We start from the raw sequence: 54,239 nt of genomic DNA, 5'->3' as shown, positions 1-54,239 counted from the left end.
AGACTTCCGAATGACAGGGGGGCTAGCTGCGGGCCTCGGATGCCCTGAGTATTTAAACACAACTATTAGTCATGCTTCCCCTAAAGATGAGCAGTGTGCTATGCATTATATATTTATCTTTGCCAATGCTTTCTTTTTCTTTGTCTCTTACTACTTCTCTGGGTATCCTTGTGAAGGTTTACCCTGGACTCTGAGCTGTGAATGATTGCTGCTGTAGGGTAGGGGTTGAGCTTTTTTTCACGCCTGACCTCAGCATTTAAAAGAGAATATTGATATAATTGATATAATAATTTGGTTTATTTTGAGTAACGGACCGATTGGAGACTAACGCTGACGGTCCGGCCTGAAAATAATCTTCCTTCAGTACCCCCCCTCTTATTTCAATTCTTTATTGTGAGAATGACCTATTTATTTGAAGTTGTACAGTCTGACTTGGTTCATGGCGATTTTTGAAATAGAATCTATCTTTAGTTGAGTATTTAAAAGATGTACATGTTATTTACTTTGTGTTTGAGATACTTTGGATTTTTCCATGTTAAGTACATGAATAAATAAGTTGAAGGGCAATGCACTTCTTGTGAATCGGTCCCGTTCTTCAAATGAATGCTTTTTTTACTCAGTACTACTTTCAAGCACCGGGTCTAGAGAATTCTAAAAGCCTGGTAATCTACGCTCCAATATGTCTGTTTGCGTTTAAAGATCTTTCATTCAGTCCCAACGGTTCCTTGAAAAAAAGCCTTTCCATCCTTCATAGAAAAGTAGTCTGACTGTGCGTTATTGTGGTCGCTCCATTTCTACTATTTCCAGTTGCTGCGTTCACGGTCTCTCAGACGTTACAGGAGTGGCGATTATATTGGTGCGCTGAAATGTTTTCCCTGAACTCGCTGGATTTTGTTTCCTGTACTGCTGCATAGTGTCCCAAAACATTCTGGAGAAAGCAGTAAAACACGCAGAATCTGTTGATTCCATTGACATGCTTCCGTTAAGGATTGTGTTTTTTTTGTTGCATCGATTTTCCTTTCCTTATCTTTCATTTTGACAGCCTCTGAAGTCAAAATGGCCTCTGTAACTAGATGAGTACTCCAACCCCTCTCTCTCTCCCTTCCCCTCTACACCCATCCTGCAGCCCTCGTAGCTTTGTCCTCCTGAAGGACACTGGAAGGTCGGGCATCGGCCAATGATTGAATCGCATCAATATGTTCCTTGTCTAAAAGTTCTTTCAAGCCTTGTTTTTCGCTTGAAGCACTCTATCTTGACACTTTGGAGCAGTTCCTGAAGCGCCCGGCTCACTTTAGAAGAGGTGTTAACACAGACATGCTCTCATCCCCCGCGGAGAGTTCCTGCATGCTCAGTGGAGAAAAGTTAGTTTTGTGGTTGGACGGTACAATGTGCTATCTTGTATACTGTATAACGTCGTTAGGGACACCAATGTTGTCGATGCAGAGTGGTTTAGAATGTCAATACTGAAGGAACGTCGCAAATCTTAACACCGTGCAGAGACGGAGATTAACAATATATTGAGTGTTAAGTGTTTTAAAAACTGCCATATTGCTGCAGGTGTTTGCAGCAAAACAAACCTCACATCTCGCTGCTTGTTTATACCTTTCAACTTCACATGTCACTCATCTTGTCAGACTGTGGGAAAACAATCGCAGCACACACACAAGTCTGAGTGGTGTCTTGCGAGATGGATGTGCAAGAAATGAACAGCAAGCGAATGAGTTTTTATATTGAATAAGAGAGTGGCGCTTCGCTGGTGGTGGTGGTGACCTTGCCTTCTGCAAAGTCCACATTTGAAATCGCATTTATATCAAAAGTGACGGGTCACGAAGAGGAGCCCTGGACTGTCATTAAAAGTCTTATTTCTCCGAGTTGCAAAGGTCGCGTCGTCCAATCTGAATTTCAATCTCATAAAGTACATTTCTTTTGGGCGCATAAGTGGCATTCAGAGTAGATCCAAATAACTATTTCATACACTTTTGAAGTGAAGTGGTCTCGTTGCTCTCCTGTTACCCCGGGGACCAGTTTGCATCTCACCATCTGCACCTCCACTGATTTCTTCACATTACGGCTTTTGGGGGTCATCCCATTCTGGGCTTACTGCTCTGCCTGTGTCGTGAACGCTCCAAGCCAGATAACACTAACCGTTGTAACCTCTCCCCTGCCCCCTCTCTCCTAAACATCCACCCAACGTGTTAGCGAGGAGAGGAAGACACTTGCGTGTCGCACATATTCGAGGCCGGCAGCAGACGTCTGAGAAGACGGGGTGTCATCGGCCACGTGTCGCGGACATGGCCCTGAAAACACGAGGATGCAGGGCGCACAGCGACACTGGGCACTCGTGTTTCAGAGGACACTTTGGGTGTTCATGAGCTATACATGAGTTTTCTAGTTGGGTAGCATTTATACAAATATCATTTTTAGGCATTTGAAAAATGTTTTTACATCTCGCAGTAAAAGATGTTACCCTGTATGCCAACCACGGTTTTAAAATATAACGTGAATCTAAATAGTTGGGGGAGTTGTGCTTAATTCCCTGAGCAATGCAAGGGGTTTAACGCAGAGCTCGGATTTATTTCTAGCAAAGTAGCGAAATACAGTTCACATCATTTTACAAAAATAGAAGGTCCACACAGAAGAACATTCACAGATAATTCCAGCTCTTGTTCTAATTCGAACATGACAGTTTTTTTGGGCAATTATGTTGTATTTAATGGCAGAGCCGTAGTGCGTGATTTGATCAAGGGTCGGAGGCCCTTGGAGGATGAGGATATAATGAAGGTGATCTGGTTACCATTGTCCTCTGTGGAGCCATCCTTCAATGCACCGCCACTGAAATGCTCTTCAACGCTTCAAATGAAAAGGGCTCTAAGGCTATTAGGCTGGAGTGCCTGTTTGACTGCCTATTCTGTTTTTTTTTTTCAATGGTACTCTACAAGTGTCGCCGATACTTTTGCAGGTGAACCTTGGAGCGTTGTCCAGCTCTCTCTCTCTCCTGTCGTTGCTTGTCAAGCGGATGTGGGGGAATATGTGGCGGTGACGTGACCGATGTTGATTGGTCACGGAGGCAGCAGGCGACTGCATATAACTCCAGCAAAACAACGCCCTTCCTTCTGTCAATGTTGCCGATTTAGTAAAACGCTGCCACGGCTGTGCGTTGTGCGTCCGCCTAACGTCGACGCCACAACGTGCATCACTCTGGACAACCAGACGTGGTTGGCTTAACGCGCGCCCTATCCATTGCTTCTTCACGGTTTGTGTTTTGTTTTGATTTCCCCTGATGGGATTTCGACGCTTAACATCAACATTTATCATCTTCTTATGCGGTGGGAAAGATTTGGCGGGCGACCCAAGCATCCTGTCACCGCGGTTTCTGGCTCCCGTCGGAGGAGTCGTAGGATGGCATCGTTTAACCACGTCTGGGACCCGCCACCATCTTGCCTTCTCCTTGGCAACCTCTGTTTCGTAATGAGGCTGCGAAGAAAAGGGAAGAAGCAGGGGGGCTGGGTTGTGGGGGGGGGGGGTTTGCTCGCAGATTAGAGTAACAGCCTTAACTAATCCATAGCCGGGCTGAAGAGCCATCACGTTCAGGGGAAAGCGTGTCATTTCTCGTTTTGCAGTGCAGGCGGTGAGAAATCTGTATGCACGCACGCACACAGATACACAAACCGAAACACAGTAATGCACACACATGTTCACGTAAACAAGCATACATATGGTCACACAAACACACAGATATTAACTAAAAGACGCACACAAACGAACAGATATGGACACACACACAGATATTCACTCGCAGATACACAAACACAGACACAAAATCAGAGAACACGCTTTGAAAGTAGTGGCTTTGGTCGGCCCCTGGCACAAGGACTGGCAATCAACACAACCGCTTCCTTCTCTTCCTCTCTCTCTCTGCATCTCTATCTATCTACCTCTCTCTCTCCCCCCCTCATCATTCTTTGTCTCCTCTCTTCATCTTTACAAGGGAAGCTACAGAGCCGAGGAATGCATGCCTGCGTCTGTTGCCTCTGGAAATTGGAGAAGATGAGGATGAGTTTCTCAGTGGGGGAAACCTTCTCATCTCAAGGACAAATGGCCTCTCTCTCGCTCTCGCTCTCTCTTTTTCTCTCCTATGATTGCTATTGACAAGCATGGCTCTTGGCCTTTGTTGGGGAAAAAGAACGGGCGAAGTCAAGTGGATTGTATCGCCGGCTCCGGCTGTCATCCTACCTCTGCATTAAAACGCAGGATAAAAGGCTTTTTAATGGCATTTGCATGCAGGGAAGTGAGTAAGGTTTCTACAGCTGCGGAAACCTAACCTTACAGAGGCTGCAGGGAACCGTTTCTACTCCTGTACATTTCTGTGAATCCGAAGCGGAGTCGATCGCCGCCGTGGCGTTGCGTGACACTACATGCACCCCCCCTTCCTGTCGGTTTCCGCCGAGTGCAGGAAATGAAAGCGATCCATCCTCCGACCAGCACATAGCCCAAACAACATCAGGTGTAGGTTTCAGCCAGCGGACCCGGCCGAGTGTTCTCAAGAGGACACAAAATGCTGGAGGCCATTATCGCGTCCCTCTGTCACCCCCCCCCCCCCCCCCCCCCCCCCTTCGCGCTTTCTCCACATGGGGCCACCCCTAGCCCCCAGACACACACACATGTTAAAGTGTGATTGAGGTCGCACCCAAGCAGAGGATCTGAGCACATACACGTGCCTGGATTCATCGGGTTGAGGATGGATGGTGTTACACACACACACACACACACACACACACAGCCGTTTTCCCACCAGGGGGCGGGCAGAACGGACGCTCTCTATGGATTGTTTCCTACTCCCCGGTCCCCGTCTGTGTGTGTGTTTATCCCCACCCCTTCCCTTGCATGAGTTAGGGGTGGGGGTCCATGCCATTGTGCCTGTCTGAACGTGGGTGAAAGATGAACACCCCCCCGACCCCCAGCACGTGCACAAATTGTGCTTGTGCATGTTTTGTACGTGTGCAGTTGCATCTGTGTGTATGCTTGTTTGTGTGTGACTGTGTCTGCCAACGTTTGTGTGTGTGTGTGTGCATGTTACCGTGTGCTCCATTTCAGCTTAAGGTGTGTTTCGAACAAAGGTCTGCTGTTGGCTTCACCAAGCATCTCTCTCTCTCTCTCTCTCTCTCTCTCTCTCTCTCTCTCTCTCTCTCTCTCTCCCCGCTGTCTTTCATCTCTAATGGGCCCTGGATCAGCGATGACCCCTATCTCACCACTACACCAGGACCCCCCCGCGCCTCTCTCTCTCTCTCTCTCTCTCTATCTCTCTCACTTCCTCCGCCTCTCCCCCCCGCCCCCCCCCCCCCCCGGTGTGGGAGACACACGAGTCTCTTCAAAATATTTAGTCAGGGAGGGAGCGTTTGATCTGAACTCGCCACTGGCGTCCTCATCGGTAAGAGCTTTTATCTCTGCTGTTCCTCAACCCTGTTACAGAGACACCGAGAGGCCGCGGAAAACACACTCTGGTCTGGTTGTGCTTCGATTTGTGTCGATTTTTAGGGCTTAGTGGCTATTTTGTTTTCTGTTTCTATGACAGTTGAGCACGATGATGAAGACGGCGAATGCAAGTGCGAGAACGTTGTTTAACGCGCGGCATGTGAAGGTAGTCGCGCTAATATGAAGGGAACTGGAAATGGAAAACATTGTGTTTTCGCTCCGGGGGAAAAAAAAAACGGTTGTTGTTTGTCAAACACAGGACACTCAATTAGATAGTTTATTTAAAGAAAAGCCATTATCACTTCCGCTCCCTTTTCAAAGTTAATAAATTAAAATCTTTTCTCTTTTTGGCTGAACATATTGGACGTGGCGGGTTTCCCTACGGGGGTGATGTCTTAGGAATGAGACACAGGCTGCGGTGGACAGCATCTGTCCCGGCTTTATTGACCAATCACAAGTAATTATCTTCATCCAGACGCACCGCTCTCTAGGGGGGGCGGGGTTACAGAGAGCCCCCCTCCCCCACCCCCAACTCAAATTGGGCGAATGAGCGTTGACAAATGAAGTAATTTTGTATCGCTGTGTATTCATTAATTTAGCGTTTGCTGACAAGACGCTTTATTTAAACATCCAATCAGGTTGTAATTTAATGTGGAGCCAATCCGAAGAAAGATTTGATGTTGGGAATCCTGCCTCTGGGAAAAGTGTGTGTGTGTGTGTGTGTGTGTGCGTGCGTGTGTGTGTGTGTGTGTGTGTGTGTGTGTGTGTGTGTGTGTTCTCTTTACTCAGACGTGTCAGTCACAGCTCGCGGAGCACACATAGCGGTATTTACTTCATTGCCGTCTCTACGGAGGGAAAGACGTTGGCGTCGGTGCTCGCCGGCCGCGTTATTAGCGACAAACAAACGCTGCGTCTCCCGCAACAACAGGGATCATTACTTTGCATGTGGGCCGCTAACGTCATTCAAAAGGACCCAAATCGAAAATGCGTGAGGAATATGTGCATATGAAACCCGCAGGAGCGGCGAATCGGCGGCTGATCTCATGCGCCGCATGGTGTCGCATTCCCCCGGCGCGTCGGAGCAGGGACACTCCGCCCCCACCGGGGCTGCAGAACCGTCAATTTCAAGTTGTTTACAAACGCTGGCATCTTGGCACCAGCAAGAGGGAGGTGGGGGGGGGGGGGGGGGACTGTTGGAGGGAGACTGTGAAGCTTTTACCGGCAGCGTGATGGGAGTGAAGTGAGGCAAATTAATTAATACAACATCCCTGCGGCCCTGCGAGCTAGCCTGGAAACCTAGCCTAGCAGGGAGGGAGAGAGATGGGTTAGACAAAGAGCTAATGGAGCGACTTTGATTTCTTCCTTTAAGAAAAGCGAATGTGTTCTCACCCCATGGCCTCGGCAGCAGTTGCTTACCCGTAACTCTGCCTCACTGGGAAAACCCTTTTGACAGTTGAGCTCCATCAAACGAGAGCAAAAGCTGCCTGAAGATACTACTGTCCATTGGGAGGTTCTCGCCTCCCCTACCCATCCCTCTCTTCCTCCCTCCCTCTCTTCCTCCCCCTCTTCCGCGTGTATCCATTTGTTTTAACGGCTGAAAATACCTGGAGACCGAGAAGGTTGTCAAATAACTTTTTTGTAGTTACAAAAAAATATTTTTTATTTTCAATTTCTAATCTAAAACGAAACTTAAGTCTGTGGAGGGCAAAACCAACAACAGCAGACCACTTTCTGAAGATTTGACAATATGGCATCAAAACAACAGAAGTGCACAGAGATCATTGCGTCTAAAATGGGTCACTGAATCCCCGAACGAGCTCGAAATGTCCGATATGTCTCCTCTGTGTTGTATTTCTATTGATTCCGATCCTTGCTTTGTTGAACACCTCATTGTGCCTTTTTCTCATTTATTTTCTCGGTGCCTGATACGTGCGCACGTGTATTCAGAACAACTCGGAGTGATAACGGACACAAAAGAAACAGGACAGAGGTAGAACCACCGAAGGAACGTGCGGGAACAATGCGGGAAGTAATATCGCAAAGCCTGACACATTGTATCCCATTGAATCGTACTCTTCCCTCGCCCAATTGTGTTTACAAATCAGCTGATAAGAACCATAATAAAATTCCCGTTTCCTAGCGTCACCGGAAAGACGAGGAATTGACGGGGGAGGGTTTGGGAGTCTGGCTTGGAATTGCGTCCTAATTACCAAGATGCAGCCATATCGCTCTCTCTCCCCCCCTTCTAAAAATAACCCAATGAGCTTCAACAACACAACGCCCGCTCACACCCACCCACCCACCAGACAGCCAGTGCCCCCCCATGGTGGTGGTGGTGGTGATGGGAGGCAGTTCCTGGGGGGAGGGGGGGGGGGGGTTCCATGCTGAATTCACAGGCTTAACCTTTTGCATGTATCTCCTCGCTGTGGCTCCATGTTAAGCACATCCTAACCTAGATTCTGCACTGCGGGAACGCCTCTTCCTTCTCCCCCCTCCAAGGCTCTCTCTCACTCTCTAGTTCTTACTCTCTCTCTCGCTCTCTCTCTTTCTTTCTCTCTCTCTATCTCGTTCTCTCTCTTTCGTTTTCTCTCTCAGCATGGGGAGAGGCGCGGCAATACAGCATTTTAAAAAATGTTGCATAAAAATAAGAATCTTGACACATTGGGGTTGCAGTCTTGAATATACGGCAGACTGTGCTTTGGAAGTTCTCCGCTCCTGTTTGGGGTTTTGTCTGGAAAGATATTCCTTTTCGGATTCATTTGCATATTCCCCTTATCCTTAACTATCCTGAACATATCGGAGCGGTTCGTTCTGGCTTTAATCACACCTGGTGACCTCTGAAGGCGATGAACGAGAAAGGTCTCCCGGTTGCATAAATGCCTCTGGAGGTCGTTGTCCCGCAAAATCGTTCGTAAAAAGTTGTACTGCGTTATTATTAAACATTTCCTCACGTACATTTCCTCTCTCACGGTCATGCACTGATGACCAAAAAACAATTCCAAGATGCATTCTGGGTACTCCAGATGTCAAATTGCCAGTGTAAACATCGCGTGTTTGTTATCGTGGCGAGAGAGGAGAGGAATGGAGCAAAGGACAGAAGGGACGCTATAACAAGAGGAGTAAGGGGGTAGTGGAGATTAGATTAGAGGAGATAAGGTCGAAACAAGGAGGTCGAAGGAGGTAAGGTGAAAGATGAGTGGTGAGGAGGGAAGGTCACCTAGAGGAGATATGGGTGAGCCGACAAAGGCAACGAGGTAAGGGAGGAGGGACGGAGGAGAGGGGGGGCAGATTCTCTTGCTCTCTGTGATGAAATATTGATGGGAGGCGGCTTTGATTCCGCAATAAGCACTTTTGATCTGGCTCTGTCACGACACATGAGAGACCACCACCTCGCCCACCACCTCCTCCACCCCCCCACCTCCTCCGCTTGCCCTCAGACGGAGGGACGTTCCTCGGATTTTCGAAAAATGCCATCCGCTGTCCGCTGGCTTTGATCTGAAGGGTGAACTTTGAGGAGGGGGAGGGGGATAAAGGGGGGGGGGGAGGGTCCGTGTAGATCAATGGGGGACAAGCTCGTCTATATGCTTAACTCGATACGGCTCTAGGAATAGAGTGTATGGATCTGGTCACTCAATACGTGTCGCAGTGTTTCTTCGGCCCCTCGCTCCCCCCCGATTCAATTCTAACAGCCTTATCGGCGTGGGGACGTTAAACATTTACGTTGCCGAAGCGGTTCCAGGATAAAGCAAAGGAGGAGTGATGAACAGGCACAAAAAAGTGAAGGGAGAAGTAAACAAGGGAACAGGAGGTATTGTACAAAGAAATGAGGGGAGGGAGTGAATCAAATGTCTCTCTCACTCTCTCTCTTTCTGTCTCTCTCTCTTTCTCTCTCTGTCTCTGTGTCTCTCTCTCTTTCTCTCTCTGTCTCTGTCTCTCTCTCTCTCTTTCGCTCTCTATTGCTATCTCTCTCTCACTATATATCTATTGATATCTCTCTCTCTCTCTTTCTCTCTCTCTCTCTTTCTCTCTCTCTCTCTCTCTCTCTCTCTCTCACCCTACCACTGTTCATCTCTACCTTTCTCGCCCACTGTCCATCTTCTTTACTTTTCCTCCATTTAATCCTTCCTTCATCTCCTGCTCCCTGCAGTGTTCTCCCACACACGCACACACGTGTACACACACACACAGACACACACACACACACACACACACACACACACACACACAGACACACGTACCATCAGTGTGTTTATTCATTTTCTATATTTGGAGCGTGGTGCTGGCATAATGTGATCCATCAATGAGACTGGGCAACCTTGGTATGCAGTCTGATCCAACCAAAACAAACACTGTATGTTATTGTTTTTATTTTTAGAGATTCAATTGTGCATGTGCCCGTTGCTTTCTGTAATTTTTTCTTTCGGGAGAAAAAAAGTATCACGTTTCTTTGTTTGGGGGAAAAGTTTGACTCGGGGTGAAAAGTGCGTCGCATACCTACAATTTCGAGCGCAGAAGTCATGGCCGCCCTCTGCAATGCAAAGAAAGGAAAGCTCTAAGCAGAAGCCCCCCAGAGCAAGGCCTCGCCAATAATTGTTTAAGTATGTGGAAAGAGCCAGGCCGACCGCAGAAATGACTATGATCAGGCTGAGAACCAATAATTACCCCTCAACTCCATGCTCATTAAGCCCCGAGCTCAAGACAAAGTATCTCCACACTGACACGGCCCGGAGAAGCTGCTACTCCTCTTCCTCTCCCTCCTCTACTTCCTCCACAGGGGTCCACGACCGCTCTTTCTTTTGCTGACGCCTTATTGCTATGTCTCTCTCTCTCTCTCTCTCTCTTCTGCTATCCCTCTCTCACTATCTCTATTGCTATCTATCTCGCTCTATTTGCTATCTCTCTATCGCTATCTATCTATTTCTCTATTGTAATCTCTCTATATCGTTATCTCTCTATCACTTTCTTGCTGCCCCTGTCTATGGCTGTTTCCCTATGGCCATGTCTCTCTCTCATCCTGTTCTCTATTTATCTAGTGCTCTGTTGCTCTGCTCTTCTTCTTTCTTCATGTCCTCTCTGTCTGTCTCTTCTTCTCATTCCGTCCGTTTTCTGTTTACCATCCTGTTTCCATCACTCACTATTGACTTTCTCTCTCTCTCTCTCTCTCTCTCTCTCTCTCTCTCTCTCTCTCTCTCTCTCTCTTCCCTAGGCGGTGCCCCCTTAACCTATCGTCCAAATGGAGGCCTTATAAGGGGATGGGTTGGTGCGACAGTAGCTCAGCTATAAGAGCGGGTTGGCTGGTAAGCGGAAGGTTGCTAGTTCGATCCCCGGCTCCTCCTAGCTGAGGGTCGCGGTGTCCCTGAGCATGACGCCTCACCCTGACTTCTCCCGACGAGCTGGCTGTCGCCATGCGGCAGACTCCGCCGTCGGTGTTTGAATGGTTGTAAGTCACTTTGGATAAAAGCCTTCGCAACATCCCCTAAAAATGTAAATGAGAAAGGGGGAGAGAGATACCGCAACAATTCACACCGGCCTCCGTGTCTCCTGGGGGGCAGCGGTGGGGGGTGGAGGGTTAGGTTGTCTCAGCCCAGCCCGTGTGGTTAATCTGCACCCTGTTTTGCAAAAAAGTGGCAGGTGTGCGAGGTTACGCATAGTGTTAGTCTGCACGCTAGACACACACACACAAACGCTGACGCACACATGCACATACACACACACACACACACATATACGCAGACACACACACACCACATAAGCCAATGCACACACATATATATATATATATATATACACACACACACGCATACACTCACACACACACACAACACACACACACACACACACACACACACACACACACACACACACACACACACAGATACACACACAGACAGGTGTGAGAGCATGCATGCAAACAGGTCCGCGAGGCAAATTACTCATTACAACCATTTCATGAGATTTGTATGCGAAGACCGACCGGGCGTGCCTGCTGGTCCAATTTGGACCCAAACAAAACAAACCCGAAATAAACCAAAGAATCTTGTTAAGGTGGATGCAGGTTCTGCCAGCAGTTAACTGTCCTGCATCATCATCATCATCATCATCATCATCATCATCATCATCATCATATTTCCAAGATAAAGAATATTCAATACTTTTGTTTAACGCATATTTTGTAAAGCCTGGTCGCACAGACTCAAACATCACTACAGTACGAACACCAACCCAGTGACTGTACACTCAGATGTGGATGGATGAATACTTAACTTATGAGTGCATGCATGCAGAAATGAAGAGGAGGATGAATACTAAACTTATGAGTGCATGCATGCAGAAATGAAGAGGAGGATGAATACTAAACTTATGAGTGCGTGCATGCAGAAATGAAGAGGAGGATGAATACTAAACTTATGAGTGCGTGCATGCAGAAATGAAGAGGAGGATGAATACTAAACTTATGAGTGCGTGCATGCAGAAATGAAGAGGAGGATGAATACTAAACTTATGAGTGCGTGCATGCAGAAATGAAGAGGAGGATGAATACTAAACTCATGAGTGTGTGCATGCGGAAATGAAGAGGAGGATAGATGCCCTTAAGCCAAATGGGAACCCCTGCACGTTTGTACCAAACGAATGGAACCCGCTGAACAATAGCGACAGTGTGTCATTAATACTGCATCTCAACCACTAGCAGACAGAGCACAGTATAGCACTCACACACACACACACACACACACACACACACACACTGTGCCGTCTTCGATGGGTGAGGACACAGCCACCGAGGGTTGCCCCCGGTAACCACATGCTAAAACAGCTTGGTCCCCTAGCAGGCCATCTCCACACACGCTCACACTCCTCAGAGTGTGTGTGTGTGTGTGTGTGTGTGTGTGTGATAGAGATATGTTGGGGGTGTAGGCATTCATTAATGTGTAAGCTGAGTGTAGGCAAAGAGTGACAAGGAAAACCTTATGTTGTCCTGGTGACCGACTTGAATTCGCTCACTATGGTTCCATGCGAGGAGCCCCCCCAGAGTGTCATGTTCCACCACTTCCCTTGTGGAGAGAGCGAGAGAGAGTAGAGAGTCACTCCCCCCTCCCACCATGTAAAGATGTTGTTTGTTGTTTGTGATGTGGCACGCATGAACTTAACTCGTGACCTCACCAAAAAAATGAGATTGACCCAAATATGTAAATATATGCAAAGTTCCCTCCATCCGTTCTCCATCAAAGGTGCATCGTTGCTGCCAGACGATTTTAATTGGGTTTGAGTGTGCGTCGCAGCATCCTACCCCACACACTCTATTCTTAGACTTCTTTCTTACACTTCAACTTGGTTTTTGCCATACAGTGAAATCTCTTCCTAGCGCCGCTCAGTAAGCAAATGCCTGCTGCAATGTGTATAGATGTTAGTTAGCAGAAAGGCTCTGAATTCAATTACTCTTTTCCAGTTTGGTCGGCGTTTCCTGTCTAGACTTCAGAGGCGTTCAGCAACACTACTGGCTCCTGCCTTGGTGCGCTAATGCTATGATGAAATATAAAATCCCAAAAAAGAAAATATCATTATACCAGCTGTATTTTGTACTTTCTTTATCCACGTAAGCACAGGCAATCTACAGAAATCCATCGGAAAAAGTGAACGTATTGCACCTTCTGTACTCAATGTTAGGGAAACCATCTTAATTAATTAGTATTCAGCATTTAGGGAGCGCCAAAGCCATATGTTTATAGCGTGCTGCCGCTGTGTGCAGGCACCGTGCCTCCTTTTTATTCTGACGGTTTAGCTCCAACTTTAGATTTTCCTATCCCACCAAAAACCACGAAAGCGTGGTTGAAAAAGAGAGTGCCCTTTGAAATATATATGTAAGGCTGGGGGCTGTGTTTGAAGCCTTCTGTCAGGTCTGCTGACTGAATACACAGGAGGGAAGTGTAGGCAGAGATGTCACCGTCGCCACCCGAGCGCTACTGCCACCACCGCCTCCTCTGCTATTTTTCTCCCTTTTCTCCTCATTTTATTTTGCTCTCGTTCTCCCTCCTAAACCCTGGGGGTACGAGTGGCCTTCCTTCAAAGAAAAACTCGAAAAAAAGCGACCAAAAACAATTCCTGGAAAGAGCCTCAGAGTTGTGTTTCAATGGAGGTGGGCGTTTGACAGCCAGACAGACAGACCGACAGTCAGTCAAATGCTCTGCCAGTCATTCAGCAAGACAGTCGGTTAACCGACCGGTCAATCAGGCGGTTGGTCGGACAGTTCCTCAATCAAACAGTCAGTCAGTCAGTCACATCGTCACCCCGCTTGCCAGTCAGCCAGTCATTCAGTCATTCAGTGAGTCAGCTAGTCAGTCAGTCAGCCAGTCACTCAATCCAACAGTCAGTCACATAGTCTCCCACCTAGTCAGTCAGTCAGTGAGTCAGCCAACCTATCAGTCAGTCAGTCCATCAGTCACATAGTCACCCAGCCAGTCAGTAAGTCAGTTAGGCACTCAGTCTGTCAGTCAGTCAGCCAGCCAGCCAGCAAGCCAGCCAGTCATTCAGTCCCCTGTGGTCTCCCACTCCAGAGAACAGGTACTGTAGTGTTCTCAAAGGAGCTGAGTCTAGGGCTTAGCGCAGTGGAAGGCCTCAGGGCCCGTTCAGACAATTTGGAGTCAACACACACAAACACGCCCCCGCTCCACCAACCAACGCATGCTCGTCTCAGGGCCGCCTTCATGTGCAAATGCGCCGACTGTCGGTGTGTAAACGTGTCTGTGAGTGTGTGTGTCTGAATGAGTGTGTGTGTGTGTGTGTGTGTGTGTGTGTGTGTGTGTGTGTGTGTGATTGTGTGTGTTTTGAGTGTGTGTGCGTCTGGTTTGGATCCTTCCCTCCACTCCCACGGTGACGGCTCTAATCCCCGGCAACACATCAATGGCCAGATGAAAAACAACGGGACTACTGAGCAAAACTCTCCAAAGTTTCCTGCTTCTAGCCTGCCTTTTTCAACTGGAGTCTGAAAGCCCCGACTTTTGCTCGATAATATTCCTGGGGTATCTCTCGTGCCCCACGCTGGGTCCGGGTAAACCGCGAGCTGCGGTGCATCGGAGCCCCCCCGTTGCAGCCAGAGAGGCATTGATCTGACGGCACGTTGACTCCGCCGACTCCTCGGATTGTAGATTTATTTATTTATTAAGCGTGGCTTTGTACTCGCTGCTCGGTACTGCTTTAAAAAACAAACCGGGTGCGTGAAGCGTTTGGCAGGTTGAAACGAGACGGCCTTAGTAACGGCTCCTTCCATATGCCGTAGGAAAGGCAGCGGCGCCCATCTGTGATGTAAGAGGAAGTGGAGCTGTTGACATCGTGTGATTGGAGTTTTTTTTTCGCCCCAGCTGGTGGTTGAGACGGCAGGCAACAGAGTTTTTTCCCTTCTCCACTTCAAACATTGGCGTCTGTTGCGTTTTTTTGTCTCCATGTTTCATCCGATATGATAGAGATGATACTCCTACACACGACGTGACCCTCAGCTATATAAGGTCCGGTGTTGTTTAGACGGCGGGAACACTTTGGAGAGAGTAGTGATCGCGATAATGTACTTGTTTTGCAAGCCGAGAAAGGGAAGAATCTTGTGACTGTGTCCCCCGAATGCTTGCATCATTCTGTCGTACCTTCGATCAAGTTGTGCAATAATTAAACCCTTCGATCAAGTCGAATACGTGCAATCTGCCACTTCCCCCTAAACCCTTAACGGTGGTAACATAATCTACTAGTAAACACACGTAAAATACCCCTTCCCTCTATGAGATGTTTCTACTTTAAGGGATGTTATTCCTAAAACGTATAATACTACCAAGAAATCCTCTCTGCCACTACGCAGAGTGCAAACTTCAGGCTGGACGAGTTAACACACGACCTGAGATGAAACTGGGTTTAATTTGAAGAAAGCAGCACATTCTGGACTGCAGAGAGAGCCCTGGGGCCAACAGCCTGACCAGGAACCAGCCAGTAGCCACCCAGAAATTAGCCTGTCTGCTCGGTACCAGGGCAGCTTTTCGCCCTAATGCTCACACAGGCTGCATGTCTGGCAGGTATTGGACAAATCCATCTAACATATAGGATCCCACGATAATACTTCTCACTACACACTGCTTCCAAGGACAACTCGATTCTGGACTAACCTTGGCTGTGTATGATATGACCGTGTTTGTGTTAAAAGTCGACAATGGAAGTATGTGTGCGAGGGAATACAACGGATGATGTTCTGAAATGCATTGTGAGGGCTGAGAGTGCAGCCACACGTTTTGTTTAATGTTTATTTTTACTCACCTTTATTCATTTAAAACCTACATAATACACAAACCAGTTTGGCTAAGAAATAGCCAAGGAAAGGGAGGGTTGTTATAATGGGTATCAGTGCGGCTGTGATTTCGGTCGTAGATATCACGCCACAGGCAGAGTGCGGAAAATATAGTCCCCCGTGTCTCTTCTAAGTTCATTTCCTGTGTGTCCGTTTACCGGGGTGTTAAACGCTGAGCCTCATCCAGCCACCCATTATTTTGATCTCATTTGCGTTGGACCCCGTGTCCTTTTCGTCCCTGTCAGTTATTGGTAATCCACTACCTTTATCGTTTTTTTGTATTTATTTGGGTGAAATAATAGGTCCTGTGTTTGTTAGTGTGTATCTCATCATGCCTCTGTCTGCCTGTCTCTCTCTGTCTGTCTGTCTGTGACAGGAAGTGGCATCAACGCCACGGGGGATTCAAACCCATATATTTAATGTGGTTGCTACGGTAAGCACATTTACTGTTCTTCATAAGTTTTCTTTATTCCGTTTGCCTGTTTTTTGTGCAGTCAACTGCTCCTACATACTTTCAGCTACAGAAATCATTCAACTATCAAAACGTCCAGCTCTTTAACGACATGATGGCTATATCTCAGCGTTTTTCAACTCTGACAACTTTTTAAACTAGTACGAATTTTCAACGTTAACCATCGTGCAAACCATTTAACAGATCAACACACTTGTATCTTCAATAATCTGAAAACCGAATTCAATTACCTTTATACTTTTTCAGAATCACAGTTTAGGTTCCATATCGGCTTCGTTTTCAGTTGCTCTCATTGATTTACGCTGAGTTTAGAGCGCGGAGGACGTGCAGGCAGTGTTGCCAGATTGGGAGTTTTTTCCCGCCGAAATGGACTACCTTTTACGACGTTCAGGCAGCGGTGACACTAGCGTTGACGTTAGCGCTGACCTTAGCCCTGACGCTAGTGCTGACGTTAGCGCTGACCTTAGCCCTGACGTTAGCTGTGACGTTAGCGGTGAGGTAAGTGGTGACGTTAGCATTTTAGCAACCACACACTCGCAGTTCGTTAGGACTAATCTAGTTCGTTTTTGGTGTTGTGAGTTTAAGTCCAGATTTGGACCAGGATCAATTGATAGCACTACAATCTAATCCAGTACATCACCTGTTATCTAATAATAGTGGTTTTAAAGGTTTGGTTTTCATTAAGGAAGCTATCAAAGATAAAAAATGACACACAAATCCAATAGTGGTATGTCATTTCTACATTTATTTTCTAACAACACGGCGGAGATGAACAACAACATGATTTCTACACTATGTTGATGCACAGTGAGAGCGGTGGGAAATATTTGCTCAGGAATATATATATAATTGATACTACCTTTTAATGATACCCTTGTAGTAAATACTGCTAGATCTTCAGTGTAACACTGATTAAAAACATACTATACAAATACTTTGCAACAAACAATCTAAGATGAACACACTCAGTCGTAAAGACATTTAATGTCAAGACAATTAATGTCAAACAAAAGATCCGTTCATGTAACCTGTTCTCTAAGACAAAGCAGCAGTGACGATTCTTCTTTAAAAAAAAATCAAACTTCAAAACCACATTCATATGAAGACCTCGTGTCCAGTACTAGCGTGACCTGAGCAGCTATTGCTTGTGTGATCGACTCTAAACACCATGGAAGACGGCCCCTCGGATTGGCTCCCCCCACGTCCCGGAGGCCTGCTGGTGGTTGGCTGTCCAGGCTGATCCGTGGGCCAATGAGTGAGGAGGGAGGGCGGGCAGATGTGGTCGGGGGAGAGAGAGGAGAGAAAGAGTGACAGAGAGAAGGAGATAGACGGGAGAGGGACAGAGAAAGGGAGAGAGGGGGGGGAGAGTGACAGAGAGGAGAAAGAGGAGAAAGAGAGAGAGAAGAGAGAGGAGAGAGAGAGTGACAAGAGAGGAGGAAGAGGAGAGAGAGAGAGAGAGGAGAGGGAGAGTGACAAGAGAGAGAGAGGAGAGAGATAGCGACAAGAGAGGAGGAAGAGGAGAGAGAGAGAGGAGAGGGAGAGTGACGAGAGAGAGAGAGAGAGAGAGAGAGAAAGAGAGAGGAGGAAGTGGGGGCGGGGCTTGAAGGACGGGTGGACGTGGGCGGGGTCACAGCTCGCTGTGCACGCCCTTCTGTGTGCGTGCGGGCCGGCAGGCGGCGGGCGTGTGGAGGTCCATGATGTACTGGCATCTGCCTGGCTCCCGAACGGAGCGCAGCGCCGTCTCCAAGGCACACGTCAGCGTGACCTAGAAACACACGCCACCACGGGGGGGGGGGGGGGGGAGGAAAAAGAGGAGAGTGACAGAGGAGAGAGGAGAGAGAGAGTGACAGACAGAGAGAGAGAGAGGGAGAGATGGGGGGAGAGAGAGTGGGGCAGGAGGACAAACGGACAGGAAGAGGAGAGAGATGAGTCACAGGGAGAGACAGTCTTGGTTAGAGTTGTGCGTGTTGTCAGCGGGTGTCAGAGAGAGTGAGAGAGAGAGAGAGAGAGAGAAAGGGAGTTTGAGAGAGAGAGAGAGTGAGAGAGAGAGAGAGAGAGAGAAAGAGAGTTTGAGAGAGAGAGAGAGTGAGAGAGAGAGAGAGAGAGAAAGAGAGTTTGAGAGAGAGAGAGAGAGAGAGAGTGAGAGAGAGAAAGATAGAGAGAGAGAGGGAGAGAGAGAGAGAGAGAGAATGAATGTCAGAATGTAACTTGCTCCTCAGGTGACTACCTCTGCTGTCTAGGCGGAGGGTGGGGGGGTTAGCATAGCCGCGAGCGCTAGGCGTGGGGCCCTGGGTTAAGGGGCCCTTTGGGGGCCCGGGTTCTGCCCGGGACAGAGTAGACGACCGCTAGCCTACTGACTCTAATAGGTCGGCTTTTTGACGTCCTTTTGTACACGTCGAGAAGATCGGTCTGGGAGGGGGGGGGGGGGGGGGGTAACCTATTTTACTTCATGGGAGTTTCCATAGCAACCGCATCACACCGCTACCCTGTGCAGACAATCCCACTCGTGAACAAAGGCACCTGGAAAAAAAAGTGATAGAGAGAACAAGAGAGAGAGAGAGAGAGAGAGAGAGAGAGATGGGGAGAGAGAGAGACACAGAGAGAGAGAGAGAGAGAGAGAGAGAGAGAGAGCGAGCTAGAGAGAGAGAGAAGGTGTGAGAAAGACGAAGGCAAAAAAACTGAAATGCCTCTATACAGCGAGGAAGAGACATTTCACAGGTAGAATTGGGCTTTCGGCCGTGTATGTTTGTGTGTGCGCGGCTCCAGACAAATGGATCTTATTATGTTTCTGGGTTAATGCGACAGGGCAGTGCGTCGGTGGACCGTGGTGGGGTCTGCGGTTCATACCCTGTCTGTACAACCCCCCCCCCCCCGGTGTTAAGACACCCTCGGGTGCTTCGTTTCATTGGTGAGGCGATCTGGAAGAGTTAAAAATAGGCCCTGGACCCAGGAGCTGACCGTCTCTCTCCACTCGCCCCCGGCCTGCCCCCTCACCTCAGGACTACCTCTGGAACATTACAGTCTGGGGCCTGGGAGAGAAGTTATAAAGAAGAGAAGGGAGAGAGAGAGAGAGAGAGAGAGAGAGACTTAGGTAGAGGGGAGAGGGGAAGAGAGAGAGAGGGAGAGAGAGAGAGAGAGACTTAGGTAGAGGGGAGAGAGGGTGGGGGAGAGTAAGTTAGAGGAAATAGGGAGAGGGGAGAGAGAGAGAGAGAGATTTAGGTAGAGGGGAGAGGGGAAGAGAGAGAGAGAGAGAGAGAGAGAGATAGACTTCGATAAAGGAGAGAGAGGGTGGGGGAGAGTAAGTTAGAGGAAATAGGGAGAGGGGAGAGAGAGAGAGAGAGAGAGAGAGACTTAGGTAGAGGGGAGAGGGGAAGAGAGAGAGAGGGAGAGAGACTTAGGTAGAGGGGAAGAGAGAGAGAGGGAGAGAGATTTCGATAAAGGAGAGAGAGGGTGGGGGAGAGTAAGTTAGAGGAAATAGGGAGAGGGGAGAGAGAGAGAGAGAGAGAGAGAGAGAGAGGGGAGGGGGGAGGGAGAGGGAGGGGGGGCAGTGAGCAAAGCGAGGCGGGGCCTCAGAGTTCTCGGTCCCTAACGAGGAGGCGCGGCTCCGGGACGAGTCTTCCTCGGCGTCGCCGCGGCGCCCTGCGCGGCGAGGGGACGAGGACGTATCAAAAGGAATCCCATTTAGCCTCCAAAAAGGGGGGGGGGAGTACATAGGCTGGCGTTCCGGATCTGTCCTCCCGTCTGAGGGGCCTCTACGCCGGAGATGTGGGCGGATGGGGAGTGTGTGTGTGTGTGTGTGTGTGGGGGGGGGGGGCGAGATCATATTATTCATTTTTAACTTGTAATTGAGCAAATTTCCAGCACAAGCCTCCAAAATGGCTCCTCTGAGCCGGGTGGGAGCAGGAGTAGGGCCGCACGCTGTGTGTGTGTGTGTGTGTGCGTCCTCATGAGTGTGTGTGTGTGTGTGTGTGCGTCTTCATGAGTGTGTGTGTGTGTGTGTGTGCGTCCTCATGAGTGTGTGTGTGTGTGTGTGTGCATCTTCATGAGTGTGTGTGTGTGTGCGTCCTCATGAGTGTGTGTGTGTGCGTCTTCATGAGTGTGTGTGTGTGTGCGTACTTGTGAGTATTCGTGCGTGTGCGTGTGTGCATGTGTGTGTGTGTGTGTGCATACTCATGCGTATTTGTGTGTGCATGTGTGTACTCGTGCGTGCGTGTGTGTGTGTGTGTGTGTGTGGGTTATGGAGATCAAGAGCTAGAGAGAGAGAGAGAGAGAGAGAGAGAGAGAGAGAGAGACAGAGAGAGACAGAGAGACAGAGAGAGAGACAGAGGGCTGCAGCCATGTTGCAGCGCTATGCGAGCGGTTGACTGATGTTTCACAGAGCGCCGGCTGAAGGAGGAGACAGCCACGGAGACGGGCTCGGAGACGCAGAGAGGGAAAGCGTTTATTTAGCGTTTGCTTTGCCACCCTTTGACTGACTCGTGTAATGTTATTCCCCTGGTGTGCTGCGTCGGTCTGAACAGGCCCCGGCCTGGGCTGTGTTTGAACAGGAGCAAACTGGAACCAACGCGGCAGAGCTGTAGTGGGGCGGGGCTTTCCCCTCTGAACGCTAAACAGTTGGACGCCTAATGGAACAGGACTGGCTGGCTGCTCGTGGTCAGGAAGTGGTGGCGATAAAATGGTATACGCTGTCAGACAAACAAATGCTACTTAGAACCATGCCAAGAAAGTACTTAAAGCAGGCGGACAAACAATTACTGGAATGGGTCTAGGTTTGTGTGTGTGTGTTCAAGAGTGTGTGTGTGTGTGTGTCAGTCTGTGTTTTGAAGGGTGCGTCTGTATGTGTCTAGCTTTGTGTATGGGTTAATTTAAACGCTTGTGTTGAGGTTTCAGTGTGTGTGTGTGTGTGCGTTCAGGTATCTGTCTCTGTATGTGTGTGTCTGGCCATGTGTGTGTGTTTGTTTGTGTGTGTGTGTCTGTCTCTGTGTGTGTGTCTGTCCGTGTGTGTGTGTGTTCAGGTGTCTCTCTGTGTGTGTCTCTGTGTGTGTGTGCACATTCAGGTGTGTGTTTGTGTGTGTGTGTTCAGCTGTCCGTCCGTCTGTCTTTCAGTGTGTGTGTGTGTGTGTGTTCAGGTGTGCGCCACTGACCAGCGTGTTGCGCGTGGGCCCGTGCAGGCAGGGCTCGCCGCTCTCGTAGCGCATCCGACTGTACTCGCTCCCCAGAGACTCGGTCCACTCACCCCACTTCCTGAAATACACACAGAGAACACAACAACAACAACGTCAACAGAGGAGAAGAGGATGGTGTCAGTCCGAAAGAGAAGACAATACACAGAGAGAGAGTAAAGAGACCGACACAGTGAAACAATTCCTCCCACCCAGGGAAGGGAAAACACAGGCCCCAGGGCCGGGCTGGCACAGGGCCCCATCGATGCCCACTGGTTGGCGAGAGATGTCTCCCTCCCTCCCCCTCCCTCCCCGCTCTCCCTCCGTCTGCCGTGGAAGGAATATATCAATTAGCCATCGCCAGATGTGCCTCCAGGAGACAAGGCACAAGGGGAGAGAGGAGGAGGAGAGGAGGGGAGGAGAGAGGAGAGGACGAGAGAAGAGCAGGGGAGGAGGTATAGGAGAGGGGGGAGAGGAGAGGATAGGAGAGGAGGAGAAGAGAGGAGGAGAAAAGAGGAGGAGAGGAGACACAAGAGACGGGACAAGGTGAGAAAGACGAGGGAAATGAAAAATCTGCCACCTCTCCCATCACCGTACCATGGCAACGGCAAATTGAGAGTTGTCAATGTTTTATTATTACAAATAAGGGGGAGCCCGTGATACAGAGTGACTCTCATCGGAGACGAACACAGTTAGTTAAGAGGAACAGGGAGGCCAGACATCTAGTTTGAGGATGCTTCCAGGCACGCTCACAGGCACGCCGTTCGCCCTGTCATCAACGCTGTTATGGTATTTGAAGTTTGACGTTTGGGTTCTAACGTCGTCAGTATTTCACACGCAGACGACACAGCGTCGCTTTGAGGAGCCGTGGAATTACGGTCGCAATCAGTCCTGCTTTTATTCATTAGCTCTCTGACGGAATGCTATCTCCCTGAGAGACTCTACTTTCCCGCCTTTAAGGCAGTCGAGAAAAAGTACATTTTGCCCCAGTGTTATTTTTGTTCGACGCAAAGGGCGAAGAGAGATATTTCCTGCGTCATCTGGAAGGAGATGAACAGGCTCTTTGAGGAAGCTAATTCGGTTGGGGCTCATGGCGGCGTCTGTCTGCTCGTGTAACAATGGCGCCAACAAACACGCCGCCGCCGCGCGTTAGCGAGATGCATCTCTCCGCCATGATCACCGTTTCTTCCGGGCGGCTTTCCTGTTTAGCGCTGGGGGGGGGTTTCCCTCCACTCTCTTCTCGCGAAAACATGAAACGGCGTTAAGGCATCAATATTCAATGAAAGACCTTCGCCGAGAGTAATGACACAGAAAAGCAGATCTCTCCTCGGCTCTGATCACTGACAGACGGAAAAGGGTGTAGGTCTTAGTGCGCGCCACTGAACATAAAACGAGAACAAACTAGAAAGGGAATCCTCAACGACTCCTTCTGTGTGTACTTAATACGGACCTGTGTGTACACGGCTTTAAATATACCGTGATTTGTCTCAGAACACACCGACTCAAGCGGAGGATTTGTACAAAGGTGTAACTCTGATTAAATTAGGTATTGCAGGAATAGTGTCTACTATGTCATCTTTGAGTACACGATTAGAAAATACTAGTGACGGCCTTATTTGTGTGTGCTATGTATATATGTGCAGCAATGCCAGGGCCTTTTACGTTTTTTTTACATACATGTCTTCCTTTGTAAAGCACTACGACTGGCCTGAGGTGTGTGTGTGTGTGTGTGTGCGTTTGTGTGTGTGTGTGTGTGTGTGTTGAGGTATCTGTCTCTCTGTGTGAGTGTGTGTGTGTGTCCAGGTGTCTGTCTCTTTGTGTGAGTGTGTTTGTGTGTCAGTTTGTTTGTTGAAGGGTATGTCTGCATGCGTCTAGAATATACAACGTACGGCAGTATTTGTGTGTACTATATATCTGTGTAGCGATGCCAGTGCCTTGACATTCGATTTCTTCCTTTGTAAAAGCACTACGACCGGCCCTGCTTTTGAACACTGCTACTTAAACAACCATCCCTTGCCTCACTGTTCGTCCATGTGTACCCCACGATTTGACTGAACTCTCCGCGCCCCTCCTTTAGAACGACCACGACGCCTTCCGCCGAGGGTGTCCTCTGATCCACAGCAGACTACAGACAGACTCTGCACTCTCTCTCTACAGGACCAGGGGGACTCTCCCCACACAGACAGCAGCCGGAGCTGCTCCTAGCCCTGTCTGTCCGTCTGTCTGTCTGTCTGTCTGTCTGTCTGGGTGGGGTCAGCCGGGGGGTGGGCGGGGAGTCGGGGACCCTGGCCCTCGCCCGGCCGCGTCTGATTGGGTTTCAGCGGTCGCTTGGCGTCCAACCGGGGCTTTGGATTGGAAGCAGTGACTCAGCTGGGGAGGTTGGGGGGTGATGGACGGGCGCTTTGGGCTCTCTCGCTGCCAGTTGCCTTGACGACCCCTTAGCGTGTCGCATTTACCCCCCTCCCCCTACACACACACAAACAGCCCTCCACCCAACTACACACGCACACACACAAACACACACACGCACACACACATGCTAATGCCTCCATGTATGGTCTCCAGTGGGTTTCACTCTCCCCTATACCTTCACTCACCCGCACAGCCATAGGCCCATGGGGGCGAGGGGGTTGTGAGGGAGCAGGGTGTGTGTGTGTTTGTAGCCGGGGGGGGGCAGCATCACACCCTGTCAGTAAGACTCCTGTTACAGGCCCCTGACCCTTATTGACAGAGTGATCATCGGCTGGGTGGGTCGGGAGGATGCACCCCACGCCACCAATCACTCTCCCGATCACTCCCCCCTCCCACGATCACTCCCTGGTCACTCCCCCGATCACTCCCTGGTCACTCCCAGCTCACTCCCCCGATCAGCTCCTGATAACTCTGCAGATCACTCCCTCATCACTCCCCTGATCACTCCCCTGTCACTCCCTCATCACTCCCTCATCACTCCCTGATCACTCCCCTGGAAACTCCCCTGATCCCCTCCCACCGGTCACGCCCGTGTTCACTCCCCAGATCACTCCACCAACCGCTCGCCACTGGCTGGTGGCAAGCATTGTATATTTCCTCCCTCCCCCCCGTTGGCTCCGTTGCCGTGGCGACTTGCACAGGGTAAAGATGAGCTCCAGCCCGGCGGGTCTCGTGTCAACGTAATTTGCGTTGGCATTTGCGCGCCCGGCAAAACATAGCCGGGCATCGGCACGCATGAAAGGGATTTGTGTTGCCCCCGCGACCCCTTGACATACAGTACAGAGCACAGCCCCAGCTGGGAGACAACACATCCTTACTACAAGCAACCCCCCCTTCTCACCCCACTCCTTCCCTCCCCCCCCCCCCCGCCTCCCTGGAGCCATGTGAAGTTTATTTTCTCCGATTTATCACTCCTTGGCTTTGAAGCCGGCGATACGTACGGCGCCCCCGTGCCCTGATGCCCCGCGACACGGCCGAAATGTGAGTCACTGGTGCATGCTGCTGTGGGAATTGTTCTGCTTTAAAGCCCAGACACAGATAACCAGGACCACCGCGGGAACTGTGGACTTCCTTCATCTCACTCTCCCGCCGTGGCCGGGTGCAGATCGGAAAAGCAGGGTTTGTTGGACGCAGGGAAAAGCAGGACGGCTGGGAAAAACACCTCCCGCGCGATATTACGAACTCCCGGATAAAGGTCAGTTACCTAGTTTTAGTGGTGGGCGTCGTTGGGGAACACAGGGTGAATATAGACAGCGCCATAGCACACTGACACCGTCGGTGAGCATTACTGTTGACCGGGGAAACAAGCGGGATGTGTCACCTTCACTTTCACTTTGTCGTCCCTTCAATGTTCTCACTGGGATTTTATTCTACCTCCTACGTCATCTGGGATTGTCTTTTTTTGAATCTTTATTGTTTGAATCAAACAAGTTCTAGCTTTGTGTCACGTAATTGGTTGAACTGCTTTGTACTAACTCTTTGTAAAACAATGATAGTTGTTAACTGAAACGTTGGTAAAAGGTGCAATGTCTAGGATTTAGTGCCATCCAGTGGTGAGGTGGCAGATTGCGGCCGACTGAATCCCACCACCTCCCCTCCCCTCCCCACTGGCTGTCGGAGCGTTGCATCTGTTGCGGGGTGAACTTCAAAACCTAGATAACGACTGTGGATTTAAACTCCTTGCACGGACCCCGCCAAACTGCCAAGTCGGGCTAATTTGTGTAAACTCTCCTTGCGCTCCCGTTTGATCTTCGCCAACGTGTCCAAATGATTAACCCACAAACATGCTTTGGGTTGTCAGCGTTCGACTTGACGACTTCCTCCTTATTTCACTCGGTGTGTCAAGTGGGCCGAGCGAAGCGATTGATTCTGCCGGGGGTTGGTCACACAGGCTCCATCTCCAATACACTACCTCCGTGTTTTGACTTGAACTGCCATCTTTTTTTACATCGGTTGGGGGGGTCGAACATTCGATTTTACGCTCAAGCTCGCTTCGACCCTATTTAGATGGGTTTTGCAATGTTTGCCAATACTTGTTCTTGTAACTTTACTTCAAGGCGAACAAACCCCAGCGCTGCTTGTCCATTGGCTTGCATGAGAGGACTCGCTCGCTAGGTTAAACCCATCAAATAAGAGAAAATTTATTAAGCCCTGTGGGGGGAGTTCAGCAGCTGCCGCATTTGACCCATCCTAGCCTGTTCCGAACAGTAGGCTGCCACACAGTGTGGCACCCAGGAACCATCTAAAGCTTTTTAGGGCCCTAGCCTTGCTTGTGGCCAGGGCTGGATTGCTAACTTGCATGTTTTGAGGTGTGGGGGAATAGCTCTTGCAGTGAGGCAGCTGTGATAACCACTGAGCAACCATGGCATCGTGATGCTCACGTCTTATTGGCTGTAACCCGGTCACCTGCTGATTAGCCGTTGATGAGACACACCTGCTCTGTGCTTAGTGAGGCTGAACCAAAGGGTTTTTAGAGGGGGGCTAGCAGCCATGCAGCCCCAGAAAGGGGCATCAAAACAGGGGTTAAGGGTATAAAGTTGTCCTTTAAGATTTGTATAATATAGTATTTGTAGTTATGCTGGTGAACCACAATGTTGCAAATCTTGAATTGAAGAATGGCTTCTGGAATCCCAGCAGCACTTTTAGAACTACGATTTTCCGGGTTAACATTTTTGTAAATTATCTGATTCTTGAATTCTGAGAATTGGATGTTGTGGTTGCTCCTTCAGGTGTGGGGGGGGGGTAAAGCCCTAAATACATGACTTAGCAAATATTGAATGACACCATGTGGCCTGTGAAAAGGGACGTGTAGTCCAACAGATTCTCAGCGTCTAATCCTTATTAAGATGAATCAGCCTTTTCCTCCCGTCACGTAATGCATGGTCCTTCTGTTCGAATCCTCATTCAAACCCAGCCTTTCAGAGTTCTCGATTCCTCCACCTCTTTCCATGACACCGCCTAATCCGCACGTCTGAAAAGGGAAGCATGCCTGGGATACGGGGTCTAATCTCAGCGGGCTGCGAGTGAAGAGATTGCCTGTCCTGATGTAGCCAGACCTGGAACCTGTCGGAGCACATTATCATTCAGATGGCTCCACTGAGGGGGCAGAGAGAGGGCACACAGACGTCTTATTGGCTGGGCCACAGAGCTGGCAATAGAGAGAGTGAGATAGTGAGTGTGTGAGGGAGAGAGTGGGAGTGAGTGAAAGAGAGGGAGTGAGATTGAGTGAGTGGGAAGAGAGAAAAAGAGAGTGTGTGAGAGAGAGAGAGTCAGAGTGAGTGAGTGTGTGAAGGAGAGAATGTGAGAGAGAGTGAGGTTGAGAGAGGCTGATTTGAAATAGCCGAGCAGAGTGTGAGTTCCCTTTGACTTCACAGGAGAGTGAATAAAGTCAGAGTCAAAGCAAAACAGATATCTGACCTCAATTTTAGCATCACGCCCCTCTCCCCCCAACCACACATAAAAAAAAAGAAAACATCCCCCCACACATCTAAGGTAGGTCAAGCCAGACTATATTCGTATGGATATTCGCGTTTGTGTGTGTGTCTCTCTGTGTGTGTATGTGTGCGTGTCCTACAACAAGCACACGCTACGTGAACACGTCTGTGTCCGTATGTGCGTGGACGTCCTCGCGTGCCGCACGTGTCAGTGTCACGGCCTAACACGCTGTCAGAGCTTGCCAAGCGTGCGCCGATGCGTGCGATTGGCCGCGGCCCTCCTGCATGACGCCGGCGTGCCATGGTTCGCCATGCAGATACAGCATGCATCAATCACAGCTCCGTGGATCCACGAGGTATAGTCCCTCTCTCCCCTGGTGAAGGCCACTCGCCTCTGGACCCAGAATCGCTGACTCTGACACGATGCCGCTGAGGTTCACTACCGGTGACTGAACAGTGGAAGAGCGAGAGAGCAGTCGTACTGGTGTTCGGTGGTGCTAGGAGTAGTTGAAATATATGTGTGACAACGTCAATGCCTCGATCACCTCGGTGACTGTTACTGGGCTCCTGCTGACACAAGGACACAGGGCGGTGGTGATGGAAAGCCGGTTTATTGTTAACGTATGAGACAGTGACACATGAGCTGGTGCTCCATGTTAACCTGTGCACACTGATTGCTTAATGTGCAAAAGGTGGGCGACCTCGCCCAGCCTCAGAGTCCAATCAGGGGTTAGCATAGCATATTAGCGCTATGGGTAAAGCTCCAACCCCGTGGGTTAGGAGTTCCTGGGGTTAGGAGTTCCTTGTGCAACCTTGGCAAACGGCACAGTGGTTGGACTGTGAGAATGTCATTAAGCAAGCACAAGAAGAGTATGAGGATTCAGACGCTGCTCTGAACTAACATTAAATACATGTCGGCGGGATTTTTTTAATCCAATACGTCTTGATTGTTATGTCTGGCGGTTCGAGTGTTTGACACTGTTTCTGACAGCCCCTTGTCAGCCTGATGAGTTCTGCAGTAACAATCTCCTGAGATGTACTTTAAACCCTTCAACACATAGAGCCTGGGGAGTTTGTTTTAAAAGTCTGTTGGATGATTGTATGAACACCTTTTATATCATGTTCTGTAAACCAGACAGTCGCAGCAACCTTTCTTAGCCAAGTCTTGGTTGGAGTCTGACGAGTAAGTATTAACAGGTAATTCAAACGGTATGTCAGCAGACGTATGTGTGTGTGTGTGTGAGTGTGTGTGTCGTGCTTACTTTCACTAATGTCATGACTCTTGCTAAAGAAGCCGTTCAATCCCAACTTAATTAAACATGGCGACAAAGCTCAATACCAACGTTGATTTTTTTTTGATTTAATGTGTGTGTGTGTGTGTTTGTCTCTCAGTGTCAGTGTGCGTTTGTGTGTATGTGTATGTGTACGTGTACGTACCTGTGTGTGTGTGTGAGCGATTAGATAGATAATGCACGTAATAGACACACACACACACACACACACACACCCAGGCCATCATTACAGCCAGCGACGGGCGCGCTCGCTCCCCCGTGTGTTTCCTCCACCAGCCCTGCTCCGACCCACCCCTACCTATCCTGGCGCTCCAGAATCAGTATTCAGTTAACAGCTCACCCGCGCCTCATTAACCCAGGCCAGGGGGAGCGGTTTCCACGGCAACCCCTCACGTTAAGCAAAGAAAAAAAAAATTGCAGTTTGGGGGGGGGGGGGGCACCGACACCTTAACCCTGCCACTCCACTTCCCCTCCCCCCCTTTTTCCCCTCAGCTCAGCCCTGATTGGCTGACGAAGGGGGCGGAGCCGGGAGGGACGGCGGACTCCGATGCTATGCTCGTCCGTCATTAGACGTACAGTTGGAGCCGCGGCCACTCACACACGTAGTGGAGTCACTAGCGAGTGGGCTACGGCTGCTACGCAGGGGGAGGGGCCGGGGGGCTGAGTGTGAGGCGGGGGGGGGGGGGGGGGGGGGGGGGGGGGGGGGCGGTCCTTCATAATGGTAGGCTACGCCACGTAACACCCCCCTCCACACACACACACACGCACGCACGCACACGCACAAAAACACACACACACACACACACGCTCACACGCGCACGTGGAGTGGGAGGACGCTAATCGTCTCGTGCTCTCCCGGGTAACGAGGGCCACTCTGTGCGCTAATAGCACGACGGGGAGCGACCTTGACGACTTGAAAAAAAAAACGCGGAAAAAAACGCAAGCATTAAGCAAAACACTTTGGCACGCAATTACGCACTTGTTTGAGTGGCGCCCGCCACCTCCTCGCTGTGGGTTAAGTCGTCGTGGCCGGGGCCCGGAATAGACGGGGACAGTAAAATAAATTACACAAATGCAGATTTGTTCATTATTTTCACAATCACACACAATAACCCACGAAAAGTCACAAACTTGAAACGCTTGAATCGGAAAACAAGTAAGAGATCGGAATGGTGGTTTGACGCACGCGCACGCAGTAAAACGCCTCGGAAAAGCGAGACGATTGATTTTACAAATAAGGAAAAGGGGTAAGACCACCCACCTCAGCGATAGATGAAGATAAATGGAACTGTTTTGGTCGTTTAGTGTGCGGAACTGACCCCCCCTCACTACATGTATACAATATCAGACCTTGAATATTTAACGTGTTTTATATTTACGTTTTGAATCACGACAGCCTGTATCAGATTTTGGTAAAGTAATAAAATACAATCTTAACGTACCCTACAGCATCGTTGGACACCGATACCAACGCACTGACCAGAGTCAGAAGGGGGTAAATCCAGCTGCAAATCATGCTAATTACCCTAGGCGTGTGTGCCCAGTATTACTCCATCAATGAGAGCCTTCTAGATGCCAGCAGAAGGCGTCGAGTTGTTCAAACCCAGGTTGTCCGACACGACGGCTCTTGCCAACATTAGTGAGTCACAGTGAGTGCTGCGGTCAATTAACTCTGGCGAGAACGTATAATCATGTATTTAACAATATACACATCGCATGGGCTTTTACTTTAATGGTCCTACACACGCCGAACACACGCGTGGGGCTATCCTATTGGTCGGCATGCTTAGGTTGTACACCCAACAGCAGTTCTCTAAAGCTGGTTGGTTAACTGTGCTACCCACCCCCCCTTCTACTGCTACAACATATCCTCTTCTTTTTTTGTCATCTTCAAAGACGAAGGGAGTAGATCTGTAATGAGTCACCCCTGACCAAGAGACAAGGTTAGACCCTAGTCCCATTGGTCCTACGAGAACAGTTCATCATTCAGCCATTCATGGACACACCAATTACAATTACAATTAGGGCATTTAGCAGACGCTTTTATCCAAAGCGACTCACATCGGTTAATATACACATTGACACACCGACGGCAGAGTCAACCATGCAAGGCGACAGCCAGCTCGTCAGGAGCAGTTAGGGTTAAGTGTCTTGCTCAGGGACACATCAACAATCAGCTAGGAGGAGCTGGGGATCGAACTAGCGACCTTTCGGTTACAAGGCAACTGCTCTACCTCCTGAGCTAAGCCGACCCCAAATGCGTGTCAACCACGCAAGGCGACAGCCAGCTCGCCGGGAGCAGTCAGGGTGAGGGGGTCTTGCTCTGGGACACCTCGACACTCCGGGAGGAGCCGGGGATCAAACTTGCAACCTTCCGGTTACAAGCCAACCCGGTCTTCCTCCTGAGCCACGTGCCGCCCCATTGGTCCCACAAGGACAATGGTACCAGGGTCTACCACCGACCCATGGCCCCCTACCCCCGGAGTGAAATGACAAGGAGTGGCTCAGCCCGGCCACTAATCTCTCATGTCCAGCGTCTCTGAGGCTTACCCTCTGGCTTTTGTCGGAGCAGTCAGCTTGGCGTGGTGTACATCAAATGTCTCGCGGCGGCGTCCGGTTCAAAAGAACCCGGAGATTAAAGGACAGAGCACCGCCGTGCTGCACTATAGGCTGACTCTTGGCGCCCTTCTTCCGTCGACGGTGCGATTTGATTGGCGGATAATATGTCATCGTAATATTCGCCTCTCTGCGCTTGATCTGGCCGAAAGCTGGACACGGCCGGTCGAGACGGGACGGAATTACGCGAGCACAAAGGAAACAAAAAAATAAAAAAATAAAATAAATAAAACAGTAATAATCCAAAGAGTTCTTGCGTCGGAGGAACCACAGGGATCTGGTTGTGCTCAGCATGGGGCAAGCGTTACTTTCAGGGTTATGAAGTGGGTTGGCTGGTAACCGGAAGGTTGCTAGTTCGATCCCCGGCTCCTCCTAGCTGAGTGCAGAGGTGTCCCTGAGCATGACGCCTCACCCCGACGAGCTGGCTGTCGCCTTGCGTGGCTGACTCCGCCGTCGGTGTGTGAACGTGTGCATGAATGGGTGAATGTAGGGCGATATTGTAAAGTGCTTTGATTGGCCAGGGGTTAAAAAAGCGCTGTATAAATGCAGTCCATTTATGATGTAAAACAATGGTATTTACAGATCAGGAAAGGAGAAAGTTTCAACGCAGTCGTTAAGGCGAATCAGTCCTTCGAGACATCATGAGATGGGCGTTGCTGGAGTTTGGTGGCTGTGTGTTTCCGGTGACCTTCATCAGGCCGTTGGACTGTCTCCCGGCTCCAATGGGATTGCCTCGCCTAGCGAGAAACAGCCACCTATCGAGATAATGAGCCAATTTCGTGCTGTTTATACATGCCCGGTGACTGTAAAAAATAAATAAATGATAAGGCTGAAAGGGGGAAGTAATTAATCATAAAAATAGAAGGAAGCCGACGATTTATTAAAACGTAACAACATTTAGAAAAATAAAAGGCTGAGGCTTTATTTTTTATTTCTCCATTGTCTTCGATATGAACTGATGAACACATTTCCACATTCCATAACGCCTTGTGACAGATGTCCTCTATGTGAACCACACTATAACGTCGGTTTAATGCCTCAGTACTATAGGAGCAGCCTAAAGTACCCGTACTGTATTTTGCGGGGCAATCACTCTGGCTAATTTCCCTGTCACGATATTTTGAAGCATATCCCTGTTTTATAATAATGTGGATTAGAACAGGGGCTGCATTGTGTTTCCCATTTCCTCTGTGGTAATCGCTTATTTACAGCATTGAAATAATAAATAGTGAAATCACTACGACGCACACGTCCCACCCCCACACACACACACACACACAGCGAGCTATCAACCTGCCTATATTTCTCTTCCCCGACGTTGGCCGACACACGGCCCCCTCTCGGAGCGACCGTTATACCCCCCCTTCCCTCCTCTCCCCCCCCCCAAGCTGCCTTGCGTACACCGCGGTCGTTCAGAACGCTGGCTGCTCCAATGTTGCTAGGCTACCTCGCTGTATTTTTTCTCTCTCTCTATTGTGAAAGCAAAAGCCCCCATTACAACCCCCCCCCCACAAATGTGAGTTCTATCTCCCTCTCGCCACACTTCTATATATCTCTCTACCCCCCCCCCCCCCTCTCTCTCTCTCTCTCTGCCTCTCTCTCTCTCTCTCTATACCGCTACCTCTCTCGCCCTGTCATGCTCATCGAGGTGTTGGTGTGTGTGTGTGTGTGTGTGAGTGTGTGTGGGGGGGCACCTTGGAGAGCTGCTTAACCCCCGGTGCAATACAACAGCAGTCCTTGATCCTTGAACCCCGCTGAGGTGTGTGTAGGTCGGGGGGGGGGGACACTGACCTCATGACCCTGGACGTGAAGCCAACTGATTTCCCTAGAGCACCCCCCACCCCCTTACCCCCAATAAAATGAAAAAATAAAGTAACACTATTATTTGAGAACACTAAGGGGGGGGGGGGGGGGGGAAGTCATCCATCACGGTGTCGTTTACCGCGTTTTGTTCCTGGGTTTTTTTTCTGGTTCATATCGTGTTTTTCGGACTGGATCTGCTTTCCGTTTCCATTTCCTCCCGCTCTGACCTTTGGGGAGATCTGAATGAGCAGTGAATGAGGCGTCTTTTGATTTCGCCGGGAGAATATGAGGAGCATGTCTGCGTCTGTTTATCCAAAACAAGTCTCTGACAGGAATCTCAACCGCTAGGAACATAGTCTGGTGAGCTGTTAAAAGCACAGGTTGTAAAAAAATAATAAAGAAATTGGAGATTGGAGAGGATTTTAGGGGCCACACTTTTGCTGGCTGGTTCCATGCTGTCGCTGATTTTGTTTTGTTGCGTAAAGCTTTCAATCTGGGGAATGACATTTAAGAAGGCAAAGGAGAAAACATAAAAAACAGAGTGGCACAGCCTTCGGTGAGTCGTTGAGATCACTCCTGTGGAACACGATCCAACAGATATATAAAATGAATATCGGGCGAAATCCGCCGTAATACCACAAAAGTCGCCAAAGCCCCGCGATCGTTATCCTCGGCTTTTAACAATATCGTAAATTTCTCCCCGAGTTAAGAAAAACACGGCAAGACCGAGTCAACGATCAAACTCCTATGACACCGTCGACGTGACGGATCGCGTTATCGTCAGAAATACAAACGAAGCAAAAACCGAGAGCATCTTTTGTCACGGTACAATATTGATTCACACTGCTGCGATGTTGGCCCATTCTGCCTGGCAGGTCCTCATACTGCCTGTGTGTGTGTGTGTGTGTGTGTGTGTGTGTGTGTGTGTGTGTGTGTGTGTGTGTGCGTGTGTCTGCACGCTGGAAAAAGGCTCTCCGGCATGGCAGCCCCCTCTCTGGGGAGGCGGGGGGCAGGGGGCTGGGTAATGGGAGGTGTTGCGGACATTATGAAGATGGACGACGCTGTCACCGCACAGACCACGCAACGGTTCCCTTGCTCCACACACACACTCCCTACACCCCTGCACCCCTGCACCCCTATTCCGTTGTCATTATCATAGCTGATGGCATTGTTAGAGTTGCCATTTCTGGAGAGGCGAGAGCGCGAGCGGGAGAACGGCTGAATGGAGTCCAAGAAAGGAAATGAGGGAAATCACGGCGGCGTTGGCATGCACGGGCGAGGCACGGCTTGTGAGCACACAGCCCCAACAACCCTCCCCCCGCACGCGCACGACGTAATGACGACGTGTGCGTTCGCGATACACACACAAATAAACGCTCTCGCGGGCTGTTGTGCGTGCGTGTGTGTGTGTGTGTGTGTTGTTGGTGAAGGACGTTTTGTTTGGCTAATGGCCCGACAGCAGCCCCAGTGAGGGGCGTTTAGGGAGGGAGGGGCGGGGAGGCACAACGGAAACATAAAACACACGGCGCAACCAGATCACACTCCTTTTTCGGTCAGAAGTCCCCAACAGTGTGCGGGACGTGCACGGTGGTGTGTGATCAGCTGACGGTGGCGCCCGCTACGTCAGACGCACGCCGCGGCACGGCGCTCGTCACGCCCTAGACGAGAGGGACACCGACGGCAACATGGCCCCGGTCGTCAAGAGTATGGATACTGGGAGGTGAGCGTCCTCGCCACGGAGACACTCATGTTCGTGTCCCCTACGCTGGCTCTAACTATCTCTATGGTTCTCTCTCTCTCTCTCTCTCTCGCTCACTCTCTAATGCTATAGCTCTCGCCCTCGTTCTCCCTAGTGCTCTCACTCATTATTTCTCACTCTAAATCTGTCTCTCTCTAACTCTCCCGCTCTCTCTTTTGTCTCTGCTTCCTCTCTCTCTCACTCTCTCTCTCTCTCTCTCTCTCTCTCTCTCTATATATATTGCCCTCGCCCTTGTTTTCTCTCTCGTTCTCTCCCTTGCACCCTCCCTCTAAATCTATGGCTCTCCCCCTCGTTTTCCCTAGTACTGTAGTCTCTCTCTCTCTCTCTCTCTCTAACTCTATTGCTCTCTCCCTCGTTGTCCTTTAGGGCGGTGAAGCAGGTGTGATAAATGCTAGCGTTTAAATCAAAGCACCCCCCCGTCCCCTCCTCTCTCCCCCCCCCCACCCAGCCTCACCCGCTCTGGGGAGAAGGATGAGGAGGAGGAGGAGAACAGGGACTAGATTGATATCGGCGTGTGTGTGTGTGTGTGTGTGTGGGGGGGGGGTACCAGGGCCCTACCCAGAGAGGCTTTTGACGGATGGTCTGACAGGATAAAAAATGAACATTATTCCCAGCGCACGAGCTATGATTCATCCCCCCCCCCCCCAACTCACCTCCTTGCACCACCCTTCCCCACCACCATCCTCCCCTCCCCCCCGACACACACTCGCACACCTACGGCCCGTCGCCACGCTCCCCGATAACGGTACAGTGCATCATGGGGGTACGCAGCCGCCCCCCCCCTGAGTTAGCAGCACTGCTGCAGTTTGTGTGTGTACCCCTGTGGACTGGCTCACTGCTCCTGCAGAGCGTGTGTGTTGCACTGATCACCGTGCTACTGCTGCAGTGTTGGTGTATTCTACTGTGTACTGATGCAGCGTTGGTGTATTCTACTGTGTACTGCTGCAGTGCTGGTGTATTCTACTGTGTACTGTGTACTGCTGCAGTGCTGGTGTATTCTACTGTGTACTGTGTACTGCTGCAGTGTTGGTGTATTCTACTGTGTACTGTGTACTGATGCAGTGTTGGAAAAACTGCAGTGTGTAGTCCCTATTTCCGGAGGAAAGGCTCTCCGGTGTTATCAGACAAAGAGTCGCTGCTTCTCGCCGCAGAGGGAGATATCATTTGTATGCTGTTACACTTCCTGTGGTCCTGGCGTAGAGGTCGTGAATGTGTTGGTAGCGGCACACAGGCTCCCACAACCTCTCCTCAAATGAGTCAGTCTTGAAGAAACGAAAACAACAACAAGTGTAGGAAGAAGAAACAGTGAGATGACTTCACCTAGACTCCTCCAGTCGTATCCGGGATTCGGACGTGCCGGTTTATGCGGAGCTTCAAAATGTCAGAGAGGCCGCGACCAACCGAAGCACTTACCGTCGAGAGGACCGCTATGACGTCCTTTTTGTAAATCAGAGTTTACAAACTAATTTGTCCTCCCTGACTTCCACATGCTCCCAGTTCAACACAGGATTCGATTCACAACACAGCTCATCACCTACAAATCCCTGGGACCCCCGTCCTACCTCTGAGACCTCCTCCCTGACCTCAGCCCTTCCTGAGGTCTGCAGTTCCACCAGGAACCACCAGGAGTGACGCAGCATGCGTACGCGGCCTCATACCAAGGGAAGAGAGACAGACCAGAAGGGTCTGTCTCTCTTCCCTTGGAAAAGGTCTTCCTCATTTTGTCGAGGGTCTTTGGGTACTCAGAAAAAGGCGCAACGCTAATGTAAATATATACTATTATGATTATTATTATTATTATATGTGGGTGTGCGATCTTAACTGTGTGTCTGCGTGTGTGTGTGTCTGTGTGTGCCTGCATGCCTGCCTGCCTGTTTGCATGCTTACGCGTGCGTGTGTGCGTGCGTGTGTGCGTGCGTGTATGTGAGAGATTCTGGGCAATGCATATTGCTCTTTTCCATGCTAACTGCTAGCCTGCCTGTCAGTTAGCGTACGACGGGGAGGAGGGCATGGTGGTGGTCACGCAACTGCCAGTTAGCATTCTGTTAGCTATTTATCCCACATGAAGAACCCCCCATCGCCACGTTTCAACACACCAAGTGGGCAGTGGTGTGGGAGGTGATGGCGCAACGGAAATAACACCGAAAATCCCAATTAGACCTAGCTTGCTGGAAGTTTAACTCTACATGCGCTGGGGACGTGGGGGGGGAGGCGGGAGGCATAATTTCAATTAAATGAACCAGTGATGTGTCCTGAAGTATTTTCTGAGGTTGTGCTCCCGTTGAAGGAAACTGTGATCCTAATGGCGGTGTGCCCTGTGACGAAAACCAAGAGACGCCGGAGCGTGTTGCCGTTTCTCACGGTGGTCCGGGCCGTTACGTCGTCTCCGTAAATCATTAGTGCCCAGGAGCAGACGTCCGACCCCATCCCCTGCCACCCAGAGTCCTCCTCCCAACCCTTGAGTCTAACTCTCACTTTAAAAGACATGCCGGTGCAAACCCATGGAGGGTATTCCAACAGAGATTCTGCGTCTGTGGTTTTGTTATTTTGACGAACGATCCTCAACAATTCTGAGAAGAGGAAAAGAGAGAGCTATTTTAATGGAAGTATCTAGTACTTATGTATTGATAGGTTGATGGTGGGACTGAGGTACCCAGCAATGAGGAGGGTTACCTGTAGTACCTAGTATTAGACTGTAGTACCTAGTATTAGACTATAGTACCCAGTATTGAGTAGAGTTAACAGGAGTACCTAGTATTAGACTTTAGTACCTAGTATTAGACTGTGGTACCTAGTATTAGACTGTGGTACCCAGCAATGAGGAGAGTCAACAGTAGTACCTAGTATTAGACGTAGGGGGGTCTTGTACCTTTTTGTTTTAAAGTACCCCCCCCCCCCCCCCCACCCCATCCTCTTTCTGTTCAGTCACGTCTATTCTAACGTCAACTACAGGTATAACTTCGGAGCAGGGCAGAGTCTACGGCTCCGTGGTAAAATGGAGAAGGCCTTGAACAGTACGTCACCCATGTACGGGCCTGGAAGTGCTGGTTCGAAGCCCTTGTGAGACAACAATGCCCACGCCTCGATCCATTTTGAAAAGCTGGTTGGAGGCCTGAGCGTGTGTGACATCGCATTCAAGTCCTGTTGACTTGTGTTGTGCGATGAGTTTGTGATACAATCCCCTTGCTGTTAAGCCATGTATATTGTAACGTCAACTACAAGTATAACTTCCAAGCACTCAGAGTGTATGTCTCTGTGGCTCAACGGAGAAGGCCAATGTTACTGGTGTTTGAGGACTGTGTGTTAAAGACATCGTGTTTGAGTCCTGATCAGGTTGGTGTTGTGTGAATGAGAGTTGCACTCATTTGTGATTAAATTATATTCTTCTTAAGTCTATTCTAACGTCAACTACAAGTATATATTCCGACCATCTGCCTCTGTGCGTCTCGGTGGCGCAACGGAGAAGGCCAATGTTGCTGGTGTTTGAGGACTGTGTGTTAAAGACATCGTGTTCGAGTCCTGATCAGATTCGTGTTATAATTATATTCTTCTTAAGTCTATTCTAACGTCAACTACAAGTATAAATTCCGACAATTCGATCCTGTGCGTCTCGGAGGCGCAACTGAGAAGGCCAATGATGCTGGTGTTTGAGGACTGTGTGTTAAAGACATCTTGTTCGAGTCCTGATCAGGCTGGTGTTATAATTTTATTCTTCTTAAGTATATTCTAACGTTACTACAAGTATAAATTCCGACAATCCGACTATGTGCGTCTCTGTGGCGCAACGGAGAAGGCCAATGTTGCTGGTTTTTGAGGACTGTGTGTTAAAGACATCGTGTTCGAGTCCTAATCAGGTTGGTCTTTTAATTATATTCTTCTTAAGTCTATTCTAACGTCAACTACAAGTGTAAATTCCGACCGTCTGACTCTGTGCGTCTCGGTGGCGCAACGGACAAGGCCAATGTTACTGGTGTTTGAGGACTGTGTGTTAAAGACATCGTGTACGAGTCCTGATCAGGTTGGTGTTGTGTGAATGAGAGCTGCACTCATTTGTGTTTAAAATATATTCGTCTTAAGTCTATTCTAACGTCAACTACAAGTATAAATTGCGACAATCCGTCTCTGTGCGTCTCGGTGGTGCAATGGAGAAGGCCAATGTTGCTGGTGTTTGAGGACTGTGTGTAAAAGACATGGTGTTCGAGTCCTGATCAGGTTGGTGTTATAATTATATTCTTCTTAAGTCTATTCTAACGTCAACTACAAGTATAAATTCCGACCATATGACTCTGTGCGTCTCGGTGGAGCAACGGAGAGAGGAGCTATGAAAATGTAATCTCCTCTGAGATCTGGAGATTTGGGTTTAAGTCCTGGAACCCACAATCGCTGGATTCCCTGAATTCCCCAGGGAGTCTTAATTAAATTGTAAAACTTTAGAAACTTTATGCAAATAAGAGGTGCCCATCCCTAGGTGAGCTAGCTGTTTCTTACCTGTTCTGGGGACATGGGTTTGTTTCCTGCCATGGGCAGTTCATGGGAACGACTGTCTAGTGAAGGGATCCATTCTCTCACACACTCATTTCGAATGACTGTTTGGGAGATTGGATGACGGTGAATGAGTGCACTCATTCCCAGCCATCAATTCTCCCAAACAGTCATTCCCACTCACCCATTCATTCCGAATCACTGTCTGTGCAAATTAATTGTTGTGAATTAAGTCATTCACAGCAATTTCAATTCACACAGACAGTTATTCACACACGTCCATTCACCATACATTCATTCCCACAAAACCTGCCATGGCAGGAATCGAACCCATGTCTCCAGAAGAGATAGTTAACAGCTCTATCACCTACTCCACAGAGGCACCAGTTTGGAATTGCTGAGAGGTTATAATTGACCTGACAATTTAACTGACAATGTTCGTTGTAAAATGTTTGAAAATCATCCACAGCTGTATCCACTTCGCCAGTGATCCAAGATGTGTGATTCAGTCAGAGTTTAAGATTGACTTTACAATTCACATGGCTATGGTTCAAAAGAACAATTGGGTTTGAAGAAGAACATCTTTGATGGGACTTGAACCCAGGTCTGCAGTGCTTATGAACACCAGAGCTTATAAACGGCAGTACACTGAACTGGACCACAGTCTTGCTAGCAATAAATTGGTCGGAGTTACATTTGACCCAGCCAGTCACTCCTTGGAATTTCCAATGACAATTTAGAAAAATAGTTAGGTAATTGTAACTTTTTCCAAAACCGAATAGTGTCGACGGGAAACACTCTTGGTAATCTGTTCTGGAGACCGATAATGTGCTGTATGCACCAAGCAATAACTTTTGCTGCAGAATCGCGTTTTTATCAGCTGAAATTGATCACCTTTAATTAGGCTAGGTATATTCCAATGCTGTAATCTACCTAACCTATTCCATCAATAATTTCCACACTCACCCAGACAATCCCACTCACCCATCGGACAGTCAATCCATCACCTACAAAATCATCTGTCACAGGAATCGAACCCATGTCTCCAGCTCACACAACCAACAGCTCTATCAAATATACCACTGGGACAAAAGCTATGAATTTGTGAGAGTTTATAATTTACTTTAAAGTAAAGTAATTTATAAAAGGAGGCGGGAGGCATAATTTCAATTAAATGAACCAGTGATGTGTCCTGAAGTATTTTCTGAGGTTGTGCTCCCGTTGAAGGAAACTGTGATCCTAATGGCGATGTGCCCTGTGACGAAAACCAAGAGACGCCGGAGCATGTTGCCGTTTCTCACGGTGGTCCGGGCCGTTACGTCGTCTCCGTAAATCATTTAGTGCCCAGGAGCAGACGTCCGACCCCATCCCCTGCCACCCAGAGTCCTCCTCCCAACCCTTGAGTCTAACTCTCACTTTAAAAGACATGCCGGTGCAAACCCATGGAGGGTATTCCAACAGAGATTCTGCGTCGGTGGTTTTGTTATTTTGACGAACGATCCTCAACAATTCTGAGAAGAGGAAAAGAAAGAGCTATTTTAATGGAAGTATCTAGTACTTATGTATTGATAGGTTGATGGTGGGACTGAGGTACCCAGCAATGAGGAGGGTTACCTGTAGTACCTAGTATTAGACTGTAGTACCTAGTATTAGACTATAGTACCCAGTATTGAGTAGAGTTAACAGGAGTACCTAGTATTAGACTTTAGTACCTAGTATTAGACTGTGGTACCTAGTATTAGACTGTGGTACCCAGCAATGAGGAGAGTCAACAGTAGTACCTAGTATTAGACGTAGGGGGGTCTTGTACCTTTTTGTTTTAAAGTACCCCCCCCCCCCCCCACCCCATCCTCCTTCTGTTCAGTCACGTCTATTCTAACGTCAACTACAGGTATAACTTCGGAGCAGGGCAGAGTGTACGGTTCCGTGGTAAAATGGAGAAGGCCTTGAACAGTACGTCACTAATGTACGGGCCTGGAAGTGCTGGTTCGAAGCCCTTGTGAGACAACAATGCCCACGCCTCGATCTATTTTGAAAAGCTGGTTGGAGGCCTGAGCGTGTGTGACATCGCATTCAAGTCCTGTTGACTTGTGTTGTGCGATGAGTTTGTGATACAATCCTCTTGCTGTTAAGCCATGTATATTGTAACGTCAACTACAAGCATAACTTCCAAGCACTCAGAGTGTATGTCTATGTGGCTCAACGGAGAAGGCCAATGTTGCTTGTATTTGAGGACTGTGTGTTAAAGAAATCGTGTTCGAGTCCTGATCAGGTTCGTGTTACAATTATATTCTTCTTAAGTCTATTCTAACGTCAATTACAAGTATAAATTCCGACAATTTGAAACTGTGCGTCTTGGTGGCGCAACGGAGTACGCCAATGTTGCTGGTGTTTGAGGACTGTGTGTTAAAGACATCGTGTTCGAGTCCTAATCAGGTTGGTCTTACAATTATATTCTTCTTAAGTCTATTCTAACGTCAACTACAAGTATAAATTCCGACCAGCTGCGTCTCGGTGGCTCAACGGAGAAGGCAAATGTTACTGGTGTTTGAGGACTGTGTGTAAAAGACATTGTGTACAAGTCCTGATCAGGTTGGTGTTGTGTGAATGAGGGCTGCACTCATTTGTGATTAAATTATATTCGTCTTAAGTCTATTCTAACGTCAAGTATAAATTCCGACACTCCGTCTCTGTGCGTCTCGGTGGCGCAACGGAGAAGGCCAATGTTGCTGGTGTTTGAGGACTGTGTGTTAAAGACATCGTGTTCGAGTCCTGATCAGGTTGGTGTTATAATTATATTCTTCTTAAGTCTATTCTAACGTCAAGTACAAGTATAAATTCCGACCATATGTCTCTGTGCGTCTTGGTGGCGCAACGGAGAGAGGAGATATGAAAATGTAATCTCCTCTGAGATCTGGAGACTTGGGTTCAAGTCCTGGAACCCACAATAGCTGGATTCCCTGAATTCCCCAGGGAGTCTTAATTAAATTGTAAAACTTTAGAAACTTTATGCAAATAAGAGGTGCCCATCACTAGGTGAGCTAGCTGTTTCTTACCTGTTCTGGGGACATGGGTTTGTTTCCTGCCATGGGCAGTTCATGGGAACGACTGTCTAGTGAAGGGATCCATTCTCTCAGACACTCATTTCGAATGACTGTTTGGGAGATTGGATGACGGTGAATGAGTGCACTCATTCCCAGCCATCCATTCTCCCAAACAGTCATTCCCACTCACCCATTCATTCCGAATCACTGTCTGTGCAAATTAATTGTTGTGAATTAAGTCATTCACAGCAATTTCAATTCACACAGACAGTTATTCACATTCATCCATTCACCATACATTCACTCCCACAAAACCTTCCATGCCAGGAATTGAACCCATGTCTCCAGAACAGATAGTTAACAGCTCTATCACCTACGCCACAGAGGCACCAGTTTGGAATTGCTGAGAGGTTATAATTGACCTGACAATTCAAATGACAATGTTCGTTGTAAAATGTTTGAAAATCATCCACAGCTGTATCCACTTCGCCAGTGATCCACGGTGTGTGATTCAGTCAGAGTTTAAGATTGACTTTACAATTCACATGGCTATGTTTCAAAAGAACAATTGGGTTTGAAGAAGAAGGTCGTTGGTGGGACTTGAACCCAGGTCTGCAGTGCTTATGAACACCAGAGCTCACATACGGCAGTACACTCAACTAGACCATAGTCTTGCTTTCAAAAAAATTGGTCGGAGTTACATTTGACCCAGCCAGTCACTCCTTGGAATTTCCAATGACAATTTAGAAAAATAGTTAGGTAATTGTAACTTTTTCAAAAACCGAAGAGTGTCGACGGGAAACACTCATGGTAATCTGTTCTGGAGACCGATAACGTGCTGTATGCACCAAGCAATGACTTTTGCTGCAGAATCACGTTTTTATCAGCTGAAATTGATCACCTTTTAATTAGGCTAGGTATATTCCAATGCTGTAATCTACCTAACCTATTCCATCAATAATTTCCACACTCACCCAGACAATCCCACTCACCCATCGGACAGTCAATCATTCACCTACAAAATCATCTGTCACAGGAATCAAACCCATTTTTCCAGAACAGATAGTTAACAGCTCTATCACCTGCGCCACAGAGGCACCAGTTAGGAAATGCTGAGAGGTTATAATTGACCTGACAATTCAAATGACAATGTTCGTTGTAAAATGTTTGAAAATCATCCACAGCTGTATGCACTTCGCCAGTGATCCACGGTGTGTGATTCAGTCAGAGTTTAAGATTGACTTTACAATTCACATGGCTATGTTTCAAAAGAACAATTGGGTTTGAAAAAGAACGTTGGTGGGACTTGAACCCAGGTCTGCAGTGCTTACGAACACCAGAGCTTATATACGGCAGAACACTCAACTGGACCACAGACTTGCTAGCAAAAAATTGGTCGGAGTTACATTTGACCCAGCCATTCACTCCTTGGAATTTCCAAACACAATTTAGAAAAATAGTTAGGTAATTGTAACTTTTTCCAAAACCGAAGAGTGTTGACGGGAAACACTCTTGGTAATCTGTTCTGGGGACCGATAACGTGCTGTATACACCAAGCAATGACTTTTGCTGCAGAATCACGTTTTTATTAGCTGAAATTGATCACCTTTTAATTAGGCTAGGTATATTCCAATGCTGTAATCTACCTAACCTATTCCATCAATAATTTCCACACTCACCCAGACAATCCCACTCACCCATCGGACAGTCAATCATTCACCTACAAAATCATCGGTCACAGGATTTGAACCCATATCTCCAGAACAGAGAGTTAACAGCTCTATCACCTGCACCACAGACGCACCAATTAAGATTTGCTGAGAGGTTATAATTGACCTGACAATTCAAGTGACAATGTTCTTTGTAAAACGTTTCAAAATAATCCACAGCTGTATCCACTTCGCCAGTGATCCACGGTGTGTGATTCAGTCAGAGTTTAAGATTTACTTTACAATTCACATGGCTATGTTTCAATAGAACAATTGGGTTTGAAGAAGAACATTGTTGGTGGGACTTGAACCCAGGTCTGCAGTGCTTATCAACAGCAGACCTTATAAACGGCACGTCACGCCAACTGGACCACAGTCTTGCTAGTTGAAATTTGGTCAGAGTTTTTTTTGGAATATATTGCTGTATACATTGTATTTTTAAACAATAAATAAATAAAATCCTCTGCATGCCATGGTAGGACTTGAACCAGGAACTCCGGCGACCATAAGCGATGACTCTCTCCAATGCGCCACAGAGCTGGAGAGTTTCCTCAGCAGTAATGTTTGATATTATATATTAACACATTGACAAATAACCAACATAAGCAGGCCTTGAACCGTAGTCTCCAACTGATTTATCAGCAGATCTTACCACTGCACCAACAAGACAATGTAAATATAGATTTTATATTTTACATTCAATTCACAAAAATGACTTTTTGTTTAAAAAGAACACCAACATAGGAAGGACTTGAACCCTCATCTCCAGCACTTCAATCAGCAGGTCTTACCACTGCACCACAAAGACATCGTATGTATTTATATCATATTGAGTACCCAGTATGGAGGAGAGTTAACTGTAGTACCTAGTAGTGTAGCCTGTAGTACCCAGTATTGAGTAGAGTTAACTGTAGTACCTAGTAATGAGTAAAGTTAACTGTAGTACCTAGTATTGTGGATAGTTAACAGTAGTACCTAGTAATGAGTAGAGTTAACAGTAGTACCCAGTATTAGACTGTAGTACCTGGTAGTGTAGACTGTAGTACCCAGTATTGAGAAGAGTTAACTGTAGTGCCTAGTAATGAGTAAAGTTAACTGTAGTACATAGTATTGTGGAGAGTTAACAGTAGTACCTAGTAATGAGTAGAGTTAACTGGCTCGTCCGTAGGACTGTTGACTGTGTTTGGGAGTGAGTGGGAGGCGTTGGAAGCGGTTAACGGCGCACTATGGAGCCTATGTATATACTCCCATCCTCACATCAGTTTCAGCATCAATCACACAGAGTTAACCAACATGCAACTCAGATTCAGTTAGCTCCCCTTTGGAATCGCCTCCCCCCTGAGCTCCTCCCAGACTCCCTGTCTGCAATAAGAATAGAACCTTTTTATGAATTAAAAGGGGATCTCATTGTGGTAACATTTCCACTGGTAAAAAGGCGGTTCTGCAGCAAAAGTCAGCGCTTGCCGCGTGTGACGTCTTTGTTCTTTTTGTTGTGTGCATGCGGGTCGGTTCTGACTGAGACCAGTTCAAACCGGAAGTATGGGCCCTTAGAAAAAATAAAGTGGACAGCAAAACAAGAGAAAATTGATCTGGTCACTAAATCCGAATTGAGCGCTAAGGCTTGCCGAGTGAACCTCTGAGTCCCTCGTTGTCTCATTCCAGCTAAAACGACCGGCTAGCCAGCGCTAGGCTACCCTGGCTTCTGACATACTCTGGCTGCATTCCAAATCACATACCTTTTCTTTTTACTTGTACCTGGTGGAGACCATCAAGACCGGACTGGTCTCGGTGGGATTCAGAGCTACATTTTCAATGGATGATGTCGCAAAGATAGGCTCCTTTCCGGCTCAAATAAAACATATATTTATCTTATTACCTCAACCTAGAATCCGAGTTGGTATTGAAATGGCAGAACAGAGACTATGACAAGGTGTTATTATTATTCCCTTCCATGATTGTAATGTCAAATTTGCAATTTGCAAAGTATCCCTCAAAATGTTGAACGATGATTATGTAAACACTTCTTTGGATATTCTATGAATAATTAGAAGCTATTGATTTTGTATGGCTCTGCCAACTAAAAAGGTCTAAACCCTTTGCTTAGGGTACTGCTGTGATGTATCGTATTGCTTCAATGTGTCTATACATGGCTCAGCGATGGAACAGTTTGCTAACCAGCAGCTGAAACTTTTCTCCTCAGCCTTGCGTCGGCCTACCGTTCTGTACGGTTTTTTGTAATAAATGTATAATGACGAACTCTGCCTTGGGCCCTGAGAACTGCTGTTGTGTGTGAGATTTCTCCTCAGATAAACAGATGAAATATTACTAATGTACTCCAGCTTTTGATATGAATAAATGTTGCTATGACAACAGGTGCTTCCCTGAGTGTGTGTGTGTATGTGTGCATCAGTGTGTGTGTGTGTGTGGGTGTGTGTGTTGAGTCACCAGGCAAAGGATGTCAGTCTACATACATCCACAATGTTACAATGTAAGGTGGGAAACTTACTGACCTGTCATTTGAATTGTAACGTCAATTATAAAGTCTGCCACATCATGCCAATCATATCCTCGTCACGGTGGCGCAGAAAAGAGCAGTTGGTGATCATTGCTTGAGACCGGGGTTCAAATCCCGACTAGAACTTTGTCTATTGAAGTCTAATGTAATGATTACTCTTTTTTTAACCCTTAGGATGTCATGTGAATCTGAACGTTAATCATAACCTGCGGAGGTATCTCTGCCCATGTGGACTTTGACTCAGATCGTTGCAGAATGTGTACGGCTGAGGAAGACGGTTACACAATTGAAGATGCCCTGCCAGGAATCCTGTGCCGACGTGATGCATCGTACGGGCCGTCCTGGGGCTGATGCAGAGGGGGAGACGCGACCCCGTTTTACACCGTTGAGTTATTCATTTGAACGATCTTGAGAAGCAAAAGTAAAATGGCGATCAACAAATAAAAACTTGGTGGTGAATCGTTTCTTGCTTGTCAAACAGATTTCTGCCCTTGACTTTACAAAAGAATGAATAATATATAATAACATAAATCAACCCAGCTTGGCTACATCTGTGTTCTCTATCCCCATGCGTTTTCACACGTAAGACCTGATCTATTTAGTCCATGTTATGTTACCAGAATGCTTTATAAGCATTCATATATATAGCATACATAAGCATTTTATCCTCATGAACAGAAAAGGCATCCTGTTTCTAATCGCATCACTGTCATGGGTGTGGTCATCATAAGTACCGGATGACCAGACAATACAGCTTAAATATACCATTTAATCATCTTCAATTTGACATAATTGAACTTGACAGGGCTCCCTTGAAAAATGGGCTAAAGGTATCAATAGGACTCACCTAGATAAATAAAGGTTAAATAAAAAATATATAATAATAATAATAGTACTAGGGTACAATGCTGCTTATAACACAATCAGCCAATGTTAACACTGTCTAAATAATTCTGAAACCTGATGCGACCATATGTTCATATCCGTAAGTAGAGATTTACGGATGGGCTTCTATGATACCTTTGTGTATTCGGGTCTGCTGGTAGTGTCGGCTCATACCTAGGCTTAGGGTAAAGGTTATTACAAAGTTGTGAATGTACACTGGAAAAATAGTCAATATTGTAAAGGAGGATCAAGGTCATGTCATTTGAGGTTAGTGTAAATAAATGTTTCGGTAGATGTGATGTAATAAAATAATCTCTTTTTACATCTCCTAACATAAAAGTCTCTATATAAAGAGTTATACATAAAGAGCAGCACTGAAAGCAGCACACGGTGAGCAAAGAAATGCCCGTCTTCGTCTGCCCGCCATTTGGGATATTTACCAACAATAAACCCATCTCAGCGTGACCTCTGAACTTTCTGTTTTCCTATCAGCGCCTGAAAGAAACAATCTCACCGCCATCTGCAGAACATCCGAGGTGGAAAACATCTAAGAAGCCGCCCCCCTCCCCCTCCGGTCATTTGATCGGGGGAATGGAAAGATATTGCTCACGACCAGGCGGCCATCTTGATGCAGTCCAGCGCTACGCCAACGATTCCGTGGTATGTGTGTGGGGGTGGGGGGGTTCTTCAAAGGCCATGTAATCCTTTGCCATGAAATTCAACCCCCCTCACCAGCCAACCCACCAACCCTATCTCCACAGATCAACACAACCCCACCCTCACAGAGCAACAAGGCCCCCCTCTTTCCCTGTAGGGGTCAAAGCCGGACGGGGGACGGGGAGGTATTCATGGCGTAACTGAGATCCCTCCGCCATCGATTGGAGGGTCATGTGACGCGGAACATCGGATTGAATGGCGATCAAAATGAAAAAAAACTGAAAAATAAAACCCGAGGAAAACAAATCCGTAGCGAAAATATCTCCGCCCGGGTAACTTTATACGGACGTTGCGGCGGCGGTGGCGACGCCGTGGGTGCAGGGTGGGGTCTGAACCGGTTGGGGTGTGTCTAGAGGTGGGTTTGAATCTCCGTAATGAAAAGCCCCGTGTGGATTCAGGTTGTTAGCGGAGGCACCGAGGTGCTCATTGAAAGAAAGCTACGACTAAAAAACACAACAAAATGTACAACAAAGGTGTTTTTTTTTTTTTTGTATCTTGGCTCTAAAATATACAAAGCAAAAATAATTAAAAACGCTGAGATTCTTTTTGGGTTCAAAGTCCCACAGCTCCCCTCGCTAATGAGCAGACAAACGAGCACAGAGTGCGCGGTGGGATGAAACGCCAGACGACTGCGGAGGGAACACGGATAAAATCATGTAGACATAGTCACCGTCACCCCCTGTTGCTGCATTGTAGGTAGATGTGTGTGTGTGTGTGTGTGTGTGTGTGTGTGCGTGCGTGCGTGTGTGTGTGTGTAAACTCCCCACCGACCTTAAAATCTGCCGATTTACATAATTTTCTCCAGTGATGCTAAACAATGTGAAAGTAACAAATCCACATAACTATATCTGATATCTTTGTGTGTGCGTCTGTGTGTTTTTGTGTGTGCGTGCGTGTGTGTGTGTGTGTGTGTGCAAGTGAGTCAGAGTTTTTTTGTGTGCCTTCTGTAGCTAAGGTAGCATGTTTTATGTTATGTTGTATTCTAGCCTGTTACATTCGATGGTATACGTAGGGCAATATGAAGATCTGAAAATGAGCAGGATGCCTCATCCGGTACAATACATCTGTGACCTTGGGACACATTCTTTACTGTAGCTTGTCCCTGATTTATAAAACACCCAACTGAAGTAAACTCTCATCCGCCCACTTACCCTAGCAAGAACTCAGTCCCAGCGTCGCTGGTCTGGGAGACCTGGTTGAAGGGACACAGGGTGTAGGTGTACCTGGGGAAGACGCAAACACACACACACACACACACACACATTACATGTCAAATCTTCCTCCCAACTGGGCCCTTTGTTAGAACACTTTGATGATGACGATGGTGTGTTTGTGTTTTATGCGCGTATAAGATAATAGAAGGCAACCAACAAATTGGCAGACATCCCCTGCCCTGACCTTTGAACCCGAGAGCTACTTATTATAAAACGCTCGGAGATTGCCTCACGAGATTCAGTTGAATCAAAGACAAATGGATGAAAGAGGAATTGGACGGAAAATAGAGATTCGATTTTTTTAAGTATATTCTGTATATACAGTATTTATACATTAAGGTGGACGTATTTGTGGCAAGTGAAACATTTTGTATTTTTTTGTGTGTGCGCATGCGTGTGTGCGTGTGTGTGTGTGTGTGTGTGTGTGTGTGTGTGTGGGTGTGTTTCTGTGTGTGTGTGTGTGTGTGTGTGTGTGTGTGTGTGTGCGTGTGCGTGTGCGTGTGTGTGCGATGGTGTGTTCCAAAGAGTAACATAAAAGAGGATATAATGGATTGACGCCAACATCAGTGAGTCTTTCCCCTGCTGGGGAACTGAGTGAAATAAGCTGCAGAGCCATGAGGGCCGACTATGAATGAACAGTTGGTTCTTCCCCTCCTTGTGTGGATGTTATTCAGGTCTTTTCTCAGCCATCCCCTGCCCTCATTGTCATCTGAGGGAGAGGAGGTCTGTGGTGAAGGGCCTTCAGGCAGGGTGACCCTGAACTCTGAACAAGGACAAGGACAAGACCACTAGAGGACTGTTATAGCACGCTCACGCACACAGACACCCATACATGATAACACACAAACACACACATACACACTCTGAATGACCCTACAACTACAAACAAGGACAACGACAAGCAAGACTCCCAGAGAAGTAACACAACACCCACACACACACACACACGTGTGTGTGGGTGTTTGTTGTTATGCAGAGCCAGTGCATAACAAGCTCCCATTCCACCACATTAAACTTGTTCCATTTCAGCATGGTATCCGGTTGAAATGTTTTCTTATCATTTCCTTCAAACACTGGAAACGACAAATAATGAGCTCGTTTAAGTACTGCTCTTCAAGTTGTTTCCAGGGGAGCTGTGATGGAGGGGGGTACGGAGGGGGGGCGTCTGCACAGAGACCCCGACACGGAGCCCCCACAGCGGCACGATGGAGGAGGGGTGGGGGGGCTATCATAGGGGCTCGTATTCCCCCCCTCCCAGTCTGTAATTCCATCCCAAACTCTATAATCCCCCTTCCAACCCTGCCCCTCATTCTTACCACACATATACATAAACACACATACAAACAAACACAAACACACACACACACACACACGCACACAGGCAATCCATCAATCCCTGACCGTTTCTGCTGACACGCCAGCATTGCGAAGAAAAAAAAAGGATGGATTTTATGTGGAGGTGGATGGGAGGAGGGGGGGGGCACGCCTGTCTGACCTTGGACGTCTGCCGCCGTGTGGCAACTCCGGGAATACCAAGAATAGGAACAGGAAACGGCCACGAAAAGACGCACTGCATCTGTGCGAGACGAGGTTCAGATCACGGTAGTGGACGGCCACGCCCACTCTGTGTGGAACGAGCGACCCCATTGGTCAATGTTGGGGGGGGGGGGGGGGGAGACAAATCCTCGGGAAGAAAACACATGAACCGAGTGTTCCTCGTGGCTCATCCCCCGTCCACTACACCGAGCATAGCGTCCGCGATCACCTCATCGACCCCCCTCCCCCCACCTCCCCGCCTTAATGGATCCGATGGCCATCGACGAGCTCATTGATTGGCCATCCCTGAGGACAGCGACAAACACCGGTGAACACCGAGTGCCCCGGACACTGAGTTGTGCCACGGCATCAGCACCAGCATCAGCATCTCCATGGCAACGTATTGGTTACGCGTTGGTATGGCGCTACCCAGATTGAAAAAAAAGAAGAAGGATAAAACTCTGCAAGGACGCCCCCCCCCCCCCCCCCCCCCCCCAAGAAATGTCTGTGAGAGAAAAAGAGAGAGAAACATAAAAGAGAGAGAGAAAGGGGGGGGGGATAACGGGGGGGGGGGGAGAGGTCAGAGATCGACGGCGGCCAGTATATAAATCACAGTGGGTGCACAGTGTAAGCTTCCGTACAGCCATCAGCATCGACCCCCTGGTGGAACAGAGCTAACTCCCCCCCCCCATACACACACAGACACACACACACACACACACATACACCTCCTATAGGCAGCGCTCAGCTTTCTGGCCCTCCATAGCTATCTGCCCCCAAAGAATCTCCTCAAAAAATCAGTGTCAACAAATTCTTTAGGCCAACGCAAGTATGTGTTATCTGAGACATTTGAAAGCTTGTAAAAAGAAAACACACAGACACACAAAAACGTAGAATAAACTCAATAAAAACACACTCTCACACACACACACACACACACACTGTCAGAAACACAGAGTCTAACAGTTAGGTGTTCAAATATAATAACAAGGTAGAAGGTTAGACACAGCAACCAGCAAATGCTCACATATTGATAAGCTCGTACTTCTGATAGTGGAGTGGGGAGCAAGGTGTTGGGGGGAGGGAGAGAGGTGGAGAGAAAGAGAGAGAGAGAGAGAGAGAGAGAGAGAGAGAGAGAGAGAACTCCACCCACTGTGCAGTGCACTGTGGTGCAGTGTTTATCTGTGTGTCAGTATGTGTTTATATATGCATTATATATGTTTATGTATGCATGTGTGTGTGTGTGTGTGTGTTTGTCTGTGTTTATGTATGTATGTGTGTGTGTGAGTGTATTTATATATGTATGTGTGTGTGTGTGTCAGTGTTTATGTAAGTGTGTGTGTGTGTGTGTCTCTGTCTGTGTTTGTGTATATCTGTGTGTGTGTTTCTCTCTATGTACTAACATGTGTGACTTTGTGGGTCATGAACACTGGAGTGGACGACGAAAGCAGACTGTAAGCTGATTGGTTCATCGGTTACCATGGATACACGTTGTTATCGTTTTATTTATCTTCCTTGGCCGACACACGGGGTAAATGTGCCACAGAGGATCGTCCACGGCAACGCAATTAGTTGTTTACCGTGACCTCATCACTAGATGAGCGAAAAGGGAAAATGAAGAGAATCCATATTTTCCCTTAAGTGATAAAAAGAGAGAGAGCGTTTTGAAAGAGGCTTCAAAACACAGCTGTGGCGGAAGACAAATGAAACACTCCAGGTAGAGAGTGTGCGCCAAGACACAGGGATCCACGGTGTTGATTACGTTGGACCGCTGATTGTGTTACTTTTGCGTTTTATGAAGGAAGGTTAGGTGAATGGAACAGAAAGCCAGACATATGAAACTCCACCGACAGTCTGGTTGAGCTTTGACCTTTTTACATATATAGACGAGGGAGGGACAAACAGAAAGACTTCAGATACCCAAGATGCACGGCGACAATATGAACGGTAAATGGATTGTATTTATGCAGCCATTTTCTTACCAGTTGCCAATAAAAAGAACTTTACAATTATTGCAAACATTCACCCGTTCATGTATGCATTCACCCACCGATGGCGGTTTCAACCATGCAAGAGAGACAGACAGCTCATCGGGGTCAGTCAGGGTTAGGCGCCTTGCTCAGGGAGACCTCGGCACTCAGTTAGGAGGAGCCGGGGATCGAACTAGCAACCATCCAGTTACCAATCAACCCGCTCTTCCTCCAGAGCTACATGACGCCATGTAGAGATGCTGATGGCTGTGTTTCTTTTTTATTAAACCATACACACAAATAAGGAAACCAATAACCTTGAATCCAGAATCACATCTTGATGGCCATATTGGTGCTTACATCAAGCTCCCTAATAGATATGGGATAAAGACGTTGATTTTGCCTTTACCTTCACTAATGAGAGGGAACAAAGATGTGCTGTTCTTCTTGGAAGGAGTAACTTATTGGTAACATATATTATGCAACTTATTTAAGCTGCATATATCAACACACAGTTTTTCCAACTTGTTCTTGTAATCATCCCTGACAAGCATGCACGGATTAATACGTAAACACATGTATAAATAAATCAAAATGCATGTAGGCAGTTTGTTTGAGTAGGAGATGTGTCGGTATCACTAAGTCAGACAGATAGATATTAATACTTGGGTCTTATCTTGCTGAATGCTTGCACCTTAAGGCAATTGCTAATTGGATTCACCACTGCTTCTTGCTAGCCAGCCAAAATGAAATGTTGCCTCCCAACGCATTTATCTCGGGCCACGTTTGGTTGTTGCTTCAAAACAGCTTTCATCAGGGAAAAGAAAGTAATTTTTCTCCCACCCCAAAACATCACGTTGACCCTTTTTCCGATCGATATTCCCTCGTATATTTCTCCTTACGCCGAGCCTCAGAGAAGTGCGTCAGGTAATTTGATCTCGCACATGAAGACTCAGCTCTTGAGGGGGATAGCTTGGCACTTAGCAGGCTTATTATGCTTGCAGGAGCACTTTTGTTGTTGCGATGTGAACGACGCCTTACCAACAAATAAACAAACAAACAAACACCTTTATGCCCTCAATGCTACACTTGTGTTGCATGGTGTGGCTGTGGGAAGTTCCTGTCTTTGTTGTGTACGTTTATAGCCTAGTGCCTCACTTGTAAGTCAGTATGCATAGAGACGGCCTGTAAATGAACACGGGTCTAAATAAAGCGATAGAGCATACAAAAAGGCACTCCAAAATTTCATTTTAAGTCATCTTTAACCTCCGACATTTGCGGTTTGGTTTTCCTCTTTTCCGAGTGGTAACGAAGAGAAATGGTAAAGAAAACAAAAACGCATAAAAAAACGGTGTTGTTAATCA

The 54,239-nt window shown here is 48.0% G+C and overlaps 1 long non-coding RNA gene across 1 annotated transcript; it reads right to left on the bottom strand.

Moving 5' to 3' along the window:
* Positions 1-17,009: 17,009 nt before the first annotated feature.
* On the bottom strand, positions 17,010-49,378 carry LOC307091199. The gene is made up of 3 exons (XR_013812714.1): positions 49,307-49,378; positions 21,410-21,509; positions 17,010-18,030 (listed from the first exon to the last, which is right to left on the bottom strand). It is a non-coding gene; the product is annotated as an uncharacterized lncRNA (long non-coding RNA).
* Positions 49,379-54,239: the final 4,861 nt, after the last annotated feature.

This window comes from Pollachius pollachius, assembly GCF_949987615.1.
Source record: "Pollachius pollachius genome assembly, chromosome: 20".
Classification (NCBI taxonomy): Eukaryota; Metazoa; Chordata; class Actinopteri; order Gadiformes; family Gadidae; genus Pollachius; species Pollachius pollachius.
The sequence above is the reverse complement of the archived record's forward strand: the minus strand, read 5'-3'. Positions and strand labels throughout refer to the sequence as shown.